At 45.2% G+C, this 71651-nt stretch overlaps 1 protein-coding gene across 1 annotated transcript; it reads left to right on the forward strand.

Annotated features, from left to right (window-relative positions):
• The first annotated feature begins 5724 nt into the window (after positions 1-5724).
• Positions 5725-44623, forward strand: CHMP4B (charged multivesicular body protein 4B). Its single transcript, XM_079783610.1, has 5 exons — positions 5725-6063; positions 40869-41046; positions 41967-42081; positions 43032-43158; positions 44378-44623. Exons 1-5 carry the CDS (start codon positions 5874-5876, stop codon positions 44443-44445), a joined length of 678 nt encoding a protein of 225 aa, XP_079639736.1. The 5' UTR covers positions 5725-5873; the 3' UTR covers positions 44446-44623.
• Positions 44624-71651: the final 27028 nt, after the last annotated feature.

Below are 71651 nucleotides of genomic sequence, written 5' to 3' on the forward strand. Positions count from 1 at the left end.
AACCAACTGAGCGACACTGGCCAGGGCCCTCTTGACATGTTTTTAAAGAAAGTTACAAATACATGGCTTTAACCATGTGACCTTGGGCAATTCCTACTTCTGTGGGCCTCAGTTTCCCCAACTGTAAAGTGAAGTTGGTATAGTAATGCTTATTTCATGGGGTGTGGGTGAATGGAGATAAGATAGGATTTTTGTATGCAAAGGTACTTTGCAAACAAAAGAAATGTGTTTCTTTTGCTGCTCTTATGAGATAACATTTTAAAATTGTGATATAACATGTATTTAGTAAAGTATACAAGGTATATAAAGGGCAGTGATCTTAAGTATAAAGACAGATAAATTTGTGTGTACCTATGTGAACACCACTGGATCATGATATAGAACCTGTCTAGCACCTCCCAAGGGCCATACTGCCTGGGCTACACCACCCTCAGAGGTGACCATTAATCTGATTCCTATCACCATAGATTTGTCTTGCCTGGTTTTGAATTTTGTATTAATGGAATCGTACAGGCCTTTGTGTTTGATTTCTTTCACTCAGCATATCTGTGAGTCACCCAAGTCGTTGTATGCAATGGTCATTCTTTTCACATACTTTTAAATTAGCTAATACCTGTCAGTCACAGTTTGAAAAGGTTGTGTATTTGCCCAAGAGACAGGAAAAATAAAACCCAGGGCTCTGCAGTATGGAGCCAGTTCATCCTGTGACTCTCTGCTAAGGCAGCTGGATCCTCAGCCAGGATAGCAGTTACCTTGCCCAAATGCCACCACTTCCAATCCCACACTCTAGGCCAGTGATGGGCAACCTTTTGAGCTTGGTGTGTCAAACTTCGCCAAAAATCTGAGCATAACTCGGGTAGTGTGTCACTTTGAGGAAAAAACTAACTCCAAGACTCTAGTCACAAATGTTTCATCCTCAGGAGCAGCAAATGTTTCATCCTCGGCATGCGGCCGCGTGTCATCAGAAATGGGTACGCGTGTCAGTGCTGACACGCGTGTCATAGGTTCGCCATCACTGCTCTAGGCAGACATCACAAATCTATCTCAGCACATTATTACAGGGAGTCCTGATGCAGCCTCAAAATTCTTCTCAAACCAGCAATCCAAGTGATTCACACCAATTGATTTGGGTTGATAATTAAGGTAAAATGAGTGTTGCCCAGCTTGTGTGGCTCAGTGGTTGAGCACTGACCTATGAACCAGGAGGTCACAGGTTCCATTCCCAGTAAGGGCACATGCCTGGATTGTGGGCTCGATCCTCAGTGTGGGGCGTGCAGGAGTCAGCCGATGATGATTCTCATCATGGGTGTTCTGTCTCTCCCTCTCACTTCCTCTGTGAAAAAAAATAAAATAAAATGAGTGTTCTGCTATCATATCCCCAAGATGTTTTTCTGGGCTCCCAAAGTTATGACAAGGGTAAGGTGACCAGACGTCCCGCTTTTGGTGGGACAGTCCCGATTTTTAACAATTTGTCCCGCGTCCCGCGGCGTTTTAAAAAAGTCCCGATTTTTGGAAAGAATGCACGACAGGCTAGGGAACGGTGGGAGAACGGGAAGGGAATATACGGTTTTCGGCGGCCATGTGGCTATTTAGCCAGGATATGAGTTTTATATTGTTTTTGGTAATTTTATAATGTTAAACTTTAATAATAACAAATAATTGTTGAGAACTGATTATCGAGAACTTATCAAAGTTCGCATTGTTGATCAGTTGTTACAATTCGACCACCATTGTTTGGACTTAATGAACAATGGCATTTTTTTGGGATTGGCAACGACGAAAACATTTTGTAACTGTCTCTCAGACGATACACATCGTACTGCGTGCTAGTAAGCTAGTTAAGCAAGTGATGTCATTACAAATCAGCTATTCAGATAATTTAGGTAAGTTATTTATTTATTTATTTCATAAATACATAAATTTTCTTGAATTTAGCAGACAGTACTCGTATTATTTATATTTTATAGTGGCGGCAAAAAGTCTAGCGCCGGCCTTGAAAGTGACACGACTTACGTTACGGCAAATTCAGAGGAAAAATAATACAAGTTAGTATTGTTATTATTTAGAAAGAAATATAGGATTAAAATAATTTTTAAAATATAGTTACTTTATATCAATCAAATTAATTTAATTTATAAACTAACAATAAAATATGTTCATGTAATTATGTACCTACTTACTGTGTTTTTAAGCAATATGTATATAATAATTTATAATATAATTTTAAATTATTTTTTTTAGATTTTTAACATAATGAGTAAGAAAAGAGGATGCAAATTCAACGATGATCTAAGAAGTGAATTTCCTTTTATTAAAAAAAACAAAAGCGATTACAATATAGACCAAATTTTTAATCAAGAACCCCCCCCCCCCCCCCGCCGGGCCGAAACCGGTTTGGCTCAGTGGATAGAGCGTCTGCCTTCGGACTCAAGGGTCCCAGGTTCGATTCTGGTCAAGGGCATGTACCTTGGTTGCGGGCACATCCCCAGTAGGGGGTGTGCAAGAGGCAACTGATCGATGTTTCTCTCTCATCGATGTTTCTAACTCTCTATCCCTCTCTCTTCCTCTCTGTAAAAAATCAATTAAGTATATTAAAAAAAAAAAAAAAGAACCCCTCTCCCCGCCCCATCAATGGTGTCCCGCATCACCAATGTTAAAATCCGGTCACCTTAGACAAGGGGCTCCACTATCATCCTCAGTTTACACCCCACCCCCCACCCCCCGCCCAGCAATATAAGACTGATGGTGATAAGGCCTACAGGATGTGCCTATTTTTATTTATTTATTTATTTATTTTTTCAGCCGCCCAGCCTCAGCCTCAGCCATCCAGCTCCTGGGGGAAAAGTGCTTGTTCTTTTTTTTTTTTTTTTTTTAAATACATTTTATTGATTTCTTACAGAGAGGAAGGGAGAGGGATAGAGAGCTAGAAACATCGACCAGCTGCCTCCTGCACACCCCCTACTGGGGATGTGCGCGCAACCAAGGTACATGCCCTTGACCGGAATCGAACCTGGGACCTTTCAGTCCTCAAGCCGAGGCTCTATCCACTGAGCCAAACCAGTTTCAGCAGGATGTGCCTATTTTTAAAAAATATGTTTTTATTGATTTTTTGAGAGAAAGATTATATATATATATATATATATATATATATATATAGAGAGAGAGAGAGAGAGAGAGAGAGAGAGAGAGAGAGAGAGAGAGAAATATACCCATGCCCTCTACTGGGGATTGAGCCCCAACTCTGACCAGGAATCGAACTGGCAACCTCTTGGTGCATGGGACAATGCTCAACTAACTGAACCACACCAGCCAGGGCAGGGTCTTCCTATTCATATATTCTTTGGTTCATGGTTCAAGCCCAACAAGTGTTTTTCACCTGTATGCCTGGTTGCAGCATGACTTAGATAAGAGGGGAGGAGGCCCTGGCCAGGTGGCTCAGTTGGTAGGAGCGTCCTCCCGTTGCTTATTCAATTCCCAGTCAGGGCACATACCTAGGTTGCAGGTTCAATCCCTGGTCCCTGTGTGTATGGGAGGCAACCAATCCATGTTACTCTCTCATATTGATGTTTCTCTTCCCCCACCCCCAACCCCTTCCTCTCTCTCCAAGCATATCCTCCAGTGAGGATTAAAAAAAAAAGAGGGGAGGGGACAGATTGCTTAGATATGGAAGGGTGATTATATCCATAAAGTGGCTTGATTGAAGTCTCTGTTTTTATTTTTTATTTTGATAAAAACATTACAATGTCTTAATTATAAAACAAACACAAGTGTGACATATTTTACAATTTATGCTGCTGTGAATTCTTGATAGTTCTAGCTTGTCTCTCACATTTGAAAAATGTCTTCCATCCTGGAAAGTTGGGTGAAATAAATTCTCCCATTCTCTGAGAATGGGTACTTATATATGCTAGCTGGGATTGTGGCAGATTAAACAAGAACAATATCTGAGAGGTGTTTTTATTCACATCTAGATCATAGTCTGGGGGGTGGTGGGGAGACAAGATTCATGTGAAATAATAGAGAAAAAGTTCAGTTAAGCTGTCATCTATAATAATAAAAGGGTAATATGGTAATTAGACTGGACAGCTGAATGACCTTCCGGATGTCCAGACATCCTTCCTGATAAAGCCGGGGCCCAGGGGAAGCCAGCCAGGGTCCCAGGTGCCTGCGGGTGGCCGGAGGAGGGATGCCCGGGTCCCAGGTGCCAGAGGGAAGCTGGTACTGGCAGCCGGGGTAAGGAAGGCCTACTACTCTTGCACGAATTTTCGTGCATCAGGCCTCTAGTTTATTTGAAACTCTGTTCCCAAGCAACTTCACATATTTGAAAGGTTTATGAAGAATAAAAAAGGCCTTTAAGAAGTCGTGTTTTTTTTCATTGGCAATTGGAGGCTGCAAATTAGAATGGTGGGCTTAGGGAAGTATTGGCTGTTACTCGAGACCTCACTGCTAATGGGTGGGGAAGTGATTCTTGACAGCAAAGGAGAAGGGAAAACAATGAAATGTGGCCTCACATCCAGCTGGGCCTGTGTAATGCAGGGGGAGGAAATGCTCAATATTTCTGCTACTTTTGAAAGTTCTGTGTCACTTACTGGTTTAATTATTGTGCATAATGATGACCCAGAATATGTAGGAATGAACACACATTTTTATTTTAAAAGCTTTTTTTAATTGATTTTTTTTTTTTTTTTAGAGAGAGAGAGAAGTGGGGGAGAGAGAGAGAATCATCCTTTGGGTGCCTCCTGCTTGCCCCTTACTGGGGATCCAACCAGCGACCTTTTGGTGCATGGGAGGACTCTCAACCAACTGAGCAACACCGGTTGAGCATGAATACACATTTTTGAGCCCCTACTATGCTAGGCCTATGTTAAGTAAGCACTTTCCATTCCCTAGCTTACATAAGCTTTAAGGTTGTCCTGTTATCTTCTCCGGTTTACAGTTTCCACAAGAGAGAGGTACACAGGGTAGAGGATGCAACTTGCCCAAGAAAGTATTTCAAAGAACCTATTAGGTGAATAAAAAATAGAAAGGCATTCCAGGCAGAGGGAACAGCAAATGCAAAGACAGGAATAGTAAGTTAAATTAGTTAATCACTCAATTTCTCAGTCTTGGTTACTCACCTACGAAATCAGAACAGTATTATTTGTCATAGGCTTGTGAGAATTAAATGGGATAATGTATATAAAGTACTTTTCACGATGCCTGGATCACAGAATGCGCATAATGTTAATTACAGTGTGTGTTTTTATTTTATTTTATTTATTTATTTTTTTTTTTTAAATATATTTTATTGATTTTTCACAGAGAGAAAGGGAGAGGGATAGAGAGCTAGAAACATCGATGAGAGAGAAACATCGACCAGCTGCCTCCTGCACACCCCCCACCGGGGATGTGCCCACAACCAAGGTACATGACCGACGCTCTATCCACTGAGCCAAACCGGTTTCGGCCACAGTGTGTGTTTTTAAAAAAAGTTATTTCTCTTTCTGTTCTTCCCCCGCAGAGTGGATTCCCAAGGACACTACATTTCCCAGCATTCCCCCTCGCCCTTTAACCGTAGACAGACCAAACAACACGCGTCGCCCAGCGCCTCAAGCCGGAAGACTATAGCTTCCCGGCATGCCGTGCGCCTCTCTCCATTATATTTGAGGCACAGTCAGCGCGTTGCCCACCGGGAGTTGTAGTAGGCGGCGTGTTGCCCTGACGCCAGCGGAGCCGGGCGTGGGGGCCTATGGGAGGTGGCACGGCCGGGCTCAGCTGCGGGGCGGAGGCGGTGGAGAGGCCTGCGGCGGCAGGGAGCGGCTGGGCCGGGAGCGGGCGCCGGAGCCGAGCCGAGCCGGAGCGGACGGCGCAGGCCGGCGCGGCGAGCAGCAACCATGTCGGTATTTGGGAAGCTGTTCGGGGCGGGAGGGGGTAAGGCTGGCAAGGGCGGCCCGACCCCCCAGGAGGCCATCCAGAGGCTGCGGGACACGGAAGAGATGCTAAGTAAAAAGCAAGAATTTCTGGAGAAGAAGATCGAGCAGGAGCTGACGGCCGCCAAGAAGCACGGCACCAAAAACAAGCGTGGTGAGTCGGCCCGGCTCCCTTAGACTGCCCTCAGCTTCCGGGGCCCGGACTCCACCTTCGTCAGACGCGCACCAGGATCTGCTCGGGTCCTGGAATCTCCCCCGTCAGACTCCCTTCAGTGTCTCCCCGAGCCTTGGACTTCTCCACCATCAGACTCTCATTCCAAGCCCCCTCCCCTCAGGCATTGCCACTCTACCAGGCCCCTTCAGACCCTGTTTTCACCACACTTTACTTCTCTCTCACTCTTTTCGTTTCCCTTCCGCCTTTCCTTCTCCCTCTGGCCTGCCCTCACCCACCCTTCCCAGGTACTGCCGATTCCCTGACACTTGTCCTTTCCTGGTCCTCCCCCTACCCCTCTGTGGAGTCCATGAGCTGCCCTTGGCTCTTTCCACCCTCTGGCTCAGAGTCATCCTTGAGAAGCCTCCTTGACGGAGAGGAAAGGGGACAGGGGGAGAGGAGACCCCTGGTTCCGGCTCTGTTCGCTTGCTGAGTGAACTTGAGCAAGTTACTTTTCCTCTTGTCTCATTTTGCCCCATCCGTCAGCCAAGGTGTTGCCTCCATGAGGCCTAAAGTGCTTCCCAGCTCTGTGATTCGCTTCTTGGTGCTTCAGAGCCAGGTCTTACCAGAGTTTCACAGAGGCCAAGCCCTCACCCCGTGACTCACCGCTTCCCCGTCCCTCTATACCAGAAATAAAGATTCCATTCCTCCATTGGCCAGGACTCCTCCCCAGGCCCCACTGCTGTGTTTAAGGGCAGGGATATTGAACCTTGAGGCACTTTAATTGTTGTATGGCTTTCTGGGTAAGAGCTTTATATTCTTTTTTTCTCTTTTTGCTTTATATTCTTAAGGTGAATGTGAAAATGCTTTAATAATTGTAAAGCAATTTAGACATTTAATCTTTCTTGTTATGGCAATATGAGAGTGAACCATACATAGCCTGAGACCCTTCCCCTAAGAGGGGGCAAAGGTGAGAGGGGTTGAAAAGCTCTATAGATAAGTTACTTAACTTGAACTCTGATAGTCCCTAGCCCTGTGACCTTGAACTAGTTAATTTACCTTTCTGAAAGGAAGATTATGGATTTACAGTGCCCAGCACATAGTAAGGGCTAAATAGATATTTTCTTCATTTTAACATAACAACATAGCCCATCCTGAGGATGTCCCTTTGTCAATAGTCTACAATTCTTTTGGAATTTTGTGTGCTTTCATAGGGTGAACAAGACACAGCTTCTACTCGAATGAGGGAGAAGACAGAGACAGGAAAATCAATCAAGAAAATATTGTCTAGTTGTGATGTGTAGGGAAAAAATAACTGATGGGGAGGGATGGGGTGGAAATGGGTGTCACTTTAGATAGAGTGGTCAGGGAAGTCCCCTTTGAAAAGGTAAATTTGTTCTTGAGAAGGAACCAGCTCTGGAAAAATCTGGGGGAGGGGCCTTTGGGCCCGGAGGACAGCACAGGAAAAGGCCCAGAGGTCGGCCTGTTTTAAGAAACAGAAGACCTCTGTCTCTAGAATGCAGTAATTGAAGGGGAGAGTGGTGGGAAATAAGGGGGTGGGGAGTGGACCTTGAACTTCCTGGTAAAGAGTTTGGAAAGAGTTTATTTCAAGTGGATGGAAAGCTGTTGGAGGGTGTTAGGCCTGTCCTAATTGTCATAATTATTGATAATGGTTTTAAAAACACCATCTGGTTGCTCTTTGGAAAACAGACTGGTTGAGGGAGTGAAGGTGGGAACAGGGAGACCAGTGAGAAGGCAGTTGCAGTCATCTGTTTGTGGCCTAGACTCCAGTTGTAGCTCTGGAGATGAAGAGCAGGATCAGATTTTGCTGTCTCTAGCTTTTTTTTTTTTGGGGGGGGGGGGGGATGACTCTCAGTCTGGAAGGTCCTCTGTTGTTCATGGTAATTAGAGTCATTGTTTTTACTGGTCTGCATTTGGGAATGCTTTGCTCATTTCAGGGTGGTAGAGGAGGGCGTCATTTTACGCCATCTCCCATCAAAGGGCAATTTTCCAGTGGTCTTTTGGTTTGAAGCTAGTTTAGTTTCTGCAGTTTTAGAGGTGATTGAATTGGCTTGAAAGAGGCTTGGAGCGAGGCTTCTAGCAGACTATGGAGTACCAGTCTCAGTTGTAATAACTTTGCTGAAAGCAGTCTATCTTGAGTTTTCCTGAGAGGACAGAAGCTACTGCCCTTCTTTATAGCGTCCTCTGGAGGAAAGGTCATATCTGCTTGTTGGGATAGTGCTGTGAGGTGTTAACGCCACCACATACCACTCATTTAGTCACTTATTGACTTGATACTGTGCTGGGACCTAGAGAAACAGAGATGAAAATACATTGTGCCTGCCCTCCAGGGACTCAGGATTGGAAGTGTGTAGTTTGTTTGAGTTATGTGTGGGGTGTGTGTGTGTGTGTGTGTGTGTGTGTGTGTGAGAGAGAGAGAGAGAGAGAGAGAGGGAGGAGAAGGAGAGAGAGAGAGAGAGAGAGAGAGAGAGAGAGAGAGAGAGAGAGAGGAGAAGGAAAGAAACATACCTGTCCGTGCTGAAACATGAGTGTGTATGTATTTGGGGCCGAGGCTAAAGAGGAGAAGGTTCCTGTCTGGGGGCGAAGGGCAAAAAAGGCTTCGCAGAAGAGGGAGATGTGAGGTGGGTCAGCAAATAATTTGGGGAGCTGTGAGAGTGTGGCGGGACAACAAATAGGTAACACAGGAGTGGCCTGTAGCCTTCAGACTTTAACCTGTAGATGGTGAGGAGCCACTGTCTGTCTTAAACCTGAAGATACAGATCAGCTTGGATTTTTGAAAGAACACTCCAGCAGCATCATAAGGAAAGAGTGTAGACCAACCAGGAAAGAACTGGAGGCAGGGATCCAGTAACAGATAAGGGTAGAAGCTCATAGATATGGATTTGAGCCTTAGCTTTGTCACTAGCTGTGTGCACCTTGAGTAGGTTGCTCTGCACCTCAGATTCATCTATAAATAAGGGTAGTAGTATTTACTTTATTGGATTAAATTACGTTATGCATGCAAAGCTCTTAATACAAAGCCTGCCATATGGTAAGTGATCAATAACTGTTTGCCATTATTATTACAAGACTTGTAATTATTCAGGTAGGAACAAAGTGCCTAGTGTAGAAGCATGGAAAACTAGATGAGACATGATAATGACAGAGACTTTTCTGAAGGACAATCGGAAGAGTATTGGTGATGGATTAGAACTGTGCGAAGGATGAAGGAGAGAGAGTTGAGGACAATTCCCAAGTGTAGAGCTTGGACAGTGGTTAGAGGGTGATGCCATTAACCAAGTTGGGAAACACAGGGGAGGAGCAGTACTTCCTAATAGTGTAGTTCTTTGAAGTTTGTAAAAGTCCTTTTTTCATATGAGTCTCACAGCATCCACTGGGACTGTGAGTTCCATGAGGCATGATGTGATAATCATGTTCATCACATCTAGCATAGTGTCTGGCATGTGATTAGTGCTTAGTATTTATTAAATGAATTAAAACAATCTTGTGAGTGTGTTCTCTTGTTATTCCCATTGTTTAGAGAGGAAAATGAGGCTGGAGACAGGAAGTAATGACTCAGAGACTAGTTCTTCTGGTGGCTGTGGGCATCTTGTGTTTTGTTTACTCCCATGATGGCTGAAGGTGTCATCATGACCTTTGTCATTGCTCAGATCATTAAATGCCCTCCTGTGCAAGGTGTGGTGCTGAGTGGGAGAAAAAAAGTTCAGTAGGATCAGGCGCTGCCCTGTGGAGTGTATAGCCAAATATGGATGGTATCTTTCTGGCATACATATTAGAAAGATGATAAATTGTCCTTTGAAACAAACCTCTGAAGCTCAAGTAGATTATTTGCAGTGTGCAGGTGTGTTCCAGTCAGTGGTTTCAGTTAAAGGCTTAGAGCAAAATTTAGAATGAATATTTTTTCCAAATTTCTTTTCCTTTCCCTTAGTCATGCATTCATTCTTAAGCATGTGGTAGGCTCTTAAACTGTGTCCTAGGTCACATACTCAGTGCTGGGAGCTCAGTACTAGGAATGTAGAGACACTAGACATGATCCCTGCCATCCAGGAGACTTAAGTTTATCATCACTTTCCTTTTCTACAAAGTGGAAATTATATACATCTCAAATGACTATATGGTGAGGATTAGCTAAGATAATGTATGAAAGAGTGTAGCACATTGTGGATATTGAGTAAGTATACTTTTCTTTCCTTTTTGTTAGTCAGACTTCTTTGGTTTGATTATCAAAATGGAAAAGTTCTTTCACTGAGAACCAGATGGAAACCAGGATCGCAGTCTAAGTGAAATGACAAAATCACTGAAACTTAGGGCTCTTTTGGTACCTTTCTAAATAGTGTCCTGTTGGTTTTCTTCCTAAGAAGGATGATCAGATATCTGAGATTCTTTTCTTTTTAAGGCACTGTAACTAGTTATGAAATACCTACCCTTGGTGGTTCAGATTTCCCTTTTGTCCTGTTTTAATAAAGATGAAAACCGTTTGTAGAAAGGAGCATAATTTAGTTTAACAAGAGAATTGTATGAGATTGGGAAATGGAGACTGGGTGTCTCAGACACACTACAATGGTACATTTCTTTTGGATTTATGGATGCAAATCAGTTCACTTACAGGTTAATTTAGGTTCAGCTGAAAATGTCTGATCGATGCAGAGAGGCCAGGAGCTCACGGAAATATGTCTTCATTAAGTCTGCTTATTGCTGGAGTCAGGTGGTTCTCTCATGTTTAGTAACATTGCTGTAAAACAGTATGTGGGAAGATATCTTAAGTTAAATTTATAGTGAATGTGGCTTTTGGGTCTCTGGAATCAAGGTATCAGGTTGAAAATCACAGCATCTATTTTTTTTTTTTTAACTTCAATAGTCAAACATTTTATTGAGCTCTAAAACTCCCCAATAAATTATTTAAAAATATTTTTTATTGATTAAGGTATTACATATGTGTCCTTACTCCTCCCCCCCCCTCATGCCCTCACCCCCCTTGTGTCTGTGTCCATTGGTTAGGCTTATATGCATGTATATACGTCCTTTGTTTGATCTCTCCCCCTTACCCCCACCCTCCCCTACCTTCCCTCTGAGGTTTGATGGTCTGATCGATGCTTCTCTGTCTCTGGATCTGTTTTTGTTCATCAGTTTATGTTGTTCATTATATTCCATAAATGAGTGAGATCATGTGATATTTATCTTTCTCTGACTGGCTTATTTCACTTAGCATAATGCTCTCCAGTTCCATCCATGCTGTTGCAAATGGTAAGAACTCCTTTTTTTACCGCAGCATAGTATTCCATTGTATGGATGTACTACAGTTTTTTAATCCACTCATCTGCTGATGGGCACTTAGGCTGTTTCCAAATCTTAGCTATGGTAAATTGTGCTGCTCTGAACATAGGGGTGCATATATCCTTTCTAATTGGGATATATTCCTAGAAGTGGGATCACTGGGTCAAATGGGAGTTCCATTTTTAGTTTTTCGAGGAAACTCCATACTGTTCTCCACGGTATGGAGTGGCTGCACCGGTCTGCATTCCCACCAGCATTGCAGGAAGGTTCCTTTTTCTCCACATCCTCGCCAGCACTTGTTGTTTGTTGATTTGTTGATGATAGCCATTCTGACAGGTGGAAAATCACAGCATCTTAATGGTTAATATGCCAATAGGATCTCCTCTCCCAGAGGCCCAGGGATGGAAAACCTGAAACCCAGCGGGGGAACTGAGCAGTGGGAATTTCCCTTGGTGACACTTAAGTTGCTTGTTTCAAGAAATGGTTGGCTAGATTGGGTTTGGTTTACTTCTTAAGACAGATGAAATGTCAGAGAGGCCTCATGTGTTGGCTGTCCAAACATGCTGGCGCCTTTGATTCAAATGACAAATTTTTTTTTTTTTTTTGCCCCATTTGGCAGGGAGATTAAATATTTTTTAAGTGCCTGCCAGTGGGTTTATAATGTGATTTAAAATTCAAGATAGATTTTGTTTGGAAGTTTAGCTAAATGCGAGGATCTTTGAGTTGGACTGTTGTATTCAGGGAACTTCTGAGTGTGGAGAATGAGGCCTGTGAGGATGTGTGTGAGTGTACATCTCTGAGGCAGAAAGCCAGGAGCTGCTTTGTTCACAGTGGTCCAGAGCCCTGAAATGGAGCCGAGGCCCCCTAGGAGGAGGGATGGAGCCCTTGGGGCCTTAAGAGTTCTTTTGGGTAGGAAGGGTTTAAGAAAACGTAGTCCTCTTGCCCAAGATTGTGTTGTGCTATACCATTCTTTTTTTTTTAATATATTTTTATTGATTTCAGAGAGGAAGGTAGAGGGAGAGAGAGAGAGAAACATCAATGATGAGAGAGAATCATTGATTGGCTGCCTCCTGCACACCCCCAACTGGGGATCGAGCCCGCAACCCGGGCATGTGCCCCCGTCCGGAATCGAACCTGGGACCCTTCAGTCCACAGGCCGACGCTCTATCCACTGAGCCAAACTGGCTAGGGCTACACCACTGTCTTGTAAAAAGTGAGACAGAGGATATTCAAACACAAAAACTTTATATTGGTCATTTTGAGGATGGATGGCTATATTTAAAAGGAAAATTTAAGCATCATAATAGGAAACAAACTACAGTCCTAGTTGGATATAGTACTACCCTGTTTTTAAGGTATTTGTTTCAAGTCAGCATATGTTTATTGAGTTCTTTCTAGGAGGGAGGCAGCATAATGTATGGTGTAGGCAAATATTTCTCCATTTGAATGCCAGCTTAACCACTCACCAACAGTATCTTGGCAGTTACTTATCTGCTCTGAGTCTCAATTTTCCCATCTATAAAAAGGAATAACAATAATTCTTAGAGTTCTTTTTTTAATATATTTTATTGTTTTACAGAGAGGAAGGGAGAGGGATAGGGAGTTAGAAACATCGATGAGAGAGAAACATCAATCAGCCGCCTCCTGCACACCCCCTACTGGGGATGTGCCTGCAACCAAGGTACATGCCCTTGACCGGAATCAAACCTGGGACCTCTTAGTCCGCAGGCCGACGCCCTCTCCACTGAGCCAAACCGGTTTCGGCAATTCTTAGAGTTCTTATAAGGATATGGAATAAGTTGATATACGTAAAGTGCCTAGCTGAGTGCCTGGCACAAAGGAGGGACATAAATGTCCTTGGTTTCCCAGGTATAGTCTTAGGCACAAAAGGGGATATAAAGATGACTGAGACCCTACTTCTCCCTATAAGGGCTCACAATTCAGTGAAGAACACACACATGTACAAAAGGCAAATTGATAAAAGGCAAATTGTGGTAAGTGTATAAGTGAAATGTTAGAGGAAAACGCAGCAGGAAGAGATTAATTCATCTCTGAGGGTTGGCAGGTTCATCTCACCCAGCCACCCATCCATTGCCCAGATTCCCTTTGTAGTATTCCCATCAAGAAATTAACCTCTGATTGAACCTCTCTGCTAATGGGATTTATATTACATGCTCTATCCTCCTACACTACAGCATATAGTCTGTCTTTGGACACTCTGACTATAAAATCGCCTTTCTTATTTGGAACAGATCTGCCTTCCTGCAGTACCTACGTCCAGTACAGATTGGGGTGGTAGCTCCATAGAAGCAGCTTGGGAGGTGGAGAGAAGGTGGGATCTGGAGTTAGAAGCTTGGGGAGCAATTCTGAGCTCTGACATAGACAGTGTTGGGAAATGAGGTTGCTCATTCTGCTTCTTGGGACCTCAGAACAGGTCTAATACTCCTTTGACAAGAATGATCAAGGAAGATGGTGTTTATGTCTCAAGCCTGCACTTCCCTAGGACAGATCTTCTCTCTTGCATTGACTGTTCTGTTGCCTGGTGTTTCTGTTCTTTCCTTGTTATCCTCCCCTGGATGTTCTCCTGCTCATGATTGTTGCTTTTAAGGTGTAGAGTGGGCAGAGTGAATACTCTGAATATTCCAGCCAAGGTCTGGGCAGCATAGCCCAGAACATGCAGGTCTAGCCATTTGTTTAGGATTTAATTTGGTTCTGTGTGCTGTGTGGCCCTGATAATTCACATATCAATGAGACAGTTGTTGTTGTTTTGAAAAGCAGTTATACTTTGCTGTGGCCTTTTATTAGTAAAGGAATGAGTATCTGGCAACCCCTAAAGTTTGTTTGGTTCTTCTTCAGGAGTCTTAGCTGAAAGATTAACAAGAGCAGTTGGCTGGTTCGATTCTCCCGTAGCTGATATTTCTAGCTCTATCTCCTCCTTCTTCCTTACAGGGCAAAGCTGGCTGGAAGGCTTATTTGAGGAATTCACAAAAACTATACATCTCTGTGGTTGTGACTGTTTAGCTCAAAAGGTTAGTGGTATGTATGGTATGTATGGTATGGTATGGTATGGTATGGTATGGTATGGTATGGTATGGTATGGTACGGAAGAAAAGGCGTTGGGTTGGGATCAGAAGATCTGAGTTTACATTTCACCTTTGCTACTTACTAGTTTTGTGATCTGGGGCAAGTCTCATATTTCTGAGCACCAGCTTCTTCGGCTGCAAAAACAGGATACTATACAACTTTGCTACTCAAAGTGTGGTCTGTGGGAACATTTGGCAAGTTGTTAGAAATGCATACTTTCAGGCCCCACAAGATCTTCTGAAGCAGAACCTACATTTTAATGAGATTCCCCAGGTCTTTGTATGCACATTAAAGTTTGAGAGACATTTCTTTATAGTTATTGTAGGGATTAAATGAGAATGTTGGGCATTTTTCACATGACCAGGCCAGTATTCATTCCTGGACAGTGAAGATGCTGTCTCCCTGATCAGTTTGCTTACTTTTTTTGCTCCTCAAAGATTACGCTCTTATCCAGCTCACCTTATTCCCAAATAGCTTCAGTTACCTCAAAATCTGATGAGGCCTCGGAAGATGGACGATTTAGTAGAAGTTCATCTTCCCCTTCTTGAAAAAAAACTTGAAGCAAATGTCCTGCTGATTGGGTAGCAGCCTACTTCATGAAAGATGACAGTCATTTGGATAACTGACAGACATTCAGTTATGCGTTCTGTCATGAAGATCCACTGGTTCTCATGCACTGGCAACCCCAGTAGTAAGTTAAAGAAAGTTCCCATCCTCAGGGAGCACTACTGCCTGGTGGGGGGGACCAGTTAGTGAAGAAAGAATTTCCAACTAGTAAGGCTGTGTAGAATGCCATAAGAACCACAGGGGTGGGGGCTAGGAAATGCCTTTTTTAAAGTTATATCTTTTTCTACTAGAAATTATTTTTTAAAATACATTTTTATTTATTTTAGAGAGGAAGGGAGAGGCAAAGCGAGATAGAGACATCAACGATGAGAGAGAATCACTGCTGCCTCCACGCCGGACACTGGGAATCGTGCCCTGACCGGGAATTGAACCACGAACTCCTGGTTCATAAGTCAGTCAGGAGCCAGAAATGATTTTTTGAAGAGTTCTAATTTCTTTGTTCAATGGCTTTTTCCTAGTCTGTTTATATCATATTGCTACTGTTCTGATCTACCAAGTTTTCTACAGCAGGAGGGACAGGTGTTCTTTTGAGTGCCTGTTCTGTGATAGGAGCCATCTGAGATGCCATGTGGATTTCCTGGCCCAGTGGGTGCTACAGTGAATAGATCTGTGGCTCTCTCTCTAAGAGAAAAAAGTTATGACAAAAGTTTCTCAGATAGGGGAGCAGAAGTTAGGTGGGATGATGAAGCAGGACATTCCATCATTAAACTTGCCCTCTTTAATTCTATAAGATGACATTTTTTCTGTATTTTGGGGTCATAGTGAATTTTTGAGCAGGGATTCCTAATTGGGTTAAAATTCAGCAAAGTGCATTATCTTCTTTTTAGCCTTGAACCCCCCCCCCCCAAATAACATGTTTCTCCCCCCTCCTAACTACCCCCCCCCCCCCAATAACACAAGCAAACAGGCAGCAAGCACCAGGTTGCTCAGGGGGCTTGGCCTGGGGCTTGGCACAGACTACTGAGCACATCTCCTCCCATTGAACAGTTGAGTTTGCTCAGAGCTAGGAGGCTCTGAGTCCCAAAGCAGGCCCAGGTGTGAGGCCCTGCCTTACAACTATGTTCTCAGGAGGTTCTTGGTATGGGAATAAACCCAGGACAGGAGTAATTAAAGTCCAAAGTTGGCTGTAAGTACCACCCACAGGAGCACCCTAAATGGAGCTTGGTGGAGATTTGAAGAAGGAGCAGTTGCCACAGTTTAGGGTTGGGGGTGACAATGTGATTCTTCCCATTAGTCCTTAAAGAAGTAGGCAGTTGTGGGGTGAGGTGGAGGTTGGGTGTAAATACTCATGTTGGTATGTGACATCACCTCAGATCTAGAGTTACAACTGGAAATTGCAAAAGAACATTGCTTTCATCTAGCTGTGTTGCGTAAAGAGTAGTGTATTTGAGAAAAGGAAACTAAGATTTTGAAATAGATTGGATATTGTGTACTGTTTAGGGCAGTGATGGCGAACCTATGACATGCGTGTCAGCACTGACACGCGTAGCCATTTCTGATGACACGCGGCCGCTGAGGCAGCCGCATGCCGAGGATGAAACATTTGCTGCTCCTGAGGATGAAACATTTGCGAAAAAATGTTTTTTCTTCAAAGTGACACACTACCCGAGTTATGTTCAGTTTTTTGGTGAAGTTTGACACACCAAGCTCAAAAGGTTGCCCATCACTGGTTTAGGGACTCTGATGTTGAGATCCCCTTTTTTTGGTCTTAGTGCTGCATAGATAGAAATTTGCATTTCATTTCAGATGGTCCATTTTTAAAGAACGTAGCTAGAAACTTGCTTCATATGCTTGATTGATAAGTATATGTTACCTTGAGCTGTGTGCCAGATACTGTGCTAGTTTCCTGGGTAAATGCAGATGAAGACAAGTCATTGCCTCTGAGATGCTCATATAGAGTGACAGACAAGTAAACATATGTAATCAGGATACAGTGTGATCTGTTCTAGAAGCATATTAAGAATTCAGAGCATAGGATATACAGTGGAGTGTGTGTATTGCTTAAATCTGAGTTTTAGTAAATAGGTATTTTGGAGAGTTCTAGAATATTAGAGCAGAAGGGAACTCACAATGTATGAATGCTTGAAGCTGATTTAATAGGAAATGTTTTTGAGAAAGAAAAACCAGGAAATGGAAATACATGCAGTACTTTTGTTTTTATTTTTTATTTATTTATTTATTATTAAATATATTTTATTGATTTTTTACAGAGAGGAAGGGAGAGGGACAGAGAGTTAGAAACATCGATGAGAGAGAAACATTGATCAGCTGCCTCCTGCACACCTCCTACTGGGGATGTGCCCGCAACCAATGTACATGCCCTTGACCGGAATCGAACCTGGGACCTTTCAGCCCGCAGGCTGACGCTCTGTCCACTGAGCCAAACTGGTTAGGGCTATTTATTTATTTTTAAAATATGTTTTTATTGTGGTTTGTTTTTTGTTTTTTTGAGAGAGAGATCTATTGGTTGTCTCCTGTATGTACCCCGACCAGGGTGAACCCACAACTTGGGCATGTGCCCTGACCAGGAATCAAACGGAAGTACTTTATTTGAATCAGAAGCCCCTTTGTGTGTGTGTGTGTGTGTGTGTGTGGGGGGGTGTTTGAATGAATAAATGCTTGGCTTAGGTTAGTCATAAAATAATTAGCTTTAGAATACTAAGTTTAAAGTAGAGCTTATTCTGATAATTATTACACATTTGCTTTGTCTACTTCCGGCAAAAGAAAGTAGGGACTAATAAATCTGAGGAGTGGATTCTCTACTACATGCATATGCAAGAACTGTAAGTTGCTTGTTTGTAATCTTTGTAAGACTGATAGTTGTAAAAACAAAAATAAGATTTGTACATGTGTGTGGCCTGGCTGCTGTTCTCTGGACAGAGGTTTGAAGAGAGGGGTTGCTACTCAGACGAGGCCACCTGGAAGACTTCCCATTAAGGTGAGGAGTTTGATCATCTCGGTGTTCCCAGAATTTATTAGACTTGGAAACGTTGACTGACAAGGGTGACATTTAAATCTCAAATGGTTGCTAGTTTCTTAATTCTCCATCAGGTCGATCAGTTGCTTTCCCCTATCCAGAGCATTTTCTCCCTTTGAATCTTGCACACTGGGCAGTAAGTGGTTGCAGATTGCTTAGCAAGTCTGGAGTAGACTTGGTTGTTGAGTTGTAGTGGGTTCTGATAGCCTTCTCTGACCACATCCAAGGAAGGAGCTGTCAGCCTGGCATTCAGCTTTTGTTCTTAGCAGACAAGACTATTGGGCTGGTGGCTGCAGACAGCTCTTCTCATGCTTAGATTTTAGAGGTAATTTTGGAGGTATAAAGGACAGATGGCAGAGTAGGAACACCTTTTCTTAAGTTATTTCATCAGTCTAAGAAAGTTATATTTCAAAGTAAAAACAATTTTTGGGGGGAGAAAAATCTTCAGAAAATGAAAACCCTCTATCTTTGGGAAATGCCACGCACTTTAAAAACTTGATCACTTTTGATTTTTTTTTTCAACAACCCCTTGCATTAAGTGGTGTTACACCTCACTCCCACCCTTTAGAGATGAGAAAGGTGAGGTTTGGATTGTATGAGTCATAGCACTGACCAAGAAGCCATCCTGAGGTGGGCTATATCACAGTGAGTTCTGGTATCTTTGGTATTCTCATGGGACCAAGACTCTATAGCCTTTAGTGCTTATAACTTATCAATGGACAAAATCCTGCCATGGGAAATCAGTTTTTATAACATTCCCTCCACAGTGTGAATGCCTGTTATTCTACAGGGAGATACTTTACATTTGTACAGGGTTTTATGGCTTCCAAAGCACTTTCACATACATGATCTTATTTTGAAACTCGGAGAAGCTTTATTAGTTAGAAAGGGCAGGGTGTGATTTTTAACCCCATTTTGCAGGAGAGGAAACTAAGGCTCAGAGCAATTAAGTGGTTTTCCTAGGGACTGTCAAAGCTAGGACCCTTCTTTAGGCTCCAAGTGCTTTTCTACATGGTTCTGCCTCCCTCTTATTAATGCTCAGTCTCAGATTCCCTTGCCAGCTTCAGCAAGGCTATGTGTCCGTAATGGGTATGGGCCAGGCTAAGGAGGACAAGGTTGGGGGTCCTTAGAGTGACTGGCTTGTATATACAGTGGGAGTAGTGTCAGAGAGACCTGTATTAATTTATTAATATTATTAATTTATTTCACTGTATTAATTTATTTACAGTCTGCTACACCATTAGCATTGTGTATTTCCCAGTCTGGTTTCCATTTCTTTCACCACAATAATTTAGTTTTCTCAATGGCCTCTAGAGCAGTGTTTCTCCACCTTGGCCCTATTGATACTATGGACTGGATAATTCTCTCTTGTGGGAGGCTGTCCTGTGCATTGCAGGATGTTTAGAAGCATCTTTGACCTCTACTCACTAGAATTCTATAGCATCCCCTCTCCAGTTTTGACAACCAAAAATGTCTCCAAACACTGCTTATTTTGTCCCCTGGGGGACACGAGCTCCTAGACAGGGCTATTGGGCTGGTGGCTGCAGACAGCTCTTCAGCCAGTATTTATTGAATACCTACTATTTGTTTCTCTATCCTAGGACTGTGTCTGACATGAATGGTAGTAGGTGGCCACGTGGTAGTTATTTTTATTTTTGTGTAATATATATATATATATATATATATATATATATATATACACACACACATATATACATATATATATATATACATATATATATATATATATATCTCATGTGGTACACAGGCAGTGCCCTAGGTGGCCACATATACTAGTACAGAGCAGTGGAGTGATAACTATGAACCCGATGGACTCACAGCCCATAGGTTGGGAATGAATTGGTGCATTATACCATGAGATTTTAGAGAACAGCAAGCCTGAAACTCTGGGCTTTTCTTGAAACCATGAACTATCTCCACACTCTGGAAATAAAAAGCCAACAGGCAATCCGGAGTCCTCAGTGTAGCTCTCTCAACAGCTATACTCTAGGGCATTTGTGATAAAAGAAGAAGCATTTGGCTGGAAACAAACTTTCAGTTCCTAGCATTAGTTGGTAAATGGTGCATGGGTCTGAGGTGAGTTTAAACTCATGGCCTTGAACTTGAGAATCTGTATTTCCAGAGCCTCTCATCTCAAAGCACTTAGCTTCTCTGGCAAGTACTATTACTCTCTTTTTTTGTTAATCCTCACCCGAGGATATTTTTTTTCCATTGATTTTTAGAGAGAGTGGAGGGGCAGGGGAGAGACAGAAGAAAGAGAAACATCCATGTGAGACACATGGATTGGTTGCCTCTCCAACGCCCAGACTGGGGGGGTGGGGAATGGAGCCTGTAACTGAGGTACGTGTTCTTCACTTGGAATGAAATCCATGACCCTTCAGTTAGCGGGCCAATGCTCTAACCTCTGAACCAAAGCAGGTAGGGTACTATTACTCTTATTTCAGAGGTAAGAGGCAGAGGCCAGACCACACAAATTGTCTCTGAAAGAGAGCCAGCTACTCCCAGCTTTAGGAGCTGGGACTCTGGTTGGCATTCCAGGATAGGGCTATTAGCTTCTATCAGATGATGTTAAGTAAAGGAAAAGGGTTGCTGGATTAAGTTCCACCCAATTCAGCCAACATTTTGAGTGCCCACTGTGAAAGAGTCCACGTGAAGGGTCTGTATGGGACATAGATGATGGGACACAGATGAGCAGGATTGGAATAGAGGAAGGGGTGGGTGGGCCATTCCAGGCAGGGGTATTGTGGGAGCCAAGATGAACATAAGTTGTGTGTGTGTGAGGGGTGGGAGGTGTTATGGAGTATGAGGAGTAGTGGTGGCTCAGGTAAAGTGAAAGTTGAAAAGGTGGCTTCTCTGAGGAGGCCCTGGATTCCAAACTGAGAGATCTATGCTAGATTGAATTTAGTGAGTATATCAGGTTACATGCTGAAGGTCAGCAGGCACATCTCCCCTATTTAAATTGGCTTGACCCAACCTCACTTATTAATCAGGTTCTTGGCTGCCTTATACTGTACGTTTCCTCTCAGTGCCTGGATGGCTCAGTCAATTAGTGGTGATCTTTGAGATTATTTAATCTTCTCTTCATGTTTACCTTTGATCCGAGAGAGAGAGAGCTAGTTATTTCCCTTAGCTGATGACAAGGACCTGTGTTTCTGAGGTCATACATTAAGTTCAACCCAGACTCTATCTGCTATCTTAATCACAAAAATCTGAAAAGGAACTCCATCCCTTTTTTTCTGAGCTCCCAGTTTCCTGTTGGCTTTGCAATTCTCTGGGTGCTCCTTCCATCACCCAGGATGGCCAGACAGAGCTCTAGGACTTAGATACTGTACCCTGGTTCTAATTCTGACTGTGAACTGCTGTCTTTGAGCAAGTGTCTTCCCAACTCTGGGCTTTTGTTTTCTTGACAGTAAAATGAGAACGATGGATTGCATGAATGCTAAGATTTGTTCCTGCTCTAACATTCTCTGAGTCAACAAGTGTCCGCTGTACAGTAACCCACCAGAGAACCAGGTATTGCTCCAGGCAGTTTTGCTGCGTAACAAGATGGAGCAGCTCAGCATTCATTTTGTCTGTTAACAGCTTGGGTATATCCCTACTCTTTGTAAAAGCTGAGAGCAGCCACAGACTGTTTTGTAGAAGGTGCTGGACATTTTTCCATTTTGATTCCCTGATACAGAGACCAGAGCTGAATAATGGTTTTTAGCTGATCCCCTGAGCCTTTGTCCAAGCAAGCAACACAGATGCTGGAGGAGATCTGTCCTGGTGTCTGAGCCTCGTTTGGATCAGTAGCCTGCCTCTGATTTGACTGCCAGACTTGTAGCAAGTCACAGTCACAGATTTCTGCTGAGGCTGAGCAGGCAGGCTCAAGCTCTGCTGGACAAAAACCTAGTAGTGCCCAGTTAAACAGACTAGGAGTGTTTCCTTGTGGCAGGACTTGACTTCCTCATAGACCCACCTTTGGGCCACAGGATGCAGGCCATTTGTCTCTTATGAGCGGAATAGAGAAAGGAACCAACTGCTAAGGGCTGGTCTGACTTGAATCATTTTAATTAAATCTGCTCTTTAGGTTGGTGATTGAAGATGATGCTGGGAGTCTTGGGAAAAGCAGTGGGCTTCTCTGGAAAGGCCTCTTGTGCTTAGTGTAAATCCTGGTGCCACCGTGAGTAGCTAAGCATTTTAGCAATATGGAAGACATTTACCCACCTGGTTCTAAATTAAGGTCTTTAAAACCTCAAGTCCCAGCCCTGGCCAGGTGTCTTGATTGGTTGGAGCATTGTCCTGTTTACCAAAAGGTTGCAGGTTCAATTCCCGGTCAGGGCACATGCCTAGATTTTGGGTTCGATTCCCCTGTTGGGAGGCAACTGGTCAGTGTTTCTCTCTTTCATCAATGTTTCTCTCTCCCTTCCTTTCTCTCTTAAATCAATAAACAGCCTGGCTGGTGTGGTTTAGTGTCGACCTATGAACCAGAAGGTCACAGTTCGATTCCCGGTCAGTGCATATGCCCCAGTTGCAAACTTGATTCCCAGTGCAGAGCGTGCAGGAGGCAGCATTCAATGATCCTTTCTTATTATTGATACTTCTATCCCTCTCCCTTCTTCTCTGAAATCAATAAAAATATATTTAATAAATAAACAAATATCCTCGGGTGAGGATTTTTAAAATAAATAAATAAATATCTATATCTATATCTATATCTATATCTATATCTATATATATGTATATAATGTATGTGTTTTTATTTAAAATGACACAGCTCATGAAGGCAAACCTGGGACTAGACCCATGCTTTCTACATCCTCCTCATTCCAGTGAGTTCTGCTGCCTCGTTGCTTCTCAGTAGACACTGTGGTGGCATGTTCACAGTCCTGCCATGATGGTTTTGAAAATAAAATTAAAGTTGCCCTGCAAAAAGCCAGCTGACAGGAGAGACGGAGCAAACAGTTGCTATTTTGGGGGATTGTTTTCTTTTGAGTTATAACTGGCTTTCGGTGGTTTGGTGGACTGGCACAGGCTGGGTGGAGGGTCATAAACTCCAGAGAACCAGATTGTCTTTTCCTGTTCCCTGGGGCTGCATATACAAGGGTTTAGAATAACTCCCACTTTTTATAGGACTCTAGAGAAGATTAGGAAGTCTATAAAGAGACATAGGAAAGGTTGGTATATAAATACTTCATTTTTTGTGCTTCTTGTTTTTTGTGTTTTTTTTTAATTAAGGTATAAGTTATTTATAGTAAGGCAGACAATTCTTAAGTGTACAGCTCAGTGAATTTTTTAAAGATTTTTTAAAAAGTATGTTTTTATTGATTTTAGAGAGGAAGGGAGAGGGAAAGAGAGAGAAACATCGATGAGAGAGAGACATTGATCAGCTGCCTCCTGCACGCTCCACACTGGTGTCTGAGTTCGCAGCTGGGGCATGTGCCCTGACTGCAAGTCAAACCAGTAGCCTTTCAGTGCACAGGATGATGCCCAACCAACTGAGCCACACAGGCCAGGGCTACAGCTCAGTGAATTTTCACAAATGTATATACCTACGTAACCACCACCCAGATCATACAGAACATTTTCAGCACTCCAGTAGTCTTGATGATTTTTAGAGTAGCTTAGGACTTGAGAAGAGAGCAGGATATTATCCTCTATTACTCATTTAGTGTCTATTTCCCAAACACCAGCAGTGCAGGGCTCTGTGTTAGGTATTACTGGGAGTACAGAAACTGGTAATTGTTGGCTCCTGTCTCAGTCTCTCCACCCATCAGGTATTATGACTAGTGTCCAAGGGAGAAAGTGAGAAAGGCTGTGAGAGGCAGCTTGAAGGAGGGAGTCGCCTTTTGCAGGGAGAAGAGGGAGTGTATATTTATGTAGACACAGAATTTTCCCCAGTCCTTCTACTGCCTATAAATACAGCAAAGGGGCCAGATTATGGATTTTCTATCCCTTAGCCAGTTCTTTGCATTCTCAGACCTTGTTGGGTACTTGGAGAGATGCAAACCCGGCTGAAAACCCACATCTGTAGTATTTGCTCAGCCTTACCTTCTCTTTTGGGAAACAGGAGAGAACACAGGCAGTTGGAGGAAAGCAAACACAAGAGGCACTTTCTCCCGCTTCTTTGGCCCCCCAGGCTCTTAGGAGCTGACTTCCTTCTGTCTTGGATTTTAAGACTCATAAGACCCATAAGCCCACAAGTCAGTCTACCTTGAGTTAATTTTGGCCTGAATTTTTCTGCCCACTTTGATCCAGTAGTTTAAAATATGATTTTCTGCCGAAACCGGTTTGGCTCAGTGGATAGAGCGTCGGTCTGCGGACTCTAGGGTCCCGGGTTCGATTCCGGTCAAGGGCATGTGCCTTGGTTGCGGGTGCATCCCCAGTGGAGGGTGTGCGGGAGGCGGCTGATCGGTGTTTCTCTCTCGTCGATGTTTCTGGCTCTCTATCCCTCTCTCCCTCTCTGTGGAAAATCAATAAAATATATTTAAAAAAATAAAAATAAAATAAAATATTATTTTCTGTATCTTAAGTGAAAACAGACCCAAGAAGGACTTTCCTGATCTTTTTCATGTATGAGAAAGCAGTTTTTATTTGGTTTTGTTTTAGTTTCTAATAAAGGCATCCAGCTCTGTGATTGGTAGGAGGGAAAAGGTCATGTCCAAAGCAGATACAGAATGATCCCTTTCTTTAAAGAAATAGTCTCCAAAGTCGTGAAGACCAATGTCTGACAGTCAGCATGAAGACATGCTAGGACAACTAGACATTATAGAGCTATATCTTGTTCATGTGTAGACAGTAGATAAGAAAGAAAGAAGGGTGAATGGCTCAGCCTAGCTGACCATATTCAATTGCTGATGAGTTACTGTGTCTGGGAAACATGAGACTTCGATCATGTGGGTCCATTCCCTACTCCCATTTTACAGATAAGGAAAATTAAGTCTTTGATTTGACCAGAGAGCTGGAACCAGAACTGTCTGTTGGGGTACAGAATGCTCAGCGGGATTTGGAAGGAAGCTTGCCTGGGAGAGGGTGGTGATGAGGCAGAAGGCAAAGGGTGAATGGAGTGGCATTTTCCCCTTAACATTTGGAGCCAGAAAAACCAAACTGCCAGAGGTGGGGAGACAGAGAAGACTCTGAGGCTGCCTGTCAATCATCTGTGTGGAGGGTCCTGGGAGCCCTACTGTAAAGGGGCTACTGAAGCCAGGATAAGGGATTTTAATTGGCTGGAGAATTTTCAGCATTTATCCTCATCTTTTGTTTTCTAATTGCTACAAGGGGACCCTGAGCCTTGGTAGGAAGCCTGCTTTCTGACATTCCTTTCTTCACATTCTTTTCTAAACAATTGTATTATAATCTAGAACTGTTGTATATTGTTTAAGAGAATGTAAATTATTTCCCCCCAAGTATTTTGGTTTCTGGTTATTCTGTGCAGTTTGGAGTTAGTGCTCCGTTTTTGTTATTCTCACATACCTATATATATAAAAGCCCAGCGACTGAACGGCAGAATGACCAGTCTCTATGATGCGCACTGACCACCAGGGGGCAGACACTTAACACAGGAGCTGCCCCCTGGTGGTCAATGTGCTCCCACAGTGGGAATGCCACTCAGCTGACTGGGATGAGTGGCTGCTCCCAACTGGGAGGAGTGGCACCTCCACAGTGGACCAATCCCCACAGACCTCACCCCCCACCAGTGTACAAATCCGTGCACTGGGCCTCTAGTATGGTTATAAACTACACTAAAGGCTTCGTGCACCAGGGTGGTCCCTCGGCCTGGCCTGTGGGATTGGGCCGAAACTGGCTCTCTGACATACCCCTGAGGGGATTGCAAGAGGGTGCAGGCCAGGCCAGAGGACCCCACCGTTGCACAATCGGGGCTGGGGAGGGACACAGGAGGGACCTTGGGAGGGCTTCAGGGCGTGTCCGGCCTGTCTCACTCAGTCCTGATCAGCCAGACCCCAGCAGCAAGCTAACCTACTGGTCGGAGCATCTACCCCCTGGTGGTCAGTGCACGTTATAGTGACTAGTCGACTGGTTGACTATCTGCCCCCTGGTGTTCAGTACATGTCATAGCTAGCAGTTGAGCGACCTTAGCATATCATTAGCATATTACGCTTTGATTAGTTGAACGGATGACTGGACAACCGGACACTTAGCATATTAGGCTTTTATTATATAGGATTGTTCAGCAGGGAAGACCAGATAGCAAACTCATGAACCGACCTATATATTTTTTTGTGTTAAAGTATATATAACATAAAGGTTACCATTTAAAAAAATTAAATCTTCATTGTTGAAAGTATTACATATGTCCCCATTTCCCCCCCCCCCCCCCCATTGACCCCTTCTAGCTTGCCCCTGGCTCCCCTTCCCCACTCCCCAGCCTCAGACACCTTATTGTCTGTGTCCATGGATTATTGCATACAAGTCTTTGGTTGATCTCTTTCCACCCAGGCCCTCCCCCCACCTTCCCTCTGAGATTCTGCAGTCTGTTCTATGCTTCTATGTTTCTGGATCTATTTTGTTCATTAGATTCCACATATGAGTGAGATCATGTGATAGTTGTCTTTCTCTGACTGGCTTATTTTGCTTAGCATAATACACTCCAGGTCCCTTCATGCTATCTCAAAGGATAAGTGATCCTTCTTCTTTACTGCTGCATAGTATTCCATGGTGTAAAAGTACTACAGCTTTTTTATCTACTCATCTACTGATGGGCACTTGGGCTGTTTCCAGATCTTAGCTATTGTAAATTGTGCTGCTATGAACATAGGGGTGCTTCGGATTTCTTTCTTTTTTAAAAAAATATATTTTATTGATTTTTTACAGAGAGGAAGGGAGAAGGATAGAGAGTTACATCAATGAGAGAAAAACATCTATCAGCTGCATCCTGCACACCCCCTACTGGGGATGTGCCCGCAACCAAGGTACATGCCCTTGACTGGAATTGAACCTGGGACCTTTCAGTTCACAGGCCGAGGCTCTATCCACTGAGCCAAACGGGTCAGGGCGTTGTTTCGGATTTCTTAGGATATATTCCTAGAAGTGGGATTACTGGGTCAAATGGCAGTTCCTTATTTAATTTTTTGAGGACACTCCATACTGTTTTCCATAATGGCTACACCAGTCTGCATTCCCACCAGCAGTGTACTTAGGGTTCCCTTTTCTCCACATCCTTGCCTGCTCTTGTCATTTGTTGATTTGTTGATGGTAGTCATTCTGACAGGTGTGAGGTGATACCTCATTGTCATTTTAATTTGCATCTGCCTGATGATTCGTGACTTTGAGTATTTTTTCACATGGCTCTTGGCCAGCCGTATGTCCTCTTTGGAGAAGTGTCTATTTAGGTCCTTTGCTGATTTTTTAATTGGATTGTTTGTCTTCCTTTTGTTAAGTTGTATGAGTTCCTTTTATATTTTGGAAAGTAACCCTTTATCAGATGTATCATTGCCAAATATGTTCTCCCATACATTGGGTTCCCTTTTCGTTTTGTTGATGGTTTCTTTTGCTGTTCAGTAACTTTTTATTTTGATATAGTCCCATTTGTTTTATTTTCTCCTTAGTTTTTCCTTTGCCCTAGAAACAAATGAAACAAGGTCAGATATACTCTCCAAGAGTATGTTTGTGCAGCCAGCCATTTCTCGGAGCACCTACTCTGTACCAAGGATACTGAGATAGGGAGATAGTCCCTTCGTCCAGGAGCTCCCATTCTAATTAAATTACAGGCAGTGTGAAAATAGAGATGTGCACTAGGGTTCCAGGACTCTGAGATGCTGTGTCCCCATTTTGGGGGGACCAAGGCAAGAGTCCATCTCCCCCCACTTCCCCTCCCCGCAGGAAGTCACCAGGTTCTTGTGGCTCCTTTTGCCCTTCATCCCTTGCTGCTATTTGGTCAAGTAGAGTGATTTGTCTCTACAATCCCTCACCATATCTGTCTGATTCTAAAAGGAGAAAAGGCTGATTTGGTTTTCCTCTTGCTTTGGAAAAACACTGGAAAGTGTTTTTCTGCTGGCAATGTCCCCCTTCCTACTTCCCTACAAAAAAACCCCCAGCCCTGACCTCTGTTGTCATCGCAGTTGCCAGGGTGCTTTCATGCTTGCTCAGGCAGAAGGGGGCTCTTGTTGGTGTGGGTTCAGTTGGAAGTAGAGGAAGAAAAGCCAATCAGAAAAGAACCATTTCATCCCAGCCTGGGAATGAAAGCCAAGGACCTAGTCACCCCCAGTAAGCCCAGCTAAGAGCATCCAGCCTCCGACCTGGCGTGTTGGGAGATTGGGGAGAGGAGCACAATCAGTGCCTTTAATCCACTGGTGGGACCAGACCACAGCTCTAGTGCCAGGCATAGTTAAATTGTTCTAAGTAAATGTTTGCTATTTTAACTATAACTGCCTTTTCATATCTAGGGATGGGGAAGAAATTGGCTATTTCATTTAAGTTACTTTTTTGTTTATTTTGATTAGATGTATTGCAAATAGTACATAATTTGCAAAGTTCCTTCCCTGCCCTAGCCATTCAGGGTTTCTCCCAGAGTAACCAATTATAAGGACCAGAGATAGTCTCTGCAAATTACAAACACGTACTAGATATTCTCCTGACACATACATACATAAATGGTAACGGTTAGGTTACATTTGAATCCTGTGCTCTTTACAGTTTAATAAGAAATATTTAGATTTGAACCACTCAGAAATTCCTGAACTTTTCTATCTTGATCATATGTATTTAGAAAATGTTAATTCAGATTTCAGGTACTGATCTAAATTTTGAAGTTCAGAGCCTCACAGAAAGACCTGGGGGGAATGGTTTCTTCTTTCCTGACCCAGCTTCTGTCCTCTAAGTCACTAGTCTCTCAGAGAAATGGCATCTCAGCCATCCAGGTTCTCCTGCCGGGAACCTGTACTTTGTTTCTGACTCCCTCTCCATTTCTTTACCCTGCATATTCAAACAGGTGCACAGGCCCATGGAGTCTTCTAGTGTCTCTCAAGTTGATCCTCTCCTGGTCAGATCCTCTGCTCTGGCCTTAGTTCAGGCCCTTGAAATCCAAACCCTGTGGATTAGTACAGTGGCTGCCAGTCCTTTCTCCCCATAGCAGCCAGAGGGATCTTTCTGAAATGCAAATCTGATCATGTTTTTGCTTCAGCTTTCATCTTTCAATAGCTTTCCTCTAACCCTGGGATCAAGTCCAACAGCTCCTTAACAAGACAGAGAAGACTGGTCTTGAGTTTCTTTCTGGAACTTTTTATCATTCCTTGCCCCTCCCCCATTTTCTCATGCCTCTCTTTTCCTCCTGCCTGGGATTGGTCCCTCTTGTCTATCTTTTATCATCCTTTAAATATGTGATAGCTCCAAAGATTAGGTTTTCTTCCTCTAGGCTCCCAGAGTGCCCTGTTGTTACCTCTGTCATCATATCACATTGTTCTCTCTGATGATTAGTGAGTTCCTTCAACCTTGGGAGTGTATCATTTTTGTCCCCGCTTCCATAACAAATTGCTAACTATCTGTATTAGTTCTGGGTTACTTGGATTTTATTTTATTTGTCTTTGTGTTGCGGATAGTATTCACCTGCTTCTTCACATGGTAACTTTTGATTGGGTGTTGAATGTAAATTTTACCTTGTTGGGTACTGGGTATTTCTATATTTCTATAAACTCAAGCTTTGTTTGGGAATAGTTTATTTCCTCTGTAACAGTTTGTCCTTTTTGGTCTTGTTTTTAAGATTTGTTAGGTGGACCCAGCTCAATGTTTATCTAATGCCAGAGGCCTGGTGCACGAATTTGTGCACCAGTGGGGTTCCTTGGCCTGGCCTGCGGGATTGGGCCGAAACCAGCTCTCCCAACATCCCCCGAGGGGTCCCAGATTGCGAGAGGGCACAGGTGAAGCTGAGGGACCTCAGTGGTACATGATTGGGGCCGGGGAGGGACGCGGAAGGTTGGCCAGCCGGGGAGGGACCGCGGAAGGACTTTAGGGTGTGTCCAGCCCATCTCGCTCAGTCCAGATCAGCTGGACCCCAGCAGCAAGCTAACCTACTGGTCAGAGCACCTGCCCCCTGGTAGTCAGTGCACGTCATAGCGACTGGTCAACCGGTCGACTGTCTACCCCTGATGGTCAGTGCACGTCATAGCAAGCAGTTGAGCGACCTTAACATATCACTAGCATATTATGCTTTGATTGGTTGAACGGATGGACAACTGGACACTTAGCATATTAGGCTTTTATTTATTTTTAATTTTTTTAAAAAAATATTGATTTTTTTTTACAGAGAGGAAGGGAGAGGGATAGAGAGTTAGAAACATTGATGAGAGAGAAACATTGATCAGCTGCCTCCTGCACACCCCCTACTGGGGATGTGCCCACAACCGAGGTACATACCTTTGACCGGAATTGAACCTGGGACCCTTGAGTCCGCAGGCTGACGCTCTATCCACCGAGCCAAACCAGTTAGGGCTAGGCTTTTATTTATTTATTTATTTATTTTTATTTTTTTTTATAGAATATTCTTATATATTTTATTGATTTTTTACAGAGAGGAAGAGAGAGGTATAGAGAGCTAGAAACATCGATGAGAGAGAAACATCGATCAGCCGCCTCCTGCACACCCCCCACTGGGGATGTGCCCGCAACCAAGGTACATGCCCTTGACTGGAATCGGACCCGGGACCCTTCAGTCCACAGGCTGATGCTCTATCCACTGAGCCAAACTGGTTTCAGCAAGGGCTAGGCTTTTATTATATAGGATAGGACTAGAGGCCCAATGCACGAAATTCATGCAAGGGGCTCAGCCCCCGCTGCCACGGCGGCTGCCTCTGCCCCCGCTACTGTGGCTTCATCCGGAAGGATGTCCGGAAGGATGTCGGATCTAATTAGCATATTACGCTTTTATTATTATAGATAGGGCTAGACCCTACTATTGAGACAAGACCCTTCCTGAATACCCCAAACCCATGAATTAAGAGGTTTTCCAATATGGCTGAAGAGCAGGCCCTGTAACTAACTGGACCCACCTGAGTACCCTGAGACATAGTACCCTGAATATCTTAGGTTTATTTATGGGCATAATGAGAAAGGAGAATCTGAATGATTATTCCCTCAGCTTTACTCAGCACCCTGCCTGCCAGAAACCCTGCCATGACTAGGCTGCTGAAGGTTCTTCAGAATTCTCACTTAATGTTACATTTGTGTGTATGTTCATGTTTGCTGTGTAGTTCATGCTGAGACTGAGAAAGTAGCAGTACTCTCTTCCTTCCCTCTCAGCTCTTATGCCTTTTGCTAGATGAATTCAGATGTAGAACCTTGGGTCTTTGAAAGAACTGTAGACACCGTCATTCAGTTAGGGAGAGCGTATGGTATTACTGGACCTTCTTTTCCACCAATGCCCAAATCTCTCTGTATACAAGTAATGAGTGTACAGTTATGACTTCTTAGCATCTATTGAGATGCCTTGGGCTAATGATCCTATACTAACTGCCCCAAATCTGGGCAAGCAAACTGACACTCCTCAGAAACTCTTCAAAGAGAAGTCAAGTCTGTCTTTGCCTAGAAGAAAGGAACACCCTATCTAGTTGTATTGAACTGGTGTGTTCTCTGAAAATGGTTTCTGTACAGTTACTAACAGATGCCTTTGCAGAAGGAGTTTCTGGTCTTGGGTGAATGTCTTTTCCACGGGTCTCTCTGCTTTTTAGGGTATCTCTTCTGTGTTTTTTCTTCAAGTAGCTGTTCAAAGTGTCTAATGAAGCAACTGTCTGGAGACCACTGTTTATTTTGACATGGTTGGAGTTGTTTTTGCTTTTATCTTTCAGAGCCAGTAAAGCTGGTTATTAGATTCTGTAATTACCATCTTGGAACCAGCAAAGGCATAATTAAATATGGAGATTCTGAAGTCTTTTTTTCCCCATCTAAAAGCAACCTCTTAAACTTCTATTGGTCTGGGTTAGATTTCAGTTGTTAAAGCCATTGTGCTTATGAATGACACTGAAGTTCTTTGGCAGAAAAGGGATCTCTTTGTATGCCCCTTATTTGAATATTTGGTTTATATGCACTCCTTGTTAACTCAGTACTTGGGTTATTTTTTCCATTCCCCTCAGTTTTATTGAGATATAATTGACATAATATTGTATTAGTTTTAGGTGTATAACATATTGATTTGATATACATATATAATACTAGGGGCCCAGTGCATGGATTCATGCACCTTGAAAGGAATTGTGGGCCGCGAGGCTACAGTGGGCACAGGGGCGGGTCTTGGGACATCCTCCACACCCCCGCCCGGCCCCGCCCACCACAGCCCCTGTTCCCCTGTCTGCCAGCAGCCCCGCTCCTGCCACCACCACTCCCATGTGCTGACAGTGCTGGCCCCACTCACATCCACTGATGGCATGCAGCGAGCGGGACCGGCGCCGTCAGCGGGTGTGAGTGGCAGCTGCTGCCCCAGTTGCTCCTCAAGAGCAGGGGGAGGTGGAGAAGCCCTGAGGTGTGATTGGGGCCGGCGTCAGCAGCAGGTGCGGGCACTGGCAGCAGGTGTGAGCACCTGGTGGGACCGCTTCACACGGGAACAAAGAATTTTCAGTAACTACCTGAGGCTTGCTCTGATGACAGCGACCAGCGCTCTGCCTTGGTCTGGCGCCCCTACTCACCTGCTCCACTATCCCGCCGCGGCCAATGCCCACCATGTTCCGTGCTCTGCCGCCTGCTGCCGATGCCTGCCATGTTCCGCGCGCACCCCCTGGTGGTCAGTGCATGTCATAATGACCGGTTGTTCAGTTGTTCTACCGTTCAGTCTATTTGCATATTAGGGTTTTATATATATGGACTAGAGGCCCATGGGTGGGGTCCAGCTGGCCCGGCCTCAATCAGGGTGGGTCAGGGCTGGGCCTGTGGGAGGAGGAGATGGCGGGAGGTTGGCCAGCCGGCCTGCCTGGATCAGGGCCGGGCCGGCTGGGGGAAGGGGCTGCAGGCAACTGGCCAGCAGGCCCTGTCCCCGATTGGGGTTAGGGGGCCGATTGGGGGTGGGGCTGGCCATGGGGAGGGGCTGTGGGCAGTGGGCCGGCTGGCCCCTCCCCTGAAAGGGTGGGTAGGGGGTGCTGATTGGGGGCCAGCTGCCTGGGGGAGGGGCCATGGGTGGTTGGCCGGCTGGCCCTGCCCCTGATTGGGGTGGGGAGGCCAATCTGGGGTGGGGTCAGGTAGAGGGAGGGGCTGCAGGAGATTGGTCAGCCAGCCCTGCCCCCTATTGGGGTTGGGGGGCGATCAGGGGTGGGACTGGCCAGAGGGAGGGGCTGTGGGCCAATCAGGGTGGTGGGGGTCCATCGGGGATGTGACTGGCCGTGGGGAGGGGCTGCAGGAGGTTGACTGCCCAGCCCCCCCCCAATTGGGGGGTGGGGTGCGATCAGGGGTGGGTGGCCGAGGGGAGGGGCTGTGGGCCTATTGTGCTGGGGCGGGCTGATGGGGGCGCGGGTGGCAGGGTGGGGGGAAGGGAAGGGGCATTTGGCTGGCAGGCCTGGCTCTTGATTGGGGTGGGAGAGTCCAAGCAGGGGTAGGCCGGCAGGGGGAAGGGGCCTCGAGGTTGCCTGCCGGCCCCACCTCCTGATCAGGCCATGTCAGGTCCAGCCTGACGATTGAACCGGGCTGAGGTAGGGAGGTGGGATTTGAGAAGAGAAAGAAAGACAGGACAGCGGGATTCGGGAGGTCCACAGTTCTCGAGAAGCTCTGGCAACTTTTATTAGTAATACAGTGCTTTTTATACATAAGACACTAAGCAGGGAATCACTCACAAGGAAAACATTCCTTGTTTCTCTAAAATTACTACTGGAGGGATAAGTTGAAGGACAGGTTTCTTGTTACAATAAATCTCACTAGTTGGATACATATTTCTTGGTAAGCCATGAAAGTAGCTCTTATCCTACTGATAGTAGTCATATAAACAAACCCTGAGAAAGCTCTGTAGGCAGGGGCTACTCTCATTATACTGATCAGTTGCCATCCAAACAGGCCTGGGAAATCTGTGAGGGTAGGTGCCAGCCTTGCTAGCCCCTACAGGTGCAAGGACCGTGCCAGCTTACAGCCCGTTACCCACAAGGCCGGTCGCTAGCCACAGTGGGCGTCATAGCAACCAGTTGTTAGTTCGTTATGGCCGAGAGGTGCTCCATGCACCTTCTGGTGATAGTTTGTTTGGTCATTTTGGTCGTGATGCCTATTGGCTTTTTATTATTATGACTAGAGGCCCGGTGCACGAAATTCATGTACGAGGGGGTGGTGTCCCTCAGCCTGGCCTGTACCCTCTCCTATCTGGGACCCCTTGGGGGATGTCCGACTGCCGGACAATCCAGGACTGCTGGCTCCTAACCGCTCGACTGCCTGCCTGCCTGCCTGATCGCCCCCTAACCGATCCCCTGCCGGCCTGATTGACGCCTAACTGTTCCCCTGCTGGCCCGATCACCCCCAACTGCCCTCCCCTGCCGGCCCTATTGCCCCCAACTGCCCTCCCCTGCTGGCCTGGTTGCCCCCAACTGCCTTCTGCCGGCCTGCTCTCGCCCCCAATTGCCCTCCCCTGCCGGACTGGTCGCACCCAACTGCCCTTCCCTGCTGGCCTGGTCGCCCCTAACTGCCCTCCCCTGCTGGCCTGATCTCGCCCCCAACTGCCCTCCCCTGCCAGCCATCTTGTGGCAGCCATCTTGTGACGACGTGGGGTGGCCATCTTGTGGCGGCCGTCTTATGACGACATCGCGCAACACCACCTATGCTTTCATTATATAGGATTATAACATGATTACTACAATAAGTTTAGTTAACATCCATCACCTCATAGTGATTAATTTATTTTCTTGTGATGACAATAGTACTTGTTTTTTTAATCAGCCATCAGGAATTTGGAGAAGTACAAGACAAGAACCTAAGAGCCAGCAAATATTTATGTAAGATATTGGGCTTGACTCTTTAGACTTTGGCTACATATGGAAGCACATTTTGTTGGTTAGAAATAAGGTTGGGATGGAGGAATATTGTAAGATACAGATGTAGTTCCAGTGCTGTGAATATATTTGCACATATTCTGCAGCCTGAATGCTGACCCCATGTCTAATTTTAAGGTTACTTTACTCAAACCATGTATGGAGGAGGAAAATTAATCATGTACCCTTTCTCTTAGGAGTTCTCAGTTACTTGAGAAATGCACACAGAAGTTAGATTAGGCTAAACAAATCAACTATCCCTGCTAGACACCATCCTGGAGAGTTCACTGCATGGAGGGGAAGAGACTGTGTGAATTCTACAGGTGGGAAGGGGGAACAATGAAGGGCCGTGCTATATACGTACCTCACAGCAACCCTTTAAGGTAGAAATAATCACCCTTTTTATCAGATGAGGAAACTGAGGTTCTGCTTCTTGTCACCTAGTGACCTGAGTTAATGACCTCTCTGAACCTCAGTTTCCTCATCTACTAAAAAGGGTGGTTATTTTGACCTTAAAGGGTTGTTGTTGTGAGGTACATATATAGCATGTATGACTTAGTACTAGCAGAAAGTGATGGTGTTCAGTAAGGGGTCTTGGGGACCCCTGAGTGTGACTGCAAGTTGGATTTCTTAGTCACCGACCATTCACACTAGAATCAAAGGAGATAACAGGTGCAGTGGCTTTTCAGCTTTTAATGAGGCATATTTAAAAAAAATACTGTTGAGAGTATTGTAGATGTCCCTCCCCTTCCTCCCCAACCCCCCATTGTCTCCCTCCACCCAGATCCCGCCCCACCCCAGGCCTTCACCACCCTATTGTCTGTGTCCATAAGTAATGCATATAGGCATATAAGTTCTTTGGTTAATCTCATCACTCCCCCACTCTCTCTGAGATTCTTTAGTCCATTCCATGTTTCCATGCCTCTGGTTCTATTTTATTCATCAGTTTATTTTGTTTGTTAGATTCCTTGTTTGTTTATTTTGATTTTTAGAATAGATATGTATTTATTGTCATTTTATTGTTCAAATTTTTAATCTTTTTCCTCCTCCTCCTCCTCCTCTTCTCGTTCTTGTTCAATAAGACGCTTTAACATTTCATGTAATACTGGTTTGGTAGTGATGAATTCCTTTATTTTTTCTTGTCTGTGAAGCTCTTTATCTGACTTACAGTTCTAAATGATAGAGCTTTGCTGGGCAGAGTAATTTTGGTTGTAGGTCCTTGCTATTCTTCACTTTGAATATTCTTTCCACTCCCTTCTGGCCTGCAAAGTTTATGTTGAGGAATCTGCTTTTAAGATTCTCCCTTTGTCTTTAACCCTTGGCATTTTAATTATGATGTGTTTTGATGTGTGCCTCTTTGAGTTTCTCATGTTTGATACTCTCTACACTTCCTGGACTTGTATGTCTGCTTCTTTCACCAGGTAAGGGAAGTTTTCTGTCATTATTTTTTCAAATAGATTTTCAATTTCTTGCTCCCTCTCCTTCTGGCACCCCTGTGATGCAAATGTTGGTAAGCTTGAAGTTGTCCAGAGGTTTCTTACACTAGCTTCATATCTTTGGATTCTTTTTCTTTTTATTGTTCTAATTGGGGTTTTTTTGCTTCCTCATATTCCACATCGCTAATTTGATTCTTGGTGTCCTCTACTCTGTTGTTGATTCCCTATAAATGATTCTTCATTTCAGTTAGTGTATGTTTTATTTCTGACTGGTCCTTTTTTATATTGTTGATGTTTTCTCTTAAGTTCCTTAAAGTTGTCACTAAGTTCCTTGAAGATCTCATTAAGTTCCTTGAGTATCCTTATAACCATTGTTTTGAACTCTGTATCTGGTAGTTTGCTTGCTTCCATTTCATTTAGTTCTTTTTCTGGAGATTTCTTCTGTTCTTTCATTTGCAACATGTTTCTTTGTCTCTATATTTTGGCTGTTTCCCTGTATTTGTTTCTATATATTATGAGGTAGAGCTGCTAGGTCTCCTGGAATTGATAGAGGCCTTGTGTAGTAAGTATCCTATAGGGCCCAGTTGCTCAGCCTCCCCACTCACCTGAGCTGGGCACTCTAGGTATGCCCCTATGTGGGTTGTGTGCACTGTTCTATTGTAGTTGAGCTTTGTTTGCTGTTGGCGTCACTGGGAGGGACTGACCCCCAGGCCAATTGGCTGTGTGGACAAGCTGTCATTACAGTGGAACAGCTGCTGCACAGGAGATGCCCCTATGGGACAGGACTTGCTTCAGTGGGGCTTTGGTGCTCATTGAGTCTGCCCCTTGAGTGTGTTGCTGGTGGATGTGGTAGGGTTGTAATCTGGTGTGGTCTGAAACTGACTACTGGGTGCACTGGCTCTGGGGCCTCCTGGGAGGTGCAAATTCAACCACTGCCTGTGTCCTGCCTGGGGCCACCCGGCACAAGCTACAGAGCGATCTGCAGATGGTTGCTACTTGTGTTTGGCTTGGACGTGACCAGGAGAGGTCAAGCTGTGAAGCAAGGCAGGCTGCTACTAATGCCTGGCCTGGGGCCTCTTATTAAGAGGTATGGCCCTAGCCGGTTTGGCTCAGTGGATAGAGTGTTGGCCTATGGACCCAAGGGTCCTGGGTTCGATTCTGGTCAAGGGCACATACCTTGGTTGCAGGCTCCTCCCTGGCCTGGGCCCTGGTCAAGGCTCATGCAGGAGGCAACCAATTGATGTGTTTCTCTCACATTGATGTTTCTCTCTGTCTTTCCTTCTCTTTTCCACTCTTCCTAAAAATCAAAGGGGGAAAAAGAGAGGGTGGGGGGGGGGGGTGGTATGGAGCATGCTGAGGCCAGCTGCTACTTGTTTGAGAGATTTTAGAAAAGTCTGAAGCCTGAGCCAGGACAGGAAAGACCACTACAAACAGCTTGGGTGGGGCTGCAAATTGGGTTAGAGGGAGTCACCAGGGCCAGGCGAACAGTATGAGCCAGGTTGATGGAAACTCAGATACTGTGGCGCCTGCCATTTGGCTTTGTGGCAGGGGATGTCTCAGCATAGGAACTATATTCTCTGTCAGCACTTTGGTCTGGGAGAAAGCTGACCCCCAACCTCCAGTTCTTACTCTGATGCCAGACCATTTAGTTCTTCCCTGTATGTCCCCGGATCCTTTCAAGCTTGTGCCCCAGCGCTAGAGCTCAGAGGGAGTGAGTCCAAGTAAGTTCATGTGCCGGCTGTTTAAGGGGAACACCTGTGGCTCCAGCAGCCTCTGTTTTGTTTTTTGTTTTAAATATTTTTATTGATTTCAGAAAGGAAGGGAGAGGGAGAGAGAGATGGAAACATCAATGATGAGAGAGATCATTGATTGGCTGCCTCCTGCATGTCTCCCACTGGGGATCGAGCCCACAACCCAAGCATGTGTCCCTGACCAGAATCTAACCTGGGACCCTTCAGTCCGCAGGCCAACGCTCTATCCACTGAGCCAAATCAGCTAGGGCCAGCAGCCTCTGGTTTTTACAGCCCGAAGTTATGGGGACTTCTTCTCCCAGCAATGGAACACTTGGCTGAGGGGTCTGGTGTGGAACTGGGACCCCTTGCTCCTCATGTAGACCTCCGAAGCCAAGATATCACTGCTGCTTAAAAAAAAACAACAACCCGCCACATGTGGGTATTGGACTATCCCATTCCGTGCCTCTGCCCTTCCTACCAGTCTCAATGTGGCTTCTTCTTTAATTCTCTAGTTGTAGGACTTTTGTTCAGCCAGATTCCAGGTGGTTTTGAATGGCAGTTCTGTGGTTTAGTTGTAATTTTTATGTGGTTGAGGAAAGATGTGAGTGCCGCATTTACTTATGCCACCATCTTGACCAGAAGTCCTAATGAGGCACATTTTATTGTTCTTCCGATTTTTTACAATTTCTGTTTAGCCTGCTTTGTCCTTTGACTGGAATAGTTTTCCTGGTGGTTTTATTTGCTGCTTTTGCAGGAACCATGGACTGCAGGCCAAGCTTGTTTTCCCTTGGCAACTGTTGTTTTAAAAAATACATATTTTTTATTGATTTCAGAGAGGGAAAAGAAGAGAGAGATAGAAACATCAGTGATGAGAGGGAATCATTGATTGGCTGCCTCCTTAACGTTGGACCGAGCCTGCAACCCAGGCATGTGCCCTTGACCAGAAACGAACCTGGGACCCTTCGGTCCTCAGGCTGATGCTCTGTCCACTGAGCCAAACCGGCTAGGGCTGGCAACTGGTTTTTAGGACACAATCCTAGGCTAACAGGGAGTGTGAGTGGAAGGAGCATGGAACATATTCATGTGACATATGGAGGAAATGATTGACTGTTGCCTACAGGAGATGACTCTAGTCTGAAGCCCGTAGGCATGAGGAGCATACATGCTTGGGTGCATATGTGTGGCTAGTGCTGTCCAGGCCAAGGCAGGGGCTGGGCAGCATTCCCAACCCAGCGCATTCATTCTTCTTGAGTCTGTGCAGAGCCTCCTTTCTGGCTTTGATACCCATCTATAAGATGTGTGCTAAAGACCATTTTCAGTGTAAAGAGGGAATTGGGACAGTAAGGGAGGAAGCATGGGTTTTGAGTAGGGAAATGTGGTTTAGGCCCCTGCTCAGCCACAAATTCACCGTGATTAAATTGCCTATCATGACTCTGACTTAAAACAAGATTATCTCTATAGCCTTAACATGCCAGAAACCAAGATAGGTGATGACATTGACTTGACTAAATGGTCACACTCTAGATTTGTCCCTGGCAGGGAGTTCTGTCGTTATTCTGTTGTGTTTTCTATGATAGAGAATGCTATAGTAACCATCTTCAGTCATGGGACTTTCTGCTTTTGTTAAATACATTTCCAGAAGGAAGTTACTGAGTCAGAGGACAGGAGTGTCATTATGACTGGTGCTGTGTATTGCCATGTTACTTTTCAGAAGCATTATAACAAGTTACAGTTGTCAGCTATGTACAGTGAGATAGCATTTTAACCCTAACTGATCCATCACTAGGTATAGTCATTATTTACTGTTTTTGTAATTTAGTTGACATAAAATGATACCTTAAAATTGCCTTATCATAATTAGAGTTGTTGGGGTTTTTTTTGGTGTCCACTGTTTAATGTTATGCTATGTTCTCTCATTTACTCCTCATTGTGAACCTATTGGGGAAGCTAAATAGCTCACCTAAGTCTGTGAACTGGGTTTTGAACCTAACTTAGTTTGACCTTAAAGCATAGTCTTTCTCTGAATGCCTCTTTATGATTTGATGTGTGTGTGTGTGTGTGTGTGTGTGTGTGTGTGTGTGTGGTGGTGGTGGGTGCTATCAGAGAATGTGAACTTTTGCTTGTGTGCTTGGTTGCACGTGAATTTTGTATAGTTTCTCAGAAAACTGAATGTGTTCTTTGTGTTATAGTGGAAGCAACAACTGAGGTACATCCATTAAAATTAGAGAGAAGAGTCCTGGCCATTGTGGCTCAGTTGGTTGAGTGAGGTCATTGGTTCAATTCCTAGTCAGGGCACATGCCCTGGTAGCGGGCTCAATTTCCAGTAGTGGGCGTGTAGAAGGCAGCTGAGCAGCGTTTCCCTTTCTCTCTCTCTCAAATCAATAAAAACATATTTTTTTAAAAAAATTAGAGAGAAGCCCTAGCCGGTATAGTTCAGTGGATAGAGCGTTGGCCTGCAGATTGAAGGGTCCCAGGTTTGAGTCCAGTCAAGGGCACATGCCCGGGTTGTGGGCTCAATCCCCAGTAGGGAGAGTCAGGAGGCAGCCAATCAGTGATTCTCTCTCATCATTGATGTTTCTATCTCTCTCTTTCTCTCACTTCTTCTCTGAAATCAATTAAAAAAACATTTTTAAAAAAATTAGAGAAGACTCAGGTGAATTCCAAAATATTACCTCATGTCTAGACTCTCTGAAACTCGTGTTTTCTCCCCATGCAGCAGCCCTCCAGGCACTGAAGCGCAAGAAGAGGTATGAAAAGCAGCTGGCACAGATTGACGGCACACTATCAACCATCGAGTTCCAGCGAGAGGCCCTGGAAAATGCCAATACCAACACCGAGGTGCTCAAGAACATGGGCTATGCTGCCAAGGCTATGAAAGCTGCCCACGACAACATGTATGTGGCCACTGGCTGGTGGGGGGCACTCGTGTGGCAGGGCAGTGCTGGCCCTGGAATGCCTGGAGCTCAGGCCATGGCCTTGGCAGTCCCTTTGATTTATCCATTCAAGCACCTGAGTTTGTTTTAATTTGCATTCTTTTTGAAACTCCTGCTAAAATGAATTATGTACCTTGCTGCCTTTGGAAGCAGATCTCATGGAGTGAAGCAGTATTTTCTGAGTAATTCAGAGTTATTGTGATGAGCAGAGTTTCAAGCTGGAAAGGTTCTTAGAAGGTCTTCTCACCCAGGCCTCTGATTATCAAGGAGGGGAAGTCATGTCCCAGAGAGGGGAGGTGCTTTGCCCTGGGTTATGTATGAGCTTGAATAGAACTAGGATTAGAACCAATGTTTGTGACTTTTTCCTGCTGCTATCAGGGGCCCTGAAAAGTATACATCCAAGGGCATTGAATCTCTCTATTCTTATGAATGCTTTTTCTTTTTTTAAAATATTTTTATTGATTTCAGAGAGGAATGGAGAGGGAGAGAGATAGAAACATCAATGATGAGAGAGAATCATTGATCAGCTGCCTCCTGCACGCCCCCTACTGGGACTTGAGCCTGCAACCCAGGCATGTGCCCTGGACTGGAATCGAACCCGGGACCCTTCAGTCCACAGTCTGGTGCTCTATCCACTGAGCAAAACCAGCTAGGGCCTTATGAATGCTTTTGAAGGACACTTCCATCCTCTTGATTCTGTGGTTCTCTATTTTAAAGGGCTAACGGAAGAGAATAAAGACAAAAAGTAATTCCTTGCAGAGAGTAATTGTAGGGGGTAGAGCTGGGAAGCAGATGGGTGGAGCAGAGTTTCTATTCCTGCCTCACAGACTCTCTCTTCACAGACGGATGGTTAATATGATATCTGTCCATTTCATTTACAGGGACATCGATAAAGTTGATGAGTTAATGCAGGACATTGCTGACCAGCAAGAACTTGCAGAGGAGATTTCAACAGCGATTTCAAAACCTGTAGGGTTTGGAGAAGAGTTTGATGAGGTGAGTGTTTTCATGCAGATCACACAAGCTTTACAAATGACACCGGCTGCCCTTTGATGTGCTAGTGAAGGAAGGCTCTCTCGCAGGCAGAATGTGGTTTCGAAATCACCAGTTCTTATCCCTCCAGAGATTTGCACAAACAGGGCATGGTATTAGCCCTCCGTAATTCTCGAATTTGAGGGACGCTTTCACTGTTTGGGGTAGAAGGTTAGGTGAAGTAAAGGAACCTTTGTTGGGACCCCACAATGGGCTTTAGGTCAATAATTGGTTTCAACAAGTAGTTACCTGCACAACTGAGTCCTGAGGGAATCGGTCTGGAACTTACCAGTTTCTGCTATAGCAAGTAGGACTCTGAGTCCCTTAGATTTTTAAACAATGATTGGGTTACCAAAGAAGAAATCGATTTTTGAAATACAGTAATAAACCCTGTTGAAGGTACTTCATTCTGCCTTAGATTTGAGTCCACTGAGGGTCAGGCACTCTCCATTGAACCTGATTCTTTGTGCTATCTGATTCCCATGGTGTAGCTGATTAAACAGCCTGTGGCTCCTACCCTTGGTTGCCAGTACCAGGGTTTTCATGTTTCCCAGTTGGAGTTTGATGGACTAGGCAAGTTTATTTCAATTCAGCAAACATTTCTGCATATTCACTTAGTGCGCCCAGTTCTGAGATAAAGAAATAGGATGAAAAGATACAATCCATTTTCTCAAGATGTGCACAGCCTAGTGCAGACATAGACATAGACATCAGTATTGCTCGATTGTGTATTATGTTCACCAATAGAAGCGAATTCATGATAATTGAGTCACAGAGTGTGGACCTGGAGTTCATCTCTTCTCTGACCTTCTCAGAAGGGATGTGTGTCCCCTTAGCCATCAGGCAAAAGGTACTGCTGTGGAGGCTGGGATTCCCCAGGGTATCTCTCTCATTCTTGTGTTTCTTTTTTCCAGGATGAACTCATGGCAGAATTAGAAGAACTAGAACAGGAGGAACTAGACAAGAATTTGCTGGAAATCAGTGGACCTGAAACAGTTCCTCTACCAAATGTTCCTTCTATAGCTCTACCATCAAAACCCAGTGAGTACTTCTTATCCAGAGTCCCAACACACCCATGATGCCACGTGATCATTTGGTTTCAGTTTGGGTCTAGAGTTGCCCAGAGTTGAGAACCAGGTGGGATCTGTTGTGATGGCCCCGAGACAACTGCCCTATCCTAGTTTCTCTCTAGAACAGGGTTTCTTATTCATGGCATTGTTGACATAGCCAGATTGTCCTTAGGGCTGGGGCTGGGTGGGAGGCCTGTCCTGCACACTGTGCATGTTGAACAGCATCCCTGGCCTCTTCTATCCACTAGATGCCAGTAGCATCCCTTCCCAAATTGTGACAACCAAAAATATCTTCACATATTGCCAGATGTCCCCTTTGGGATGTGGGAGGGTATCACCTCCAGTTGAGAACCCAGAATGATTTTCCCTGTGTCACCAAATAAGGCCTGGGAGAAGGTGTGAGAGTTTAATTCCAGGACAGCTCTTGCTCCCTGTCTAGAATCCTGTGCTGTATGCACCTGTAAAAGCCTGTAGCCTCGGAGGCTGTCACTGTGGGAAGGAAATAGCTTGGCTTTTTTAAAGTCCTGGTTTTATAAAACTTTCATTTCCTTCTGCCTGCTCCTCCTTCCCCTTCCCTCCCCCATTATTTTACCCTTGGGTGGAAGTATTCCACACAGAACTAGAAAAGGTGAAGCAGTTTGATTTGGCATAGAGAGTACCCGGGGAGCAGAGTGTGATCAGACTGTAGTCACCTCATTCTCCCAGTTTCAAGGAGGAGATAGCCCTTCGAGTTGAGTCAGCTCTTCAGGTGGGGCTGGAATAGGGGCAGAGGAGTCCAAATGTCCAGCAAGTTGCCTACAGGTGTGGAGAGGTGGTTCAAGACACTTGAGGGGGAAAGGGAGGTGGCAAGGATTTGATCTCTTCTGGTATTTTTCCTTCTCTTCCTGACCTTGGATGCTCTGGAACTGAGGCCTCCCCTGAATCTTGACTCTTAGTGTAGAATCCTTGTTTTGGCTGGCCCTGATGCTGGTAGAAGGGAGGTGCTGGGGAAAGTGTGCCTGGTTATCTGGAGTTTTACGTTGCAGCTTTTAGGCACAGAGAGGCAGTCTGCTGATAGCCTGGAGATGAGGTGGCTGCAAGGGCAGGGCTGTTTTTGCAGACACCATGTGGCACAGTCCTGGCACCCAGCCAGAATGAGTTGAGAGGACTACAACTAGCCCTTCTAATTTGCCTTTTCTCTTGTCACACAGCCAAGAAGAAGGAAGAGGAAGACGACGACATGAAGGAATTGGAGAACTGGGCTGGAACCTTTAATTAACTGGTCCATTGCAAGCTGGGCCCAGACAGACTCTGGTGACCTGCAAATGGGCAGGCGTTTGCGTGTGCAGGGCAGGCAGGACATGGTGCAGGCAGGTTCCATCGCTCTCGAATCTCCCTCCAAAGCAGTAGGGCTGCATCACTGCTCACTCTGCATAGCATGGTCTGTACCCAGCGGGGTGGGCGGGGTTAAGGGTGGGTGGGTGGGATGGGAGGTGCCTGCTGTTTATAATGTTGAATTTCTGTAAAATAAACTGTATTTGCAAATCCAACATTGAGCTTCTGGACTACGCTAACTCCACTGCTGAACCTCAATGGAAAGGGTCGACCATTTGCAGTTGAAATGATCTGAAAATGTAGCCTCTGTCCTTTTAAGTCAGTTGACTTGTCGTACATCTCTTTGTAAGACTTGTATGGTACTGGCAGAAAAGTCATTTTTTAAAAGCCATAGGCTTTTCCTTGTCCTTAGCTGTAATAATGCATCTGATTTTTGTTTCCTCAAGAGCTGTATTTCTGTCCATCACCTGTGTACTGGCCCCTGTGTTTCCTATTCTAGCCCACTCCTCACTTCCACTTCCCTGGTCTTTTGACGTTTGTGACACTGATTTGAAATGGATGGTGTTCTCTTGAGAACAAGTGAGATTGTTAAAGTTAAATTCCAGCTATATGTTTTTCTAACATAGCTCTAAGGTCCTTGTTGCTGTTTGTGATAACTGATAGATAACTCATTGGAAACATGTGCATACATTTATATTCAGATGAAATTATGGTTTGCACTGTCTATTAAATATCTCAATTAATTTTCATACTTGGCCGTTGTGTTCAATCAATCTCATTTGCTTTGGGAGTTGACCCTTTCCAGGCCAGCATGGTCCAGTGGAGCCTGTGGAAACATATAGAAGACTTGAGCATGACCTAAATCAACAATTGGAACCAAAGAGCAGAGTGTATCTTATTAGAAATGTGTTTAGGCTCTGAAAGCCATGCATCTGTGGCCTTCACCTTGCGTGAATAGTTTAGGAGTGAGTTGCTTCTTTGTAGCTCTAGAGTCTTCCCTAGTTCTTCTCTATCAGTGTCCATAGGCAGTGCCAGCAGGACAACAGCCTTCACCCGTTGAAAACCATGGTGTTCCTACTAACTGGGCCCTTCAATCAGGTGCATTGAAGAAAATGGTCTTTCCCATGAGGAACAAGTGTAGGGCAGTGATTGAGAATCTAGGACACATATTGTACTCTCAGATCTGCGGTGACTTGCCATTGACTTTGGCCTGGACTCTTCTACTCTCTACTCTTCTTTAGTCTTGTACTCCCTTGAGAATCTGATGAATGCTATGGACCCTCTCCCTCATAAAAGTGGATCTGTGCATATTCATCTTTAATTCTGCATGCAAATTGGCAAAATTGAGAGTTCACAATTAAACACTACTATCACTCACTGGGTGCCCTGGGGCAAGTTTGCCCCCACCTTGGATCTCTTTTTCTCACCTGTGAAAAAAGGGGGTGGGTCCTACCTGTGAAGTCGCGCATGCCCTGTTCCTCATTGTTCCTTTTCCCAGCGCTGCCACACATAGAATTGGGACTTGACCACAGTGGCTTGGAATTTCCTGGCTTATGTGTTGGTTGGGTCTGGCTACTGTCAGAAATTTTCTTTCCACCTCAAGAAGAATCTAGTAGCAATGCTTGCTGCCAGCTTTTACCTCCTCTTCCTGCAGTTGGTGGTCCCTGGGCATCATTGGTGTGCGAGGTGGACATTAAGCTCTTCTCATCAGCTGCTTCAGGGGCTTCTCAACCAGGTGTGAGTGACGGGGAATAGAGAACTTCCTTTTCTGTCTCTTATAAGGACACTTGTCATTGTTAGGGCGCACCCTAAAGTAATATGATCTCACCCTTGATCCTCACCTTAATTACATCTACAAAGACCTTATTTCCAAGACACTTACTTCCAAGACCTTATTTCCAAGTAGACATGAATTTGGGCACACTATTTAATGCCCTATGCTGCCTCATATAGCTTGAAAGGTCACCCAGCAGGGTTTAGAAAGTCCTGAGATAGAGATGGGAAACACAGTGATTATGGACCCCATTTGCTAGATGGGAAAACCAAAACTTAGAGAAGCTTTGGATTTCACTGCTAATAAGTGACCGAAAGATCAAGGAGATGAATTTCTTGTCTCCTGAAGGCCATTTAACAACTGTATTTTGGACACCTGTGTGCCAGCTCTAACAAAGCTCATGGTTTGGTGGGAAAATTAGGCTATGGTCATCTTCCCCTTCATCATCATTGCCATCACACACTGGGTAATCAATGTAGAATAATCCATTGAGAAAAGGGTGACTGACCCAGAGGGCTTGGGAAGGAAGCACTGTCTCATCCAAGATTGAGAGGTGCTAAGGATTCAGCAAGGGAAAAGACAGGAAAGACAGAGGAGGATAGTTGTTTTTGTTTTTGTTTGTTTGTTAATCCTCACCTGAGGATATTTTTTCCATTGATTTTTAGAGAGAGTGGAAAGGAGGGAGGGGGAGAGAGAGAGAGAAACATCAGTGTGAGAGAGACACAGGGATTGGTTGCCTCCCACAGGGCCCCGTCCAAGGTGGGGATCCAACCTGCAACCCTGGTGCTTGCCCTTGACTGGGAGTTGAACCTGCAATCCTTTGGTGCTGAGTTGGCGCTCTAACCACGGAGCACATCGGCCAGGGCAGGGGGATAGTTTTTAACGGTATGTGCAAAGGCCTGGGGGACTACTCTGGGCACCCTTGTGGGTCTGAGCTGGACAATGACACAGTTAATACTTTTGATAAGTATTTATGAAGTGAATTATAGATGGGGAAACTGAGGTACCAGGTGTTTCAAATCCTTTAGCAAGTACGGGCAGAGCTAAGATAGGAACTCAACTTCCCTGTTTCCCCATCTAGGTCTCTTGTGTGCACTGGGTACCACCCTGCAGAAATAGTTTCCTTCTGCCTGGCAGGTGTGGCTCAGTGGTTGAGCGTTAACCCATGAACCAGAAGATTCCTGGTCAGGGCACCTGATCTGATTACAGGTTCATCCCCAGTAGAGGGAGTGCAGGAAAAAGCTGACTGATGATTCTGTCTCATCATTGATGTTTCTCTCTCCCTTTCCCTTTCTCTCTCTGAAATCTATTTATTTATATTTTTTAAAATATATTTTATTGATTTTTTACAGAGAGGAAGGAAGAGGGATAGAGAGTTAGACACATCAATCAGCTGCCTCCTGCACACCCTCTACTGGGGATGTGCCCGCAACCAAGGTACATGCCCTTGACCGGAATTGAACCTGGGACCTTTCAGTCCGAAGGCCGATGCTCTATCCACTGAGCCAAACCGGTCAGGGTTCTCTGAAATCAATTTAAAAAGAAAAAATAAATAGCTTCCTTTCTTCCTGCTAATCTGCATCCTGGCTTTGCTCAGCGGAGACAAATGGAGCTGGGATAGAAGCATAGAACTTTAGTTACCTGCAACCCAGACTCTGCACCAGTCCCAGGCTAGATTTCCATGAGGCTATGGCTATATTGGGTCCACATTCCCACAGGGTGACTTGGGCTGAAGCAAAAATGTTCTCCTCACAGTGACATTACTTGTCTGGACTTTTTGGTTTTCAACATGAGCAACAGTCCCAGCCAGGCTGGGTGTGGCTCAGTGGTTGAGCATAGACAGACCTATGAACCAGGAAGTCACAGTTGGATTCCTAGTCAGGGCACATGCCCGGGTTGCAGGCTCTATACCCAGTGCAGCATGTGCAGGAGGCAGCCAATCAATGATTCTTTCCCATTGATGTTTCTGTCTCTCCCTTTCCCTTTCTCTCTGAAGTCAATTAAAAAATAAAATAAAATATATATATATATATATATATATATATATATATATATATATATATGTATATGTGTGTGTGTGTGTGTGTGTGTGTGTGTGTGTGTGTGTGTATAAACAGTCCCAAAAGAATGACAGACTGTAAGGGAGCATTTACTAAGACTGGGCACTTAGCCCTAACTGGTTTGGCTCAGTGGATAGAGCGTTGGCCTGCGGACTGAAGGGTCCCAGGTTCGATTCCAGTCAAGGGCATGTACCTTGGTTGCGGGCACATCCCCAGTGGGGAGTGTGCAGGAGGAAGCTGATAGATGTTTCTCTCTCATCGATGTTTCTAACTATCCCTCTCCCTCTCTGTAAAAAATCAATAATATATATATATATATATATATATATATATATATATATATATATATATATATATATATATATATATAAAAGACTGGGCACTTATATCTACTTCATTTTATTTAATCCACACAGGAACTGTTTTCAGGGCAGGACTACTCATTGCCCGATTTTACCACAGAGAAAACTCAGGCTCAGGGGGATAAAGTGACATGCCCAAGGTCACAGAGCTGGTGAGCAGTGGAAACACAAAAATCCAGCCCTGGAATACCTTTCCTGCCACAGTGGTGGGGAGGGGCAGGTTCACAGAGACTCTTCCCTTTCTCCTCTAGAAGGTGCCAACTAAATGTGACCTAATACTGGGCTCCAAAGAGGTGGCCAACTCTCTTGAAATCTTCCTGCTAAGAGTAAAAGGCCCCAGGCAGCAGGATCTGGAATGGAGTGGTGGGGTCAGAGCCATACGGCGAGTTAGACTCCTAGCTCCTTCCACAAGGGGCTTTGAAGGTGGGATCCCTCTGGGGCTGGTTTGCTCTCCCCACCCTGAGGCCTCACCTCTTTTTCCCCAGACCACCTCACTGACACTACCTCTGTTTCCTTCTCTGCCTCTCAGTATGGGCAGCTATGTGGGGGACACTTGGTTCCTTCATAGAAAGTGTGGAAGAAGACACTATGGTACATAATGATGACAGTTCCTCTTATCTATTGCTTCATAATAAACCATCTTGAAACACAGTTGTGAAAAGCAATTACTTCATTATGCTCATCGATTCTGTGGTTCAAAATTTGTAAAAGGCCAGTGGGAACAACTTATCTCTGTTCTGTGATAACTGGAAAGACCTACAGAGACCTGAAGGCTGGTGGTGACTTCAACAGCTGGAATCATCAGACCTCTTCAGTCCTATGGTGTGTGGGACCATTGATGCTGGTAGAAGGCTGGGACCTCTCCTGGGCTGTCAGCAGGAGCATGTGGCCTGTCAATATGGCTTGAGCTTTCTCACAGTATGAAGGCCTCAATGTAGTCTGAACTCAGGGCTCTAAAAGTGATTGTCCAGGCCAAATATATTATGTGATGTGCTCAAAAAATATATACCACTGTACCAATGTATTGTGTACATAATACACAATCCCTTGAGATTTTAAAATCCTGGGATAAACAATAAATGTAATCAGAAATTCCAATGTATTCTCATATTCCAAAGGATTTAAAGAATTTACCTCTGCCCAGCCGTTGTGGCTCAGTGGTTGAGCGTGGAGCTATGAACCAGGAGGTCACGGTTTGATTCCCAGTCAGGGCACATGCCCAGGTTGTGGGCTCAATCCCCAGTGTGGGGGTGTGCAGGAGAAAGCCGATCAATGATTCTCATCATTGATGTTTCTAACTCTCCCTCTCCCTTCTTCTCTGAAATAAATATTTTAAAAATTATATAAAACAAAATAAAAGCTCCATGCCCTGGCCCAGTAGTTCAGTTGGTTAGAGTGTCCCGATACGCCAAGGTTGTGGGTTCTATCCCCTGCCAGGCACATACAAGAATCAACCAATGACTGCATACTAGTAAATCAGTGGAACGGAAATTGATGTCTCTCTCTCTCTCGCTTCACCCCCTTTCAATCAAGAATAAAAACAAATAAATCAAAATTAAAAAAATAAAAGCTCCTGTGTCTCCTGCTGCCCTCTGGATAGAGGCACAGCTTCCACACCCCCGGTATGATTTGGCAAGCCCCTTGCCTGCTTTTCTAGCCTCCTTGAGTCTGGTTCCTTTGGTGTTTCTCATGCTGGGTTGGCAGAACATCTGCATCAGAACCTCTCAGAAACTAACTCAACCTGCAGGTTCCTGTATGGATCAGAATGTGTTGGGAGGTTGGGCCCTGGAAACTGCATTTTAAACATGCTACCAGAGCCGAAACCGGTTTGGCTCAGTGGATAGAACGTCGGCCTGCGGACTCAAGGGTCCCAGGTTCGATTCCGGTCAAGGGCATGTACCTTGGTTGCGGGCACATCCCCAGTAGGAGGTGTGCAAGAGGCAGCTGATCGATGTTTCTCTCTCATCGATGTTTCTAACTCTCTATCCCTCTCTCTTCCTCTCTGTAAAAAATCAATAAAATATATTTAAAAACAAAAAAAAACAAACATGCTACCAGGTGATTTTCGTTCTCATTAAATTCTGAGACTCCCACCTGAGCTTTGAGATACTCTTCCAGTGCAATACCCTTTCCCCCATTCTGCAGATGAGGTAACGGGCCAAGAAAAGGAACTTTCCCATGGTCTCAGTGTTCATGTTAGGGAACTGAAGGGTTAATTCAAGTCAGGTTTTGGGGGCAAATATGCCCCGACAATCTCCAAGGGGCATTTCCCAAACTTCTTGATCAGGGTTTGGGTTCCACCGAACACGTTTTGGAAAGGCTCCTTCAGGGTCCCAGGGCAGCGGGAGACAGTGTGATGCTGGATTTGGTTCAGTGCAGGAGCCGGCCCAGGCCCCTATGGGGCGGAGGGGAGGAAGGGGCGGGGTCCTCCCCGCCTCCTCCTCCCTGGTTTCAGGGGCCGAAGCCGCAGAGCTCCCAGGAGTCTGTAGGTGGCGCCATCTCCCAGGCAGTGAGACCCTGCGCTTCGTCGCAACAACAGGGAGAGGGTGGCTTTTCCCGGTGGTCTGCGCTCCTGGAGGGATGGGCGAGAGGAGCTGGAGTGGAGGTGAGGGTGTCTACTTAGAATCGACCCCCGTCTCCCTGCCATCTCCACCTACCCCCTTGCTGGGGTTCTCTGATGCTAGGCTGCCAGGGTCCCCGACGGGAAGCAGTGGTAGGGAATGGATATGTGGTGGTCCCGGCTGCTGTCACAGCTTGGGGGGAGGAGGGGGGGAGGCGGGGTGCGAGAGGAAAGAGTTTAGGAGAAAGTGGGCAACCCAGCCAGGAGGCAACCCAGCCAGGAGGCGAGGCCATTATAACAACAACATTCGTAATAATACTAGCAATAGTCGTTATTTGCTGTGCGCCCACTCTACAAGGGGCCATTACGCTGTGTGCGTCTCACTGGTTCAGAAGGTCTCTGTTAAAGGTCCCTGCCAGCAAAGGAGGGCAGCGCTGTGGATGACGCCTCCCCCTTGGGCTTGGCCTCCACGTGGGAAGTAGGGGTGGGTCCCAGGCCAAGAACTTCAGTATCCGGAACTGCTGCCCCTCTGCTCTCTTGATGAGCTGCCACACCCACACCTCAAGCAGATTTCCTTTTCCAACTCCAAAAACTGGGTTCCTCTGCCCCTATTTCCAGTGGAGCTCGTGGACCCACTGTGTAGGACCTCAGCCTTCCTGACCTGGCCCTGCAGCCTCAGGGGGCTCAGGAATCAGCCAGAGCCCCACTCTACACTCTGCAGGGTGACCCAGCAGGACTGGGGAGGGTTGCCCAGAAACTGCTATTTTTATCACACTGATAAGGTGGGCCTTGAACACACCCTGGGAAAACCCTGATGAAGAAATGTCTTTTTTAGCCTGGCAAGTGTTGCTCAGTAGTTGAGCCTCAACCTATGAACCAGAAGGTTGTGGTTCGATTTCTCTTCAAGGATCAGTCCACAGGAGCTTTTATTTTTGATTGATTGATTGATTTTATTTTTTTTATTTATTTATTTTTTTTTTTCCTTTGCCTCTTTTGTTTTTTTTTTTTTTTTTTTTTCAATTTTTTTATTAAGGTATTATATGTGTACATATCTTACCATTGCCCTCCCCACACCCCCCTCCCATATATGCCCCCACCCCCCAGAGTTTTGCATCCATTGGTTATGCTTATATGCATGCATACAAGTCCTTTGATTGATCTCTTATCTCCCCCACCTCTCCCTAACCTTCCCCTTGTAATTTGACAGTCTGTTTGATGCTTTACTGTCTCTGTATCTATCTTTTTGTTCAAGATTATAATGTTCTTTATTATCCATAAATGAGTGAGATCATGTGGTATTTTTCTTTCATTGACTGACTTATTTCACTTAACATAATGTTCTCCAATTCCTCCCAGGTTGCTGCAAATGATGAGAATTCCTTCTTTTTTATGGCAGCATAGTATTCCATTGTGTAGATGTACCACAGTTTTCTGATCCAGTCATCTGCTGACGGGCACCTAGGCTGTTTCCAAATCTTAGCTATGGTGAATTGTGCTGCTATGAACATAGGGGTGCATATATCCTTTCTAATTGGTGTTTCTAGTTTCTTCGGATATATTCCCAGGAGTGGGATTACTGGGTCAAATGGGAGTTCCATTTTCAGTTTTTTGAGGAAACTCCATACTGTTCTCCACAGTGGCTGCACCAGTCTGCAATCCCACCAGCAGTGCACGAGGGTTCCTTTTTCTCCGCATCCTCGCCAACACTTGTCGTTTGTTGATTTGTTGATGATAGCCATTCTGACAGGTGTGAGATGGTACCGCATTGTTGTTTTGATTTGCATCTCTCGGATAATTAGTGACGTTGAGCATGTTTTCATGTGTCTCTTGGCCTTCCTTCTGTCTTCTTTTGAAAAGATTCTATTTAGGTCTGTTGCCCATTTTTTTATTGGATCATTTATCTTCCTTTTATTAAGTTGTATAAGCTGCCTGTAGATGTTGGAGATTAAACCTTTATCAGTGATGCCATTTGCAAATATGTTCTCCCATGCAGTGGGCCTTCTTGTTGTTTTGTTGATGGTTTCTTTTGCTGTGAAAAAGCTTTTTATTTTGATGTAGTCCCATTTGTTAATTTTCTCTTTAGCTTCCATTGCCCTAGGGGCAGTGTCAGTGAAGAATTTCTTTTGGCATATGTCTGACATTTTGCTGCCTGTGGATTGCTCTAGTATTTTTATGGTTTCCCGTCTTATGTTTAAGTCCTGTATCCATTTTGAGTTTATTTTTGTGTATGGCGTAAGTTGGTGATCAAGCTTCATTTTTTTGCATGTATCTGTCCAATTTTCCCAACACCATTTATTGAAGAGACTGTCTTTATTCCATTGTATGTTCATGCCTCCTTTGTCAAATATTAATTGAGCATAGTGGTTTGGGTCAATATCTGGATTCTCTATTCTGTTCCATTGATCTATATGTCTGTTCTTGTGCCAGTACCAGGCTGTTTTGAGAACAGTGGCTTTGTAATACAGCTTGAAATCTGGTATTGAGATCCCTCCTACTTTATTCTTCTTTCTCAGGATTGCTGTGGCTATTCGGGGTCTTTTTTTATTCCAGATGAATTTTTGGAGAGTTCTTTCAAGGTCTGTGAAATATGCCATTGGTATTTTAATGGGGAGTGCATTGAATCTATAGATTGCTTTGGGTAGTATGGACATTTTAATGATGTTGATTCTACCAATCCATGAACATGGTATGTTCTTCCATCTGTTTACGTCTTCCTCTATCTCTTTTTTCAGTGTCCTGTAGTTTTCCGTGTATAGGTCTTTTACCTCCTTAGTTAGGTTTATTCCTAGGTATCTTAATTTTTTTGGTGCGATGGTAAATGGGATTGCCTTTTTAGTCTCTCTGTCTGTAAGTTCACTATTGGTGTATAGAAAGGCCATAGATTTCTTGGCGTTAATTTTGTATCCTGCTACATTGCCGAATTCATTTATTAAGTCTATGAGTTTTTTGACGGAGTCTTTCGGATTTTTTATGTACAATATCATGTCGTCTGCAAATAAAGACAGCTTTACTTGTTCTTTTCCAATCTGGATGCCTTTTATTTCTTCTTCTTGTCTAATTGCAATGGCTAATACTTCCAGTACTATGTCAAACAGGAGTGGTGAGAGTGGGCATCCCTGTCTTGTTCCTGTTCTTAGGGGAAATGTCTTTAGTTTTTGTCCATTGAGTATGATGTTTGCTGTGGGTTTATCATATATAGCTTTTATTATGTTTAGGTATGAGCCATCTATTCCCACCTTGTTGAGAGCTTTTATCAAGAAAGGGTGTTGGATTTTGTCAAATGCTTTTTCTGCATCAATTGATATGACTATGTGATTTTTATCTTTCAATTTGTTTATGTGATGTATCACGTTTATTGATTTGCGGATATTGTACCATCCTTGCATTCCTGGGATAAATCCTACTTGGTCATGGTGTATGATCTTTCTGATGTACTGCTGGAGCCGATTTGCTAGAATTTTGTTGAGGATTTTGGCATCTATGTTCATGAGGGATATTGGTCTGTAATTCTCTTTCATTGTGTTGTCTTTATCTGGTTTTGGTATTAGGGTGATGCTGGCTTCATAGAAGGAGCTTGGAAGTGTTCCTTCCACTTGAATTTTTTGGAATAGTCTGAGGAGGATAGGTTTTAGTTCTTCCTTGAATGTTTGGTAAAACTCTCCTGTGAAGCCATCTGGCCCCGGGCTTTTGTTTGCTGGAAGCTTTTTGATGACTGCTTCAATTTCGTCCATAGTTATTGGCCTATTGAGCTGTTTAGATTCTTCTTGATTGATTTTTGGAAGGTTATATTTTTCTAGGAATATGTCCATTTCCTCCAGATTGTCCAGTTTGTTGGAATAGAGTTGTTCGTAGTATTTTGTAACAATCCTTTGTATCTCAGCGGGGTCTGTTGTTATTTCACCTCTTTCATTTCTGATTTTGTTTATTTGGGTCCTCTCTCTTTGCTTCTTGGTGAGCCTGGCTAGAGGTCCATCAATCTTGTTTATCCTTTCAAAGAACCAGCTCTTGGTTTTGTTGATCTTATGTATTGTTTCTTTGGTCTCTATGTCATTTATCTCCGCTCTGATCTTTGTTATTTCCTTCCTTCTGGTTACACTGGGCTTTTCTTGCTGCTCTTTTTCTAGCTCTTTGAGTTGTAGGGTTAAGTAATTTATTACCATTGTTTCTTGTTTTTTGCAATAGGCCTGTAGAGCTATGAACTTCCCTCTCAAGACTGCTTTCGCTGTGTCCCATAGATTTTGGATTGTTGTGTTTTCATTGTCATTTGTTGCCATGATGTTTTTTATTTCTTCCTTGATCTCTCTGGTGACCCAGTCCTTGTTTAATAGCATGCTGTTTAGTCTCCATGTGTTTGATTTCTTTGGATTGTTTTTATTGTAGTTGATTTCCAGTTTTATGCCACTGTGATCTGAGAAGATGCTTGATATAATTTCTATCTTCTTGAATTTGAAGAGACTTTGCCTGTGACCCAGCATATGGTCTATCTTTGAAAATGACCCATGTGCACTTGAGAAGAATGTATATTCTGTGGCTTTGGGGTGAAATGTTCTGAAGATGTCAATTAATTCCATCTGGTCTAGTGAGTCATTTAGGATTGCTGTTTCGTTGCTGATTTTTTGTTTAGAGGATTTGTCCAGTGGTGATAGTGGGGTATTAAAGTCTCCTACTATGATTGTGTTGCTATTAATCTCTCCCTTGATATCCTCCAGGAGTTTTTTTATGTATTTGGGTGCTCCTATATTGGGAGCGTATATGTTTACCAGAATTATTTCTTCTTGTTGGATTTCTCCCTTTAGTATTATGAAGTGGCCTTCCTTATCTCTTGTTATGGCATTTACTTTGAGGTCTATTTTGTCAGATATAAGTATTGCTACCCCAGCTTTTTTTTCATTTCCATTTGCCTGAAAGATATTTTTCCATCCCTTCACTTTCAATCTGTGTGAGTCTCTTGTTCTGAGGTGGGTCTCTTGTAGACAGCATATATATGGGTCGTGTTTTTTTATCCATTCAGCTACTCGATGTCTTTTGATTGGAGCATTTAGTCCGTTTACATTTAAAGTTATTACTGAAAGGTGTTTGTTTGCAGTCATATCTATTTTTGTGTCTGTATTCCTTCTTACCTGTTTATTTCTTCTTTTTACAGTATTCCCTTTAGCAATTCTTGCATTGCTGGTTTGGTGGTGATAAACTCCCTGAGGCTTTTTTTGTCTGCAAAGCTCCTGATTTCCCCTTCAATTTTGATTGATAGTCTTGCTGGATATAGTATTCTTGGATTCAGTCCTTTGCTTTGCAACACTTTGTATACCTCCTTCCATTCACTTCTAGCTTGTTGTGTTTCTGATGAGTAATCATTTGACAATCTGATGGGTGTTCCTTTGTAGGTAACTCTCTGTCTCTCTCTTGCCGCCTTTAGGATTCTCTCTTTATCATTTATATTTGCCATTGAAATTATGACATGTCTTGGCGTGGGTCTTTTGGGGTTGATCCTGCTTGGGACTCTCTTTACTTGCGTAACTTTTATCTTTCCCATATCCGGGAAGTTTTCTGTCATTATTTCTTCAAATAGATTTTCTAATCCCTGCTGCTCTTCTTGTCCTTCTGGCAGCCCTATTATACGCATGTTACTTCGTTTCATGTTGTCCCGAAGTTCCCTTAGGCTTTCCTCCTGCTTTTTAATTTTTTTCTCCAATTGCTGTTCAGCTTGAGCTTGTTTCTGTACCTGATCTTCTAACTCACTAATTCGGTCCTCTGCTTCTTGTAGTCTACTGTTGAAACTTTCCATGGTGTTTTTGATTGTAGCTATATCACTTTTCATTTCTTCCTGATTCTTGCATAAGTTGTTGATTTTCTCATCCATCCGATGTATAAATTCCATGACCATTACTCTGAATTCCTTTTCGGTCATGTTGCAAGCTTCATTTTCACTAATTTCCTTTCTTGGCGACTCCACATTTTCTTTCCTCTGTGAGTTATTTCGTTTCCCCATTCTGGCTATTACCAGAAAGCTCAAGCTTCTGTTTGCGTGGACCTGGGCCGTGTGCTGTGGGGACTTCGCTCCACCCTAGTTTCACTGAAGTGCTCTGACACTAGGACGTGTGGCTGTCTTTGGTTGGTGGGAACCAGACTTGCCCAGGATCAGTGTCCCCAGTGTTCTGTGTGGTCTCGTGTGCACATTTAGAATCAGGGGCCCTGTCTGCACCACACTGTTGGTATGTGCCGAGAATGAGATCCTTAGCATGTGCCAGGAGTCAGAGTTTCCCTGTGTCTGCACCAAGACTCGAGTGTCAAAGTCTCTGTTGCCTTGTGCGGTTTCTCGTTGAGAATCAGGGTCCCTGTGTGTGCACGCACCAACAATTGGGGTCGCTGGCTCTTAGTGTGAATGCGCTGTGAGTCAGGGATCCCAGGCAGCTGTGTCCGGCGTGCCAAATTCCCTGAAGTGGAGCTGCGTCCTGTGTGTGCTCTCTCTGCTGAGCCAAACCGGCTAGAGCGCACTTTCTTAAAAACCTGAAGGTGAGCCGGCTCAGTGCACTCTCCCAAAGTCCCAGGAGGGGGGCGGAGTCCGTCCTGCGCGCCAAATTCCCCAAAGGGAAGCCCCTCTGTGCAGGCTCTTAAGAATCTCCGAAGGGGGAGCTGTGACCCGCGAGCCAAATTCCCCCAAATTCCCCGAAGGGGAGCCCTCTGTGCGCACTGACAGATTTCCCCGACGGGGAGCTGCTTCTGTCCCGTGCGCGAGCGCGCGCCAAATTCCCTAAGAGGGAGCGCGTCCCTGCGCAAAGCTCGGCAGCTTGGGCCGGGGGCGGGTCTATCAGTTACTATGGTGCTGTCTGTGCGCGCTGTGCGCGCTCCTGTGAGCAGCTAGGGCGAAGGGCGCGTCTATCAGTTACTATGGCGCTTTCCGCGCGCTGTGGGCGCTCAGCAGCTTGGGGGAGGGGCAGGTCTATCAGTTACTATGGCGCTATCAGCGCCTGCGAGGAGGGGGATAGGCTCTTTGACTCACGGAAATCTGCCGGGAAGTCTGGATTCTTGTTGTTTATTTGTCTGAAGCTGTGATAGCAGTTCTCTGTCCCCGGTGGCTGCAGGGTCCTGGTTTGTGTCAGAAGCCAGGATCTGAGTCTCAGGCAGCTCTGTTTCTCAAGATGGCGTGGTCTCTGCGTCCGCACCAGCCGCCGAGAAGTGTCCGCTTTGTGCGCGGGGCTCCGCCGTCTAGGGCTGCCCTGTTCGGGAGCCCCTTGGAAGACCTGCAGAATCTAACTGACCCTATCTCATACACACACACACACCACACACATCTACACTCTCCTCTATGGGTTCCTCACTCACACTCTCTCTCTCCCTACCTTCCTGCCGGTCGCCATCTTTTTCTCCTGATTGATTGATTTTAGAGAGAGATGAAAGGGGGCTTGTAGGAGGCAGCTGATCAATGATTCTCTCTCATCATTGATTGTTTCTCTTTCTCTCTTCCTCTCCCTACCTCTCTGAAATCAACAAAAATATGTTTTTTAAAAAAGAAATGTCTTTAAAAAAAAAAAGATCCTGACTAGTGTAATGTTTGCTGATTTCTATGGTGTAAATACTTTCACGGTGACCAATTTCAAGCTACCAACATGACAACACAATTCCTCAAAATTGAACAATTGGCTCTCTGAGCTGGTAGAAGCTGGCTCCAGCAGACCAGTGGCAAAAGGCCTGTTTATGACTTTGAGTGTTTAAGATCCTTTCTCTGCTTTGATCAGGACCTTCTGGAATTTGTCAGGGTCAGTGCAAAATGAAATACGGGTTCCTTGTTCAAAAAGTATTAAGAATTCTAAGACAGTGACAACAGAGCATTAAACCAAGTATGGGGCCTTTCTGAGTGAGGGCCCTGTGCAGTTGCACAGGTCTCACACCCATGATGCTTGCCACGGCTGTGGTCCAGGTTACCAGCATCACTCATTGTCAAGGCCTCCTCACTGGCTTCCCTACTGTCTCTCTGACCCCTACAAACCATTCTCCACTCAGCTGCCAGAGGTACCTTTTAATATCTAGGCCAGATGTTGTCACTCCCCTGCTGCCTCTTGTTTTCTGTTGTTTTTTTTTTTTTACTTCACTGTTTTAATATCACGAAATACAAGTCAAAACATTGTACAAGTATACTTTTCACTACATGGAGGTGGAGTAATACATTTATGTTTTTACTGGAATCTGTATCACCACTACTATTCCTATAAGTTTTTATCATGAATAAAAAAACACAAGTCGTTTTACCTTTGTTGAAAGAGAAACCAGGGCCTCACTTGCTTCTGGTGGCCTGGCAACATCTCCTGATCCAATGAGATGTTGTGTGTGTGTGTGTGTGTGTGTGTGTGTGTGTGTGTGTATGTGTGGAAGCACCACAGATCTTACCTGGGAGGCAGCATGTCCAGGTGGCCTTTGAAGCAGATAGATCTGAGTTCGAAACCCCGCTCTGCATCTGAGTTTGAATCCCTGCTCTGGAGCTATCCAGCTGTGTGGTGTGGTATGTGGCTTCCTCTTTGGTGTCAACAAAAGTGTGCTGCCACCAATCTAATGCCAACAGGAGTCCCCAATCTGGGGTGAGTAAAAGAAGAAGCTTTATTCAGTTAAACGGTTTGCAAATCAGGGAGACGGTTATGGTGGGAACTGGAAGTGTACACCTCTGAGACAACGGGGAGACAGCTTTTTGTAGAGAAAGTCCCCTCCCTGTTCTTAGATTGGTCCATTTTTTATGAATGTGAGGAATCCGAATTTGCACAGTCTGATTGGTCCAAATAACAGTCTTGCTAGGTGAGAATCACACGTTCTGATTGGTCATTATAGAGCTGCTCTGATTGGTCAATAAAGATGCAAATGAGGCTACAGCTGTGCAGTTCAGATTGGACAGGGCAGGTCTCAGCCCATTGGTTGAAAGACACACCGCTCCCTTATAAGAGCCGGCTGAGGCAGCAGGAACACGGTAAAAGAGGCTGGTGGCTCAGCCTGGGGCTTTTCCTGGGAGGCTGCATGCGTGCGTGCGTGCGTGAAAGTACGTGTGTGCGTGCGTGCGTGCGTGCGTGCGTGCAAGCGTGCAAGCGACAGAGTGTGGTGAGAGGCCTCTGTCAGCAATGGCTGCTGGGCTCTGGTTATGGCTTTGGGCCCAATTAACCACAAGGAGCCCTTTATGGCAGGTATGTTCCCTCTCCCACCTCAGCGAGGGAATAGAGGTAGCTGCCCACCTTCCTGTGTGGGGGTGGGGCCTATGGAAGGAGAGGTGGTGGTCCCAGCGTCCGGTAGAGGACGGCTATGAGGGATCTTATTGTTTTACCCCCGGGAAAACGGCACCCGTGAGGGGTCTCTTTTCTGTCCTTCCTCCATGGATCCCAGAATTGGTTCCTGAGGGGGAACCTCACCTCAGGGCTGTCCTGTGCGGCGCATCTTGCCCACTCTGCTCTTGGTGAGGAAACTGCCGGGGTGTAGCACGAGGAGGGTCAGCGTCCTAGGTTCGGGTCCCTTCCTTGCCACTAGATGACACCCTGCCCCTTTTTGGGCCTCAGCTTCTCCATCTCTACTGTGGATCTCCTTCCGGACCTGTGAGGTGCCAGAGTAAAGAGCAAATGTGAGCCCGAATCCCAGCTCTGTGCAGTCACTCCCCCCATGAAAGCGGGAATGTATCAGCTCCCTGAGGCTGCTGCATTTTTTACCATTTACCACAAATGAAGTGGCTTCAGGTAATAGGAGTCTGTTCTCCCACAGATCAGGACAGAAGTCCAAAATCCAAGATGTCAGCAGGGCTCTGAGGGAGAACCCTTCCTTGCCTTCTTCGCTAGCAAGCCTTGGCGTTCCTTGGCTGGGAGCCTCCAACCTCTGCTCTGCCTTCATATCACCTTCTCCTGTCTCCTGTAAGGACACTGATCATTAGATTTGGGGCCCACCTGGGTAACCCAGGATGATATCATCTTAAGACCCTTAATTTAATTTTATTTTCAAATAAGGTCACATTCACAGGTTCCAGGGATTTGGATGTGGACATACCTTTTGTGGGGACCACCCTTCATTCAGCCCATCACGGGGTTATCATAGTCATCACACCTTGCAGGCATGCTGCCAGAGAAATGAAAGTGAGAAGCCGAGGACTGGTCTGTGCTGTGTGCAGTGTGGAGCCAAAGAAAGAAATGGCGGGGGAGGGAAGAAAAAGCCACTGGGGGAGCTGCCCTGGCAGTGCTGAGATGCCCCCCCTTTGTGTCTTTTCTCTGTGAGTGGGTCAAGCGGAACCTCCCTGGCGCCCAGGTCCTGTCTCTGAGGTGGGCGGGCATCTCAGAATCCCTTTCTGGCAGAGTGTTACCCAGAAACATATTTTACCCATAAACAGGCCAATTAGGAAGGTAAATGTTTTCAAACGGGAGGATTTATTGGCATAGAATGTGCCATCCCTCCCAGCGGGAGGAGTGGGTGTGCATGTGGAGCCATCTGGAGGGGAGTTGTTTATCATATTTATTTAGTTACAAGTTGCTGGTTTGGAACTGGCAGGGCTTCATTAGGTGTGTGAGCATGTATCTCTGGGAGTATGCACAGATCTGGGCGGCTCTGTGAACACACGTGTGCCTGTGTGCCTGTGTCTGTGCAGACACGGATACCTTTGTGCTTGAGTGCACGTGTCCTCCTGCCTGCATGTGTGTGTTCATGTACATGCTCACATGTGCACAGCCCTTTATTGTATTCTTTGTGTGTGCACACATGTCTCACTGTGTGCAAAGACACGTACACATGAATGTAGGTGGACCTGCACACATGTTCCTGTATGGCCTTGCATGTACTTGTATGTCACCAACTCTTCATGCCTGTGTCACTCAACTTCCTGTTACCATTAGATATTGCTGATTACACCCTCCTTAAAAGTCTCTTCCCTTAGGGAGAGGTGTGGGAGATAAGAGATCAACCGAAGGACTTGTATGCATGCATATAAGCATAACCAATGGACGCAAAACACTGGGGGGTGAGGGCATGTATGGGAGTGGGGTGGGGGGGCAATGGTAAGATATGTACACATATAATACCTTAATTTAAAAAATGGAAAAAAAAGTCTCTTCCCTGACAGCTTCCCATGTCACCCTCCCTGTCTGATCTCTCTCTCCTATGTGTTCCTCTTCTTTTTCTAGAGTTCTCTAATCATTGCCAGCAAGCCCTTGTGAATGAGAGAAGACAGTGTTGCCTTGTTTTGCATATTAAAGGCAAAGAAATTGTCTTGGCATCTGCAATGATATATGTTCTGTTACGCTTGAAACACTCTCAGAGACTACCCTTTATTTGAAAGAGGTGTGGAACATAGAAATCATTGCAAGTGCAATGATAACTGACAATAGGACTACTTAGCCTCACATTCTGCAAGACAATAGGGGGGTATGGAGACTGTGGTGATTGGGCAAGCACATGCTCTGTCTAAGGGAGAAATGACTTCTTAGCTACTTCGAGCAATGGTTGTTCTCAGGAGTTTCTAGCCCATGTTGCCAGATCTTCTGATTTTCCAAGAGAAGCCAGAGATTTATATTTTTAATCCTCACCCGAGGATATTTTTCCATTGATTTTTAGAGAGAGTGGAAGAGAGAGGGAAAGCCAGAGAGAAATATCAATGTGAGAGAAACACATTGGAACTGGCAGGGCTTCATTAGGTGTGAACCAACATCGATTGGTTGCCTCCTGCACGAGCCCCGACCAGGAACCAAGGCCCGGGCCGGGGAGGAGCCTGCCAATGAGGTATGTGCCCTTGACCAGAAACGAACCCGGCACCATCCAGTCTGCAGGCCAGCGCTCTATCCACTGAGCCAAACAGCTAGGGCCAGAGATTTATATTTTTAAGTGAGCGTGCTTAATTTTTAAAATTTGGCTCTAATATTTTTAAAATGCTGTGCAGACCTAACTAAACTTGTGTATGGGACAGATGAATCCCATGGCTGCTCATTTGCAGGCTCTCACCCACACTTTTCTAGGTGAACCCCACTGCTCTGTGGTTTTAGCGATTATTACCAAGCTGACAACCGATAGCTGTACCTCTAAATTGAGCCCAGACCTGCTCCTGAGGCAGACCCTCTCATCTGGTTCTTACATCTTGTGAGCACCATGAGCCCAGCATGTCCACAGTGCAGTGTAGTATCTTTGCCCTGACCTGTGCCTCCCATGGGTCCCCAAGGCAGAGGCAGCCCCGCCATCAGTGCTGGAGAATGGAATCTGGATGTCATCCTTGAGTCTACTCCTCACTTCACCCTCCATGGGCAACCACTCAGTCACCCAGTCCTGTTGACTTTATCACCATGATACATCGCTCCGGGCTCCATCATCTCTTGCCCAGATAACTGACAGCTCACTTTGGCATCTCCAGGCTTCTGGGTTTTGCCTGTAGTTCCTTCCCCACCCAACAAGGTCCACAAAACTCTTGACCCCTGTCCACTCCCTCAACCTTGTTCTTCCCCTCGCCTTGATGGCACTTAAACTTCAGCAATACCAAACTGCTTTTATTCTACGGATTGCCTCTTGCCTATGTCCATGCTGTTCCTTCTTCATGTAATTCCTTTCCAGGGCCCTCCTCTTTCCCCAGCTAACTCCTTCATTTTTTGAGACCCCTGCAGGAAGCCCCCTCTGCAAGTGGGTGAGAATGAGTTTCAGTTCACAGAATTGTTCTCAGGATTCCACAAGGTCAGTGCCTCGCACACAGAAGGTGCTTAATCGACATGAATGCCTGCCTCCATCTGCCTCGCTTGGCTGCCACGCCCTGTGCAGGACTGCGGAAGCCTACGGGAACCTGAGGGATTGGATGGCTTTGGCCCCTGGATAGGTGAGCTCCCAGCCTTTTCCAGGCTTGGGCCCCATGTGACATCAGCTATGGAACTTCATCTGCGTGTGGATTTTTCCAGTCAGCCTTTTCCCATTAACGAGGCATTTTATATTTTCATTGGACACATATTAGTGATGGAGAATTCTGATTTTTATAGTCCGTGTTTTAGAGTGTGGCATTCTTGGCTGTAAAAATATAATCGGCTCTCATAAGAGATGGTTTCTCTGGAGCTAAAGGGGGGCTGGCGTGGTGGCTGCGTGAGTGGAACTCCAAGTGTCTAAAGTGACTGTTGCAAGTCCCCAGAGCCACAATTCAATCAACTGCTCCAAACGTGAAATTCAACAGCCAGTGTTAAAAAGATGGAGATGATGAAAATGAAAAAAGAAACAACATTCAAGAGGGAATTGAATTTTGGAGTAATTTGATGGAACTTTAGAAATGAACAATAACAGCCCTCCCTCCCCCCAAGTACATCATCTTTAGCTCGGCTAAAGGGCAGAGGGTTTGCTTTCTCAGGTTTTGGCAGATCCTTTCAAAGTTCATTCTTTCTTTTTCCCCCTCCCTCCTTCTTCCTTCCCCTCCCTCCCTCCCTCCCTCCCTCCCTCCCTCCCTCCCTCCCTCCCTCCCTTCCTTCCACAAATGTTTCCTGAGCACCTACTATGTGCTAGGAACCACATTAGGCAGTAGGGATATAACAATAATAACAAAGATGTTCCTGTTCTTACGGAGTTTATAGCTCTCCCCTACTGTTAGGCATTTGTGGTATTTCCAGATTTTCATAATTATAGCTAATAGGGCAAATGAACAGTTTTGTACACATACCAGTATGAGACATGGAACAATTTCCTGTTGCCCCAGCAGTGACAACTGAGGCCAAAGCTATAGGCAAAGGCATCAAATACCCCACATTAAAGAGCACAATCAAAATTGGCGCCAGATACACCGTTCAGGGCTTATAAAAGACAGTCCAGCAAATTCTGTTATCCCAGCTGCTCTCTGCTCCCACCCTTAACCCTTTGTTCTGTCTCCATAAGCAGAAAAGCAACGAGACACCCAGAGAGAACTATTGGATTGTAAATTGTTGGCCCTAGGGGAGGAGCGCAGGTTATTGTCCCCTCCCTGTGGGAGAGGAGAGGCTTTCCCAAGAGCACTGGCAGAGATGGGGGTCCACTAGAAGGGCAGACAGGCATCTCGTGCCACATTACAGGGCCTGATGAGGCAGTTTCCCTGCCTTTCTGTGCTGGACAGGATATGGGTAGGCAGGGAGGGCTGCATGGAGGAGGCTGTGGTCAAGTGGACCTGAAGGGAGGAAGAGGCTCGCTAGAGCTGTCTGCTGGGGCAAGAACTCAAGGGGCAGCAAGAGGTCTGGGGTGGGCTGCCAGGGGTAGGAGCTGAGGGCTAGGAGGGGCAGAGCCACAGGGGTTGAACCCCGCTGAGGACTGCAGGCCTGTTCCCACCCAGGGGCGCAGGGCATGGCTGAGGAGCATCTTCACACACACTCTTTCCTCTTTACAACCCTCTTCTGGAAGCTGTCTCTACCTGCCTCTCTTGCTCCCCACTACCCCCCCTCCACCAGCCAGGTTGGGTCAGGGGTCTTCTCTGGGCTCTCCCTCCTCAGGCTTCCTGCCACCTCAGCGTCAGTTCCTCTGGGCTGTCCCTGTCGGGGACGTTTCGTCTCTGGCTGACAGCAAGGCCTTTGTGGTCTTGTTTGTGATTGTATCCTAGCACCTGGCACCGGGCTCATAGACAGCGGGCACTCACTATGTGTTTGTGGGAGGCACCTTTGTTGGGGGAACATTGAGTTGATAGGAGCTACTGGCTCAGGGTCCCTGGGGCTGGATGATGGCTGTCTTCTGCCTGTGTCTTTATCATGCCTTCTCTCCGCCTTGTGCCCAACCCCAGCCTGACTTGCACTTCACAACCAACTAAATCTTTATCCTCATTGAGAGCTGTTCTCTGGGCAGTGCTCTGAAGGATTGGAAATGCACTCAGGCCAGGTTTATGTAAAGAAGCCACTGGAAGGAGATTTTTAGAGGCTGGGCTGGGCCCCTGTTGGAAAGTGCAACCCTAGCCTTTGCGGATGCTGTGCTCTCTGCCTATTGCGCGTCCCTTTCTTCTCTGCTGGCTGAACACCTCCTCCTCTTTTAGGCTCCACTCAAAGCTGGCCTCCCCCAGGAGCCCTTCTTTGTCTCTCTGGCTGTGTTAGGCTTTCTTCCGGAATCCAGTCCCATATGAGTCCTTCATCCCAGCATCAAAACAGGATTTTAATCATCTGTGTTTATGTCTGTTTTGTTTTGTGTGTTGTTGTTTTTTGTTGTTGTTGTTTTCACTAGACTGGGCACTCTTTGAAGGCAAGGACACAGTCTGGCTCAGTAGGTATTCATTCCTTGTTTTCAAACAGAGTTGCTAATTGGTTGAACCGGGCTAGAAGGAGTGACAGAGGTGATGTGCAAAAGGTCTGGAAATGTGGTGGATGTGAATGTTGGGGATGGGGACACAAGGTAGAGAAATGGAGAGAGGAAAGGGCACACCAAGAAGAGGGCACAACTTGGGCAAAGGTGTGGTGGCAGGAAATAGCTGGGACATGCAGGGCTTCTGTGCAGTTTGGTTGTACCAGAGCCTAAAGCTTCAGGCTTGGAATGGTGAATGATTAGGCTGGAGACACCCACAGAGGCTGGGTTTTAGAAGGTGTTCGAGCCAGGTGAGGAGTGTAGATGTCCTGATGCCCTCAGAGGTGAAAGGATGAAGCAGTGGGAGGAATAGGAGTGTTTAGAAAGCTCACTCCGGCTGTGCAATGATTAGAGGAGGAGGTGAGGAATGACAAGGGCCTGGACTGAGTGGGGTAGCAGACCTGGAGAGCAGGGGGCAGATTTGAGTGATGTTTCAGAGGTAAGATCATTAGTGTTAGATATTGGACTGGGAGGAAGGCCAGGGTGGCATGCAGGACCCTAGCTCACACAGTTGGGATTGGGGGTGGGGGGTGGGGAGCAGCTCTGGTCCATGTTGGGACCCCTGAGTGGGAGGGAGGTGAGACACTGGGGAGATGTCCAGGAGGCCACAGCATTTGTGGTTTGAAGAAAGGTCTGGACTTGAGAAGGAGTGAGGATGTGGCCAGCAAGGAGGGGACACTGAGGCCGTGAACTGGACAAAAACCCCAGGAAGAATGTGATTTACTCCAGGCTTACTGCTCCTCCGAGAAATTGTCAGTGTTATTGAAATATAAATATTTATTTTAAAAATAAATATAGTTAAATGCTTAAAATTTGGATTGAGAAACATTTCAAATAGAGAACAATAACAGACATAATATAGTTATCAATTATGTGCTGCTTTTTTCCAAATAAACTTAAATTACTTTCCAAAACCCTGCCTGTGCTCCCTCTGCTACCTCCATCCCACTCCCTAGAGAGTAACTGGTGTTTACTCCAAAGGGGATTTGCAGTTATATACTGTGAAGTGAGTGAGATAAACCCTCCCCGCCCACCCCTGCAGAGATTTCTGTAAAGCGTTCACTGCTCACTGGTTTTATAGCGTGAGCTCTTTTGTGGAAACAGGAAAAGGGTCTTGGGCCTGTGTCATTAGGAGGCAATTGATGGATGTTTCTCTCTCTTTCTCTAAAATCAATAAAAAATAGTTTCTTTAAAAAAGAAAATGGAGCCCTAGCTGGTTTTGCTCAGTGGATAGAGCATTGGCCTGCCGACTGAAGGGTCCCAGGTTCAATTCTAGTCAAGGGCACATGCCCGGATTGTGGGCTCGATCCCCAGTAGTGGGCATGCAGGAGGCAGCTGATCAATGATTCTCATCATTGAGGTTTCTATCTCTCTCCCTCTCCCTATCTGAAATCAATAAAAAAATTTAAAAAGAAAATGGAAACTGAGTCTCAGAGGGTGACTTGCTTAGGGCCATAAAGCTGATAAGTGGCTGAACTAGGATTTGAACCCAGCTATGCCTGACTCTAAAGCCCAGATTCTTATGTGAAAACAAAAACCAAGTTTGGTTTATATCAGGATCTAGAGGGATCTCAGAGTTCTTGTGGCCATTTCACAGAGATAGAGACCCCCAAGAGGAACCAGCAGCAAGCCCATGACTGTATAGCGGGAGTAGAACCCAGGCCTACTGCCAGAGTCTGATGTTCTCACCATCAGCAATCACTCAGGGGGGAGGGTTGAGTGGTGCAGAGGAAGTGGCTGGAAGGCAGGACAGAGACAAGATTTGAATTTATGTGCAGTGGAGGCTTTAGAACCTTCCCACCAAGGCTGCATCCAGTTCCCCAATATCTCCCTTTCCATGTTCCCTATAACTCGTTCGGTCTCCTATGAGCCTACAGCTGCAGGACAGAGCAGGTGGCCAAACCAGTGTCTTTGTTACAATTAAGGGAGTGAGTTCTCCAATGAAGAATTGTGTCCTTCATGTTGTCCCCTACATTTTACGCTACCCTGTAAATTTTTCCATTAATTCCTCAGAATAAAATGTAGTGGCTGTTAATTTTTGATGCCTGGGAAGTAGCCAGCTGAATGCTCTTCTACTAGTATGCCTGAAACTATTTTCCACCAGTAGCAAAGGGTAATAAAAAGTTTTCTTTCTTTTTTTGATTTGATTTTTTAATTAGGCCAGAGGGTTTCAGCAGCTCTGCTGTCAGGCTGTGGCCAGCAGCTGGGAGCCCAGGAAGTAGCAGAGAAAGGACACACACACTTTCATTCCTCAAATGGCATCCCTACAGGCAGGCTTCGCCTCTCTGAAAACCTGGAGGGATGAGGTCTGGCCCAAATCATAGTAACCCCAAGTCTTCATTACTTTTCCAGAAAGGCCTTTGGTGAGAGGTAATGTGGGGCTGTAAGAAGTTTCTGTTCTCTGTTTCTTAATTGTTCTTTAGAGCTTCCTTTAGGATTAAGTTTTTTCTTTTTAATATATATTTTTAATCCTCACCTGAGGATGTTTTCTTCTTCTTCTTCTTTTTTTTTTTTAGTGAGAGTGGAAGGTAGGGGAGGAGGGAGAGAGAAACATTAATGTGAGAGAGACACATGGACTAGGGGTGGGGAGCAAACCTGCAACTGAGGTACGTGCCCCTGACCAGGAGTCGAACCATGACCCTTCAGTGCAGGGCCTACACTCTAACCATTGTTCACTCTAACCACCGCCTGGGCTCTTTTTAATTTTTCTTAAATGTATTGGGGTGACATTGGTTAATAAAATTATATCAGGTACACAATTTTATAATACATCATCTGTATATTGTATTGTGTGTTCACCACCCAGAGTCAAGTCTCCTTTCAGATTAAGGTTTCTTTATTTAGCTAATTTCATCTATTTGCTTGGAAGTTATAAATAGTTTTATTCTGTTTCAGGTATCTTTTGCAACATAACAAACCTGAAATCACACTTGAGTGGCTTAAAACAATAATTATTAATTCTTCTGCTTCACGTGACTGTGGCAATGAGACAGCTAAAGGGTTTTAAAAAGCCTCACTAATATGACTGGCAATTTGTGCTAGCCACTAGCTGGGAGCTTAGTTAGGGCTATTGGTTGGGGGCTTGGTTCTTCTCTACTGAGCCTTTCCACATTGCTGCTTGAACTTCCTCACAGCATGGGAGCTGGATTTCAAGAAGGGATGTTCTAATAGCTTTAGATCTATCTTAAGGCCCAGCCTCGAAAGTTACACAGCTTCAGTTCTGCATTCTTTTGGACAAAACAGATCATCCGAACAGCCCAGATTCAAGGGATGGAAAAATAGACTCCATCAAGTAATGAGAGGAATAATGAATTTATGGCCATCTTTAATGTTTAACCAGTTTAAGCTTTATTTTTTACCGGTGTCCCAGTGCTTGAGGATAGAACTGGTGGACTGGAAACCATCAGTACTAAAGACATGATGCTGAGGGGGCCAGAGCCCTTTCCCTCTGCCTCTTTGCATTACGGAAAACAAGGCCACAGTCTGGCCCCCCGCTAAGAAGGGGAAGGTTAAACTTGTTATTTTAGAGGCTACACTTGATTTTCATACTTGTTTAACTTTATAGATTTCTAACAAAATCTACAGTTATTTAAAAATTATCTTAGAATGCATTGCTTTCCTTCTGAACGTCCTTGTCCCAGCTCCTTTGTTATTTTGTTTAGTATTTTAGTTAAAAAACTTGAGCCCAGCCAGTGTTGCTCAGTGGTTGAGCATTAACCCATGAACCAAGAGGTCACTGGTTCAATTCCCAATCAAGGCACATGCCTGGGTTTTGAGCTCAATCCCCAGTAGGGGGCATGCAAGAGGCAGCTGATAGATGATGTTTCTCTCTCATTGAAGTTTCTATCTCTCTATCCCTCTGCCTTCCTCTCTAAAAATCAATAAATAATATTAAAAAACAAAAAACCTGATTTTTAGTATTATTTTTTACAATAAAACTTATTTAGATTTGCCATCATGGTTTACCAAAGCTTTGTTGACCACTGCACCTTGCATTCCATTTCTTCCTCATGAGTTCATTTTCCTTCTTTTTATAAATAAAAAATTTTTATTTATTGATTTGAGAGAGAGAGGGAAATATTGATTTGTTCTTTCACTTATTTATGCATTCATTAGTTGATTCTTGTGTGTGCCCAGAATGGGGATCGAACCCACAACCTTGGCATAAGGAGACTATGCTCTAACCAACTGAGCTACCTGGCTAGGGCATCATTTTCCTTATTTAAGTGCACCCTTTAATAATATTTTCAGCAAGAGCCAATGAGTAGTAACCTATCTTATTCATGCATGTCTGGAAGCATCTTTACTTTAGTCTCATTCTCTAATGACAGTTTAGCTAGGTATAGAACTCTAGGCTAACAAGAATTTTTCACTTTGTTTGGAAATATCATTCCATTTTTTTCAGGCTCCTATTGTTCCTAATTAGAACTCTGCTTGCTTAATTTTCAAATTGTTGATTCTTTGAAGGGAATCTTCTCTCCCCAACCCCCTGGCATCTTTAAAGATATTCTTTTAGTCTTAACTAGAGGCTTGGTGCATGAAATTAGTGCATGGGGGGGGGAGGGTCCCCTCAGCCCAGCCTGCACCCTCTCCAATCCGGGACCCCTCGGGGGATGTCTGACTGCCGGTTTAGGCCCGATCCTAGAGATCGGGCCTAAACCGGCAGTTGGACATCCCTCTTACAATTCTGGACCGCTGGCTCCTAATCGCTCACCTGCCTGCCTGCCTGGTCACCCCTAACTGTCCCCACCTGCCGGCCTGATCGCCCCTCACTGCCTCTGTGTGCCAGCCTGATTGCCCCTAACTGCCCCCCCCCCCCCCCGCCGGCCTGGTCGCTTCTAACTGCCCCCCCCCCCCCCCCGCCGGCTTGGTCATCCCTTACTGCCCCCCCTGCCAGCCTGGTCACTCCCAACTGCCCGCCCCCCTGCTGGCCTATTTGCCCCTCACTACCCCCCCCCCCCCTGCTGGCCTGGTTGCCCCCAACTGCACCCCCTGCCAGCCTGGTCGCTCCTGACAGCCTGCTGTTTAGTCATTTGGTTGTCCCTCACTAACCCCCCTGCTGGCCTGGTTGCCCCACACAGCCTGCTGTTCAGTCGTTTGGTTGTCCCTCACTAACCCCCTTGCTGGCCTGGTCACCCCATGCAG

The sequence above is a fragment of the Cnephaeus nilssonii genome (genome assembly GCF_951640355.1).
Source record: "Cnephaeus nilssonii genome assembly, chromosome: 11".
In the NCBI taxonomy this organism is placed as follows: Eukaryota; Metazoa; Chordata; class Mammalia; order Chiroptera; family Vespertilionidae; genus Cnephaeus; species Cnephaeus nilssonii.

Coding starts and splice junctions, on each gene's coding strand:
- CHMP4B (XM_079783610.1), top strand. CDS start 5,874: ATGTCGGTATTTGGGAAGCTGTTCGGGGCGGGAGGGGGTAAGGCTGGC. Junction 42,082..43,031: donor TTGGAGAAGAGTTTGATGAG/GTGAGTGTTTTC, acceptor TCTTTTTTCCAG/GATGAACTCATGGCAGAATT. Junction 43,159..44,377: donor AGCTCTACCATCAAAACCCA/GTGAGTACTTCT, acceptor CTTGTCACACAG/CCAAGAAGAAGGAAGAGGAA.